This window comes from Apteryx mantelli, unplaced genomic scaffold (genome assembly GCF_036417845.1).
Source record: "Apteryx mantelli isolate bAptMan1 unplaced genomic scaffold, bAptMan1.hap1 HAP1_SCAFFOLD_34, whole genome shotgun sequence".
NCBI lineage: Eukaryota > Metazoa > Chordata > Aves > Apterygiformes > Apterygidae > Apteryx > Apteryx mantelli.
In genome coordinates, this window is record NW_027118693.1 from 2,151,355 (window position 1) to 2,223,182 (window position 71,828).

At 48.4% G+C, this 71,828-nt stretch overlaps 4 protein-coding genes across 4 annotated transcripts; 3 read left to right on the forward strand and 1 right to left on the reverse strand.

The window, feature by feature from the left end:
• Positions 1-8,774: 8,774 nt before the first annotated feature.
• LOC136996384 (olfactory receptor 6J1-like) lies at positions 8,775-9,581 on the forward strand (the record flags this gene model as incomplete). Its single annotated transcript, XM_067317308.1, has 1 exon — positions 8,775-9,581. A coding segment is annotated over one exon (807 nt), but the record flags the coding sequence as incomplete, so codon positions are not given.
• Positions 9,582-26,378: 16,797 nt separating this feature from the next.
• On the reverse strand, positions 26,379-27,425 carry LOC136996315 (olfactory receptor 6M1-like). The gene has a single exon (XM_067317244.1). The coding sequence runs from the start codon at positions 27,423-27,425 to the stop codon at positions 26,379-26,381; it is 1,047 nt and encodes a 348-aa protein (XP_067173345.1).
• Positions 27,426-38,187: 10,762 nt separating this feature from the next.
• On the forward strand, positions 38,188-39,162 carry LOC136996316 (olfactory receptor 6M1-like). The gene has a single exon (XM_067317245.1). It carries the CDS (start codon positions 38,188-38,190, stop codon positions 39,160-39,162), a length of 975 nt encoding a protein of 324 aa, XP_067173346.1.
• An 18,389-nt stretch (positions 39,163-57,551) lies between these two features.
• Positions 57,552-58,508, forward strand: LOC136996317 (olfactory receptor 6B1-like). Its single transcript, XM_067317246.1, has one exon. The coding sequence runs from the start codon at positions 57,552-57,554 to the stop codon at positions 58,506-58,508; it is 957 nt and encodes a 318-aa protein (XP_067173347.1).
• The last annotated feature ends 13,320 nt before the right edge of the window (positions 58,509-71,828 follow it).

Genomic DNA, 71,828 nt, shown 5'->3' on the forward strand with positions numbered 1-71,828 from the left:
CTCCTCGGTGACCTTTGTCAGGACATTGTCATCAATGCACTCCAGAAACCTCCCGGATTCCTTGTGCCCTGCTGTGTTGTCCCTCCAGCAGATATCGGGGTGGTTAAGGTCCCCCCTTATGAGGAGCAGGGCTTGCAAATGCGAGACTTCTTCCAGATGTCTGAAGAAGGCCTCGTCTGTGTCTTCTTCCTGATCAGGTGTCTGAAGGTGACACCCAGTGCAATGTCACCCACGTTGCTCTGCCTGATAACCCTGACCCATAAGCTCTCCACTGGCTCATTCGAGCTGCTCTCTCACATGAAGGACAACTCCCCCTCCTTGCCTTGCCCACCGGTCCTTCTTAAAGAGCCTGTGTCTATCCATTGCAGCAATCCACTCCTGTGAGTGATCCCACCGTGTCTCTGGGATCCCAATGAGCTCAAAGTCCGCAGCTGCACACAGACCTCTCATGCCTGGTGTTTGCTCCCCATGCTGCAGGCATTAGTGTATGAGCACTTCAGAGAGGTGCCAGCTGTGCTGATTTCTCAGGAGGGGTGTGAGAGCTTCCCCCATAATGCTTTCCTGCAGGCATGTCCTTATTTATGTGGATATGCTCGAGGTGGGCTTCCTTCACCCCACAGCCTTTCCTTGCCAACCTGATCCACCACTTCCTCGCCTGATTATTGGTCATCCTCTTCCTCCTGTCGTTCCCAGTGTAAAGGTCTCCTTACCAGGTTTGCCAGGTGGTAGCAAAGATGCTTTTGCCCTACTTGGTCAGGCTGACCCAATGTCTTCCAAGCAATCCTTGATTCTCAGAGAAGGCCCCATGGTCATAACAACCACAACCCTGTTGCCAACACCAGCTGTGCAACCAGTTGTTGACCCACAGGATCTGTCCCTACCTCCTCCAGCCCTTCGCCCTTACTAGCAGGATCAAAGAGAAAACTGCCTGGGGCTCCCAGGTCCCCAGATCGTTGCCCACAGAGCAGGTAGTTGTGCTTGATGCTTTGCAGGTCTCCCCAGGCAGTGCCTTGGGTGCTCACATGGATGAGCAGCAGGGGATGATAGTGCAAGGAGCAGACAAGCCTCAGCAGTCTTCACCGATGGGCCTTACCACCGCGACAAAAACGCCCTCATGATCATTATCCCAGCCAAGTTGTCTTTGCCTCCTCTCCCTCTTTCATCCCTCCAGGCCCTCATTGCTCCTGGCTGGGCTTTGTTTTTAGTTCCGGTCCTAGCAAAGCCTGGACATCTGCCTGTCTCCTCCCCATGGACCCCAGACCCCCACGGCCTCAGTGACACCCCTGCACTCCTCTGCACCTCCAAGGCCTCAGTGACACCCCTGCACTCCCTGCCACCTTCATGGCCTCAGGGACCCCCCAGGAAACCCTGCACACCCAAGGACACCTCGACACCTTCCCACTGCCTCAGAGTCCCCCATCCTCCTACCCAGAGCTGCTCCCTGCAGCACTTGGGGAGTTGTCCAGGCAGGCTGAGTGCTGACCCTCGCAGGTGGCAGAGTCACTGCCCCAAGCACACAGCACCCTGGGGCACAGGGACACTGCTCTGAATTACAGCCCTGGGCAGACCTGTGTGCACACCCTGGCTTCACCCCCCTGTATCGTCCCTGGGAGAAGGCAGCTGGATGCCGTGTCCCAGTGATGGTGTGGGAGGGAATCCCTGCTCTGAATGATCTCCTCCTCCTCCTCCACCCTGGAGAAGCCAGGAGAGTGACCCCACCAGGAACCTCAGGAGTGTTGTCCTTCAGCCAGAGACTTACCGTGTAAAGGGCTGTGAAGATTTCTCCCACAAATGAGCTCTCCTCTGTCTTCCCGCTCCAGACTGCCTTTCACATCTCTCTGTCTTGTCTCATCTTATGTCAGAAAGAGCAGGCAGTTCCCAGAGCCCTGCCGCTCTTTGCAGAGGAGCTGCTCCTGGACACAGCTCTCTCTCGGCAGTGCTGCCCTGTTGCCATGAACTCCCTGCATCCAGGAACCCGGCCCTGCTCAGGAGCTGAGGCCCAGCAGAAGGTGTGATTTTCTCTGTCCCTTGTGCTCCCTGCTCCTGGGAAATGTTCACTGAGGCAGACCAAAATACTCATCCATGATCCCTCTCTAAACAATGGAGAGAGACCAGTTAGAGTATTGCAGTTTGCCTCATCAGAGGATGGTTATCTAGGAGAGTTGGAAATGTCCCACTCTAGATGCCCCTATTCCCATCTCTTAGCTAGGCAGGACACCTCGTCAGGGACAAGACGGGAGTTCATTTTCCCACACTGCAGGTATTGATTCAGATGAGTCAATCTAGGCATCTCCTGCTGGTTTAAAGCCCCTGGGATGGAGTGGGACTCAGATCCCTCCCAAGAGCTCTGCAAAAACACTGGAGGTGGGATCCTCCTTGCCAAAGCTGAATTGAACAAAACAGAGATGTCTGCATGTGAGCTCCTTGGCTATGCTCCCATTATAATCAGTGGAGATGAAAGGTGGGAGTCAGCTGGTCACCCACTAACACTTGGTGAAATTTTAAGAGACAGAGGTGGTCCAAGGCGTGTTCCAGTGTCTGCTTGCTCTGATGGAGCAACTATGAGACCTCTGTCCTTCTAGAGCATCAGGTGGGGGCCAGGTGGGGAATTTCCTTGGTCATCTGAACAGTAGAAGCCTCACAGTGCTAGGTGTCCCCTCACTCTGAACCTGAGAAACATGCAGATCCCTCCATTACAAACAGCTGATGTATTTCAGTGCAGACATTCGATTCAGTGGCATAATATTAGGCCTGCAGTGCCCTGTCCGATGCCTGGGGTGTCCAGCACAACCCCCTGTTTCTAGCAGATCCAGCATGGGACCTAGAGGAAAACCATGCCCTTTTGGAGTGTTTGCTCAGGAGGTGTCCCAGGGCACCTCGAGTTTCCTACCTGTGCCCGAATAACTGAATCCCACCACTGCATTTGGGCAAAGTCTGTACCATCTACATCCAAGCATGCTGCATAGATGGGAGGCACATCACACCAAGGTCTCCACTCATGTCGCTGCAGGCTGTCCCAGCTCAGGGACTTCTTCACTGGCACCTTGTCCTGCCTGGACATCAGTTCACCTCTGTCACAGGCCTCAAGGTGCTGCAGATTCAGCTTGGGCAGCAACCCCCTCTCCTGCCATTCCTGCATGGCCCAGCCCTGTTTCTCCCTGGCCTTGGGTACTAGACAGTTTGCCATCTCAGTGGGAACCTCCTTTCACCACTACATTGCCACCTGCTATCTATGCCAGCATGTCTCTGCTCTGAAGTAGAGCCATTGCACACACAGTGTCCTTGGCCCTTGGTCACAGGTTTCCCCATGACCAATCTGTGCTTTGTGCCACAGCTGAGGCTCTACAGCCCAAACAGACACAAGTGCATGCAGCCTGGGGCACAGCAGGAGGCACTTGGAGACACACAAGCTGTCACAGGGCTGCCACATGGTTGGAATAACTGAGATGTGGTGGGTTCACTCGCACGACTGGAGGGCTGCGATAGTAGGGTACAAGTTCTTCAGGGGAGACCAAGGCAGAGGATGAGGAGGGGGATGCCCTTTGTGTGAAGGCACAGCTCAGATGTATGGAGCTCTTCCATGGGACAGACAAGGGGAGGCAACTCTGAAGGGCAGGGTAGCTCGGGAGAGCCAGCAGGTCTTTTAGGACAGCATCCACCAAGCACAAGAATGGTCCATCCTGATACTCAGTTAAACTACTAGACATCTCAGGAGACCAGCTTGGCTGAAGAGGGAACTCATGCCTGAGCTCCAGTGCAATAAGGCAGCATATGGGAATGGGAAGGAGGGAGAAACTGCAAAGGAGCAATTCAGAAATATTGTCCAGTGAAGTAGGGATGGTGTTAGGGAAGCCAAAGCTCCTGTGGGATTGACACTTGCAGGGATGTCAAGAGCATGAAGAAGAGCTGCTACTGCTTCAGCTGCAGTAAAAGAATGCAAAAGAAAATGTGGGCTCACTGCTGAGTGGGGCAGGGAATCTAGTAGTAGCAGATGTAGATAGATCTGAGGCACTCAATGCATTCTTGGCTTCAGTCTTCACCAAGAAGGTCTCCTGGGCCGTAGCACCTAGAGTCAGAACTCCAGAGGGGAAAAGTCACCAGCAGTGGATGAGGTCTGAGTGAGGGATTACTTGCAAGAACTCAGCCCATACAAGTCTAAGGGACTGGATGGGTGGCATCAGAGGGCATTGAGAAAGCTGGCTGCTGTCGTAGCAAGGCTGCTCTCTATTATTTTTGAAAGGTTGTGGAGATGAGGGGAGGTCCCAATGAGCTGAAAAAGGGCTGTTGTGCCCATCCTCAGAAAAGGCCACAAGGACAACCCGGGGAGCTACAGGCTGTTCAGCCTCACTTTGGTGAGCAATGTGTCATGGAGCAAATGCTCTCGGACCATAGTTCTTGACTCATGCAGGGTGTCCCTGCTGCAGCGCAGGTTGCCTTCAGACCACAGTATCTCAGAGGTGTACCCTCTGGGAATGGAGCGCCTCCTTCCAAGGGCCTCTCGTCCTGCCACGGGGCACCACGGAGAAGATTCTGGCTCCACCTTCTTTACTGCCTCCCATCAGATGCTTATAAACCTTGATAAGAGCCTTTTCTGAGCCTTTTCTTCTCCAGGCTAAACAATTCCAGCTCTCGCAGACTTTCCGCATGTGAGACATGCTCCAGTCCCTTAATCATCTTTGTGGCCCTTTGCTGGACTTGCTCCAATATGTCCATGTGTCTCCTGTACTGGGGAGCCCTGAACTAGACACAGCAGTCCAGATGTGGTCTCACCAGTGCTGAGTAGAGGGGGAGGATCACCTCCCTCGACCGGCTGGCAATGCTCTTCCTAAGGTAGCCCAGGATACCGTTGGCTTTTGCTGCAAGGGCACATTGCTGGCTCACGGTCAACTTGGTGTTCACCAGGACCCCCAGGTCCTTCTCTGCAGAGCTGCTCTCCAGCTGGGGGGCACCCAGCCTGTACTGGTGCATGGGGTCATTCTTCCCCAGGTGAAGGACTTAGCATTTTCCTTTCCTGAACTCCATGAGGTTCCTCCCTGCCCTTTTCTCCAGCCTGTCAAGATCACTCCGAATGGCAGGGCAACCATCTGGTGTATCAGCCACTACTCCCAGTGCTGTATCATCAGCAAACTTGCTGAGGGTGCACTCCTGAACTCAAGGGCATGGGACAGAGCTTTGTAAGCTCCTGATACGGTTATCCTCCTCCGGGAAATGGTCTTCTGGTTGGGCAGCAAAGTCCTCTTGGCAGGCCAGTGTCTCTGCAGTTTCCTTCTCACAAGGGGGACCAGGGAGATGCCGTGACTTTCGTTGGATCAAGCCCCAGCCCCTGCTGCAGAGACACGTGGCCTGGAAGACCTTAGAGCCAGCCTCCAGGTACACAGAGCAGCAGGAAGTCAAGCTTCCAGCTTCTGGTTGAAAGCCAGTTCATGCTCAAAGCTAAGAGGTGCAGGAACCATTTGAAGCACAAGGACAGCAGTTGCCTCAGTGATGAAAGCTTCACACTTGCTCTACAGGCAGTGAACAAAATGAAGAAAACCCTAGCTGATCAGTTCAGTACTGAGCTCCACCTCTTGGTCACTTCCTCGGGTGTCACGGGCCCTCCTCCTGCTCCTCACCCACTTCTGTCTAGTAACAGCTCTCCCAAGCCTCCTCCACTCTTTCTGTCTCCCCATCACGTTCCCCAGAGCCCTTTGGACCCCTTGTCCCCCTGGTTTGGTCCCATGGGGAAGGAGGGGTCCCAGCATCACTTGTGTGCACCCCTGTGCACCCAGAGCTGTTAGCTGCGGTGGATGGTGCTTCCCCCCACCCAGCAGCACCAGCCCTGACCCCAGGGGATGGCTGTGGTGGTGCCAAATGCTCCCACAGCCAGGGTCACATCTGGCACATTGTTCCAGGTGTGGTTGGAGACTGGCCCAGCAGAGACCCCCACCAGGAACAGCTGCTCTCTGTTCAACCTTGCAATTATAGAACGATGCTGAGTGTGGATAAAATGCCACCCTGACTGGTGTACATGACCACACTCACTAGAGACAGGTGGATATATTTCATAAGGACAATTACTCATAGCACACATTCTTCAGAATTCCTTCACGCAAACCCTTTGCAAGCAAAGTGCTGTGGTCAAAATGGATCCCAAGATGCAGGAAGACTGGCCAAATGTCTCTGTGCATCAACCCTACATGAGGTGATACATCAGCTGGAAGCACAACGACATGGGTACATGCTTCCTGAAAGACTGGTGAGGAAATTGAGGGGACGCTGGGCTGCACCAGCCACTCCTCTGCACCCCCTGGATGTACTGGAAAATGAAGAAATGGGTTGAAACAAGAAGAGATCTAGAGCCCAGCTTAGACAAAGACAGGGTCCAATAGTCCCCTGGGAACACTGGAGTTCAGTAACAAGCCTATGGACAGAGGCTTATGCTCTGCTGGGGCTGTCCACACTGAGCACAGAGAAGGTGGACTAAGAGCCTGCCTGTACTCAGGGAAAGGGAAAGCCTTGCTCAGTGTCACCACGGATGAGATTGCTCTCACTGAACTTCAGGTGACAATTCAGAGGTGCCTAGTCCTAACCTAGATGCATTAAGATGGTAAGAGAGGTCTGCATTATGTTGGCAGTTATAACTCTGAACCCTCAGGTTCATACTTCCTTTTGGAGGGGTAGAAGATAGTCAGGTGGCCCTTAGGAACCAACGTCTCACCCCTGAAGAGCTCCCAGAGGTCTGCAATGAAGATGCCTAGATGTCAGTCTGTCACTCCAGCCTCCCTCTGCCCTTAGAGAGGAGGAATCTGTTCCTCTCCTCTCCTTTAGAAATCCATTCTGCGAAAAGTTGAATCATGTCCTAAACTCCACTGACTAACCTAAGGCAACCTAAGGTGTCTACCTCTTGAACATTTAAAATCTATCCTTTCGATGTCCAACATTAGAAAGATAAGGCAGGGAGTGTGACAGTAGCTCCACAGAAACTGCTTTCACAGATTACATTTCTTGATAGCACTTTTAAAGATTTGGTGTTTCTCTCTCTTAGGCTGCCTCACAAAATGGATCTACATTTCTGCAGGGATTAGGTCACCTGGGTACCAGCTATCATTTTAATTAATGTCCTGTCACCCTCTCAGACCGACTCTGCTGAGGAGCATCTCAGGAAAGCACAGAGGACCGTGATTCTTCAGGGAATGCCAAAGGACTTTGGGTGGTTTTACTTGAAAGGAAAAAGAAAATCAGAGCTTACTTCTGTCTGGCAGCACAGTGCATCAGAACAAACGGCATTAGCAGCTGACTCAAAGAGGCTCTGCAAGAACCTTGAAATGAGACATACCAGATGATTGTTCTCTCAAGGTTGTGGGAGGAGAGGGAAGGAGATGATGGTCTGCAGAAATTCTGCTGGCCTTCTATTTCCCCTTGACAGGGTTTCCTGCACATAGATTAATGTAAGTAACTGCTTTGCCGCATTTCACCTCATTTTTTGTTGATTGCTATTTTTGTTGTTGTTGTTGAGTTCCTAGACTGCCTGCCTGCCTGCCTGTGATTGTCCCCCTTTGCCTGTGATATTTCTCAGGCAATGAGACCTTGCTGACCAGTCTGTGTCTATGTGCTTGGATCTCTGCCCCTTTCTTTGCTTTAACTTGTCGGCCAGGTCCAGCCAAGCAGCACAGAGTAGTACTTTTCTCTCTTTTGGGCCTATACAAGTTCTGTGAGCAAAAGTGGCAGGATGGAAAGGAGGTGGTCTGCATAGGTAGGACTAGACTGTCCTGAGAGGATTGCATTGAGAATTCGTTGCCTTCAAGACCTCAGATAATGAATTCAGGATCAACTCCATACCAAACCAAGTTTAATTTTTCCAGTGTTCACAGAAAAAAAAAAAAAAAAAAAAAAAAAAAGGAGTGCCTGTTAGTTTATTATCCTTGGATTTTCTTTTTTTTTCTCCCTCCCTTATATTACCTTTTTTTCATTTTTATTTTTCCTTCTGATGGCCAGAAAGTTTTATCAAAACCGTTTCTCAGCAAAAAGATTGCTGTGACTGAAGAAAAATCTCTTTATAAAGCTTGGATGGAAAGACAGTTTTAATCATAGCATGTTTGTCTTATTTCTTTTGGGCTTTTTTTCCCCCCTGAAAACAAAAACATTCCCAGGGAATAAAACTTCCCTCTTATCTAACTCTCCCATTCACCTTTATTTTCCATATGCCTCCTCCTTTGTCACCATTCTTCTTCTTCCTTCTTTCCATTCCTTACCTAAAATCAAAAGGTTAATGTCACTTTGAAGAGATGTTTTATCTTTCTCCAGGATGCATTTTATCTTATCCAAAAATACAGGTTTAAGATAGACTAGAGAAAGAATGACTGAGAAATGTCTATTTTTTTCTCCACTGACTATAAAAGGACACTTGAGTGAGGAGCTCAAATGCAAAAACTTACATGTTGTTAATAGTGGATTCCTACTCTAACCTAGAAACTAAGTTTGTTGTTACTGTTTGAAATGGTGTCTCCTTACTCTATGTTGTTTCTCCATGCCTTGTCTCTCTTCTTTGTTTTCCTTACAGACTTTTTGTGTGTCCCCATGGACCTCTTTTGTTATACTTCTACATTTCTCTACCTGTCTCCACTTCCTCTAACCTTCTGAGGAATTGTTTCCTCCACTCACCATCTTCTCTTATTCACTGCAGCTCAGTTGCAGATATGTTGAACCATACGACTGTCACAGAGTTCCTTCTCTTGGGCTTCCCCTCCCTCCACCATCAGGAGTACCTAATAGCAATCACTTTCCTGGCTTCCTACCTGGTGATCTTAGTTGGAAACCTGCTGATCATTGCCCTCATTCTTTCTGACCGAGACCTCCACAGACCCATGTACTTTTTCCTCTGCAACCTCTCCTCTTTGGAGATCTTCATTGCTACATCCATCATACCCAAAACAGTAGCAAGCCTGTTGATGGGCAGCAAAGCCATCTCCTTCCCAGCTTGCATAACTCAGTGCTACTTCTACTTCCTCTTGGGCACCATCGAGTTTGTCCTTCTGGCTGTCATGTCCTACGACCGTTATGTGGCCATATGCTACCCTCTTCAGTACCCCATGCTCATGAACAGTCAGCTTTGTGTTCAGCTCCTGTTGGGATCATGGACTGCAGGCTTCCTGTCCACCATTGTCCCCACTGTCCTAGTTGTCAGGCTGCCCTTCTGCAATGCCAATCATATTGACCACTTCTTCTGTGACAGCATGCTTTTGATCAAGTTGTCCTGTGCAGACACACGGACTGTGGAGCTGATAAGTTTCATGACTGCTGTCATCATCCTCTTTGGCTCACTGGTCATGACAGCAATGTCCTACCTATACATCATTAACACCATCCTTAGGTTGCCCTCAGCTTCGTCACGGAACAAGGCATTTTCTACATGCTCCTCTCACTTCACCATCGTCATCTTGGGCTATGGTAGCTGCATCTTCCAGTATGTGCTGCCTTCAAGTCACCACACTTCCTATTACAAAATGGTGGCCCTGATCAACACAATGGTAACTCCTCTGATGAGCCCCTTCATTTTCAGCCTGAGGAACGAGCAGATGAAGAAGGCTCTCAAGGTGGGCTTGAAGAGAAGTGTGATAATCTCCAGGAAATGTTTTTCCTTCTGAGGAGGGATTTTGTAAGTGGAGGGAAAAGGGAGGGGGGATGGAACAAATGATTAGGATTCATTTGCTGAAATTACACCTTTCTTTCTTAGCAGTGTGGAGTTTCATGAAATCACACCAGTTTCTCTCCTGAAACATATCACTATGATAAGACCTAATCCTCAGATAGGGATGCCTTTCAAATGGTCTAAAAGCACTTTACAAACCCTGGTGAATACCCTGGTGATGGTGTTTTCTAAGTGTGGAAACTGAGACAGAAAGCAGCAAGCTGAGGAGTTCCTCCTTCCTTGGCACACCAAATTCTCAAGACAGTTCACCTTCCTCCAGTTTGGATGCAGCTTCTCCTTGTCACACAATCTGGTTTGCCTGTTTATTTTGGTGGCAGAGCTTTGTTGAACCTTTTTGCCTTTAGAAAGAGACAGAAAACAGGTGGAACAAATAAAAAGGAGAGCAACAATGGCTTTATTTCTCTGCTAAGTGGCACTTACTTCTCCCCATTAATCTCCTGGTTGGGACAAGAACACAGACAAAATAAAGTCTAAATTACCCACCTAACATCAGCTCTCTTTTGAACTGCAACTAAATCCAGAATATTGGTCAGTAATTTCATTGTTGAGTAACAATGCAATTATTCTCAGATCAAGCTTAATGAAATAAATGCCCAGTCCTTATGATACAATACTGTCAGAGCCAATACTTCAGCTAATAGAACAGATTCATGCAGTAGAATTAGTTTCTCCACATATAGACATTTGTAACTTAAATGCCCTAAGCTGAGTGCATCGCCCACCCTCCTGTGATAGTCTAGAGGATTACATCATCTCCTCTTACGCTAGTTGTCCATAGTACTTCAGAGGAACTATACGGAGCATAGAATTGGAAGCTCAACTTTTTCATAGGAAATGCCAGGTGCACTGAACCACACGCTGGGCAATGTGTTATAATTTGTGCAAGTGAGGGAGTTTACATCAGTGAGTTCTGTCCTCTGCAGCCCCAAGGATTAGATCTAGGCCTTAAGTTCTCTCCAACCCCTTCACCAAACAAAACCAAAGAAAAAAATCCTTTTCTCTAATCCTTGTCATGGTATTGCCATTTTGTCATTTTCATGGATTCATTTTCACTCACGATTTGCAAGACAAATATCTTGTTTTGGAATGAGAATCAAAAGCAGTATTTGTTTATCCATTTTAAATAAAAATATGACATTATCATTCTATCTGAGAGACTTTTTTATTATTTAAATCACTCACTCCCAATAGTACAGAAGCACAAGATGGATGAGTTTAGTCTTAAATGCCTAGCATGGAAATTTTGAAGTTATTTAGTTGGATGACTCCCATCCCCTTTAAGTTGGCAAGGAATCCCACCAAGACATCTTCAGTGAAGAGACTTTGGAATCACAGATAGCACTTTAACTTAGTTATCTTAGACATCTTATTGTCAAAAATCCTCCCCAAAGTCATTGTGGCAGTAATGTCTCTGATCTTTCTGGATAGAAAGCTACAGTTTGACTATCTGTGGGAGCGCCACACCTCTGGTTACAGCATAGAAATAACAGAACCTCACTGTTTGTCCACTGCTGCCTCTACACCAATATCTTAGGTGCTTGCTTTGCTCTGATGGCCTGGCCTCCAGACTGTTCACTTTATTCACACCAGGGAAAAGTCCAGGTGCAGTTGTGGGATAGTTCATTCACGAATTTGCTTCTTCCGTTGAAAGAACAGGTCACTCCAAGAGCTGCCCCTTGCAAGGGGTACAAACAAGACTGTGCTGGGTGTTGCTTCCTCTGCTCTGTGCAGACGTCAAACTGTATTTTATGCCCTAAGGCATGCAGCACATATCCTCACTGCCACACTACAAAACAAAACAAAGCACGCATTTTGTCAGCGGTGATCAACAGCCCTCACTTGATTTCATGTACCTTGAATGGAGGAAGCACACACAAAACGACATGCCTGTGTCTCTGGGCTGCAGGGGCACTACGTGGGCCAGCAGACACCCAGGAGGCCCAGAAGTTAAGCAGTATGAGCAGCATTTCCTGACAACAGGGTCTGCTTCCTGTAATAAATGTGCACAGTAAATAACAGACTTTCTTCTGTGGATAAAGGTCCCCTAAATAGCTATCCACCTCCCTGACACCTGAGCTGGATAAATAATGGATTTTTTTTTTAATAGGTGAATTGAAAATGAAATAAATAAATGAAAAAAAAAGAAGGTGGACTTTGAGGACTTTGTTAAATGAACACAGAAATATTCTTGTCCACTGCAAACCCTTTCTTAGATCTAAAATGCTATGTTCCTTCTGAAAGTACTGACAACAGAAGTTACATTCACCCCAGCCAGCGAGAGGGTGGCCCTGAAGCTCTTGTGTTGCCTACTCCTGTAAAGGCATCAGTAACATGCTCCATGAATGTGACAGGAGAAAGTAAGTGCCCAAAGTAAGTTTCTAAGATCTGCATGAGAACGTAGGCCAGAAATCATTTGTATTCCATTACTTTCTTCCCAAAAGACTGTGTCCACGCTGCCATCCAACAAAGTTGGTCTTCTTTCTGCACAAAACTTTCAAACATTTTTGCTTCCTTCTAACAGAAATATGATGATATTCCTCTTTAGTTTCCTCCTAAATTATAAACCAGCTCAAGTGAGATAAATAATTTTGTATAGCTGCCTATTTCTGTTCCCAAGTATAAAGGGAGGCCAAATGATTAACACAAACTAAGACAGCTCAACTCCACAAGTGCAAAGGCCACCCTACCAGACTTCTGCTAAGTCACTGTTTTCACAGAGGGACTCCATATGATCTTTTGATAATGCACCCTACAAGCTTGGGAAGAGAGTTTCCCCTGTGTCAGTATGATTCCAGCCCCCCAGTTTGTTGTGTGATAAGCACAAAAGAACAATCTATGGATAAGCAGTTTGTAGCAGCATGGGTGCCCTCTTCCCTTTCTGCTCCCTGGAAGACATGGACCTGGCTGCATATTTCAACACTACGCAAGTTCAAGACGGAAGTGTCTTCTGGAAAAGGAACTAAGGGATGGAAAGAGAATGGTCATGAAGGGACAACTGTTGAGAGAGGAAGATAGAATTAAAATTTTCAAAACTACCTCTTCATGCCATGATAGCGACGACTTTAATCCCGTAAACATTACTACACATTGGCACTGATTTTTTTTGCCATAATTGTGAATATAATTCATGTACCTGCTTCCCAGCTATCCTAAACACAGGAGGTGTTCCAAAGCTATATCAGAACAGGAAAATATTAAAACTCAGTTTGTTCTTTCTCAGATCAGGTGACAACAGTCTGCGCAGTTTTGGAATCTATCTCCTGAATACGTCTACTTCGTGCAGATCACTAAACCATCTCTCTTGGGCTGAAGACGCACATTCAGACAGATGCAGGCATGCATGGTTAAATGCATCTTTTCTGTCATGATATGAAAGATAAAAAAGAACTGGTTGGGGATGGGATTATCAATGGCAACCTGAGCATCTTGATTAGAAGAGTGAGGGCTGTGTAAAAGACAGAAAACCCTTTGCTAGGGGTTGGCAGGGTGTTGGGTTTTGGTAAGAGATACACAATGATTAGGGTGCTGTAGAAAATTTTTACTACAGGGAGGTGGAAGGAGATGGCTGAGAAAGTCTTCTGTCTTTCTCTGGTAGAAGGGGTCGTCAAAACAGTGAATAGGGTGCTAACACATCCCATGCCTGGCAGAATTGAAAGGCATGGGAATGCTGCTCAGCAATCACCAGCATAACAAAGTGGATATTCCCAAGGAGAGTCGTAATGCAGATAACTAGAACCATCAGGAAGAGGAAGGTCTGAAATTCTGGGACATTAGTGCACCCTAGAAGGCTGCTTTTGGTAACAGATGTCCCACTGTCCCACCTCTATTCCATAGGATAGCACTAGATGGCCACTGGAAATGGACATTCATGAAGTTCATTTGAAACACGCTAGTGTAACTTTGTTAGGCTTAAACATGAGAAACAAATGAAACCAGAATACATCATGTGCTCATTCAAAACTTTTGTGCTTAACAAAACTCTTAATTTCTCCTACTAGCCACCCTGTGGATTAGAGGCAATGACAAGCTCATTAGGGTTCCCACAGTCTTACAAACTCCCAGGGGAAAGTCGCCCAGCGTGAAGTGAAATCACAGGAATAAAGTGTCTTGGACGTTTAATGGGGCTTACTGAGGGCTGTTAGAGATAGAGCTGCTGCCAGAAGTCCATGTCCCTCCTCAAGCACTGATTAGACCAGACCATCAGAGGCACCACTTGCAGGAGGACAAAGGAAAGGGACAGAGGTTTTTCCCTCAAGAAGCACCTTTGATGTGGGGTGCCTCTTCCATTTTTGACACACGTGCACTCACAGAGTTTTAATGCTTTGCTTCAATGCAGTCTACACATCCCTGCAGCCCCAGCCCTGCATAACTCTCCCCACATCATCCTCCGTCCTCAAGCAATGCCTCGCAGGGCTGAAATATAATCCTTGCAACTTCAATTTTCCTGATATTCCTCAGGCCTAGACTGCAGGCCCCCTGCAGTATGACCCCATCTGTTGGTACCCAATGTCTTCACAAGGAACCTCATGGTATCCGAAAACTGCTCCGCATCGCCCAGATCCCACTGTTTGAGTGGTGCCTCTCAATCAGAAATCACAAGCCACGCTATGTAACACCTGCCCTTTTTATCCCTGAACTTCCACTCACCACCAAAAGTTTTAGTCTTCAGCTCCTTCTTCTCCCAGCTCATGAAGTGGGCACTTGGGATGCTCTGTAGTGTGTAAAGTTATCTGCACGGAGCTGATAAATGAAACCAGGGCATGCAAGAAACTGGCAGCCACCTGCTGCAACAGCTAGATAACAGGCTGGATATCCTAGGACATGTAAAATGGCACTAGACAGCTGCTTAAGCAATTGAAGGCTGGTCGGTGGAATTACTCCCCAGCCCTATGAACTGAGTTCATTTCCATGTGAGATCAACTACACAGCTCATGTGGAGGTACCTGCACAAGAACACCCACAGTCAGGTGTCTAGCTCTCTGAACTGAATCTCCTCCGAGGCATCTTCCTTAGGTCGATTTGCATCCCATTGGAAAATCAACTTGTTCTCTTCATTGATGGCAAGGGTACATCAAGCTGTGGCTGTCTGCACTTAAAATATCTCAGTTTAGCCAAGGCAGAATCTCTTCCTGGGGTCTTCATTTCTCAAGGACAGAGAACACTTTTTCCATCCAACCCCTCTCCCCACCCCAGCTCACCCCCTGCAAAAAAAAAAAAGCAAAGCATAAGAAACAAGACTTGGGAGCTGGAGAAAATGCTTTGCTGTGAAGGTTTCAGATTCTGCCATAGGCACAGGAACTTCCTCCCACGGAGCCCCCTCCCCAGCTAGCAGGGAAGGGCAGGGATGGGGTGCAGTAAGGAAACGTAGCTTGCAAGCTGTATGGCAAGAGCTGTGAGAAGGGGTTGGATACTGATGTACTGTTTAATAGACTACAGTCAGGAAGCAATCAAGGGGACATTTTTCCCTGAAGAACTTCCAAAAATGAACCCTGAAGAGAACAAAATCTACAAAATTGAGACGATCATTGCTGTAAAGGAAGAAAGAAACAGCTGCTGGTAAAATGCTATGGCTGGTCCATAAATTGAACAGTTGCATAGAAGCCTCCCAAGTGTACACATCTAGTTTTGAGGGATGGAGTGGGGGAAAAACAGGATAGAGGACAGTGCTTTTTACATCGTACTGCCTAGCAATGCCAGCACCAGGGTTTGCCACCAAACCCAACTCAGACTTTGCCATAGGGCAGGTGAGGACCCTGGAGCACTCAGGCAAGTGAGAGCTGGGGCTGGCAGAAGTGCAATACCTGCACAGCTGGAATAGCATCAAAGATAAACTACCTTTGGAACCGCGCTGCTGGGTATGGCATGGCACTATCCTTCACAGAGAGGCTGTTCACTGCCCCTCTCCATCCTGGTGGATAGCAGGAACAATCTTACTCACCCCACAGCAAAGCTTCAGTGATTGACTTGCCAGCCATAATCCTGGTCTACATGGTATAATTAAGAAAACAAAGCTTAAAATAGATGAAATCTTCAAAGCTTTTGTACAGCCGGGAGCTAGTGCAGGGGAATTAGCTGCCTGATTTAGAGTTAGGTGTCAGCTCGGATCTTAGCTTAGCTTAAGCTCAGAGCTAAGATTTAGACCTGAGCTTGAACTAGATGCTCTGACAACTGAAATTAGGTGGAAAAAATTCACCTGCATATCTCCGTATTTGTATTTCCTTATTCCTGGGGGTAGCAGGACCTTAATATCCCACACCCAGATACTTGATACTCCCAGTCTTTTGCAGTGCAGCCATTTCAGGCCTTCTCTGAATGCCACACAGCTGACACCTGAGAGAGCACTGAGTTACTTGCCAAGGCTTACACTGTGGAGCAGGCAGAAGGCAGAGGCAGGACCTATCAGCCACTTCTGGAGTTGCATCCTTGTTCTTCAAGTGTCCCGTATGAACAGAAAACAACATGGAGCTCCAACACGAGCATGGAACTACAATGAAATCAAGCTCCCAGTAACACACTGAGGAAGAGGACTAAACTGTCTCTTTTTTGTTGGCAGTTTGCACTATGTTAACCAGATGTGGACCTAGAATAAGATGATGCCCAGGATGAGACGGGAGCTGGGGCATTTCTGAGCAAGAAAGGAACAATTTGGCACAAGCTTTTGCTTTTGCAGAATTGAGTTCTTATATTATTCTTTGCTCTATCCAAGCACTGCGTGAAGGCAAACTGGACCTGATTTGTCCCAGGTGAATGCATGTTAAGCCCCCTTTCTACAACTAGAATGGCAGCTGTGATGGGGAATGAGTAACAGAAGTGATAACTGCAAATAGCTAAAGAATGGAGGAAGTGCAATCAGTCTCAGACAATTGTATACACCTTGGAGAAAGCTGCAAAGTCTAAGCTAAGAGACACCGCAGGGCAGGCGACATTCAGGTGCTGCTGAAGACTCACAGCAGGAGATGTTGAAAGACGAGTGCAAGGGCAGAGCAAGGAATGAGCCTTGGCTCAGGGTCTGCAGACAGACTAGGAAAGAGGGGGATGTAGTGGGGAAAAGGCCGAGGGAGAGACCCAGGCCTTGCCTTTCATTCTCAGTTACCATTGGAGGAAAGGTCACCACACCATGCTGAGGATTACAGGCAGGAGCTATATGTGCTGTGGCAGATCTGGGTGTTGTTAACGTGCCAGCGGCCCTTTGTGCAGTGACAACCAGGGAGGGAGACATGTGCCTCACTCCAGGCCTTTCCTTGATGTCTTCTTACTCCAGCTCACTCTTTCCTCTAGAAGCCCTCTCTGAGTCCTTGACACTGCTGAACAGAGATACAGGGAGCATGGCTGTGGTGCAGAGTTAGAGCTGTGTGGTTGCTGCAGGGCATCAGCTGATGGGCACTCACACACTTCAGCTGAGAGAAAGAAGAGTTTGGGCAGAGTGTATGGGACCACTGTGCCTATACATGTGCCTTAATTTCCTGCCTCTCTGAATCTTTCTCTCTCTTGCTCTCTCTCTCTCTCCATCTTGCTTTTGTTTTAGGGATCAGTCTCAGTCTCCCAGCTCTCTCACAGCTGACTCTCAGCCATCCACCAAAGATGTGATCCACAGGCAGCAGTGAATCTGGGACACCCTCCCTATGGAAGCACCTTTGGCAACAATTCATCCCCGTATAGGCGGGGTGAATCACTGACTCATCCATCCCAGGAGCTCCCTGGGCTGTCTAGATGGCTGCTTCAGCCTTCTCCAACGCACTGTACAAGGTCTAAAGTTTGCAGCAGGGAATCACCAGGGACATCATTTTATCTGACCCCTGTGTTATGAAAGGCCAGAGGAGGAGCGGGCAAAGAGCTCTGTCTTGCAGCCATGGACTTTCCCTGGGCAGCTACTCAGGCGTGTGTCAGGGGGTTACCATAAGCATGTGCTTTGCCCTGCTTCCACACTTCCTCAGTCCTCAGTCACCCTCGGGTCACTCATCCGCCCTCATCACAATGCTGAACAGGGAGCCCTGAGAGCTCAGCTGGAAATGCTGAGGTCCAGGTGCTGTGCTGCTGCTGCTGCTGCAGGTGACAGCTCAAATGCTCTCAGAAATTAAAACCGAGGAGGAAAAGATGTGCAGGAAATGAACTTCCCTCTCCTTTTCCCTTCTTCCCCATACAACGGTTCTCTTCCTCACGTTGCTTGGATGGCTCAGGTACCCCTTCTCTGGCATTCACTTTTCCCCCTCCCTTCTCTCCCAAGTTACACAACTGCTTGTAAGTATCCTCTCTAACAGTCCCTTTACAGTCCCTTCCAAGACTGAGCTAGTAACTCCTGACCACTCTTTGCCAACAGAAAGAGATGGACTGTCCAGTGCAGAATCGTCTCCTCAGAAAGCACGTGTTTCAGGGAGTTGAGACCACTAACTCCGTTCAGTGTGCATCCTTCTTCTGTGAGAAGAAACAACCTTTGGCATGATGTGTTCCCCTAAAGGCTATTTTTGCATGACGGGGCTTTTTCTCTCTGGCACATCTGCCTGTTGCTCGAGAGCAGAAGGATTTGGCCAACAGCTATGCTGCGTATTACCGGGAATAACTTCAGGCATAGTAGGCTAAATACGAGCAAATGTACATTCCTTTTTAATCCACACAGTGAAATAGGCACCTCAATGGAGCAGCTCATCTGTCTCATCAGAGGAGGTTCCCCTGGGATGAGCAGTTTTGCCCTCCAGAAGAACCTGTTCCTGTCCTTTCACTAGCAATGAAGCCCCTAAACCAACTGTGAATTCAGTCAGATGAGTGCAAACCTCATGTTGTCTCTGTCAACCTTTTTACCACAAGCACAGAAGTGCATGCTCTTTCTCTGCAGTTTCCTTCCTGCCAAGCGAGTTTGAAAGAAGGACCTGCAGTGCTACAAGGAGAAAGAGGAATGGAGCAACTGGACATCTCCAGTGGAGTTCCTCCTGCTGGGACCGGGTAATGTCGCCAAGCTTCCGATGCCTCTCTTCCTCCTCTCTCTCATGATCCGCCTGGTGACCACGTTTGGGAACATCCTCATTGTTGTGCTAGTGGTGGCACGCAGGCGTCTTCATAACCCCAGGTACTTCTTCTTGGGGAATTTCTCCAGTGTGGAAATCTACACCTCCACCATTCTGCCCAGGCTGCTGGCCAGATTCCTAACTGGGGACAGAACCATTTCTGCTCATGGCTACATGACACAGTTCTATTTCTTTGGCTGTTTTACCGCTGCTGAGTGTGACCTGCTGGCCACCATGTCCCTGTGATCGGTACTTGGCCATATGCCAACCCCTGCTCTGTGCAAGCCTCATGAACTGGAAGGTGTGTCTCCAGCTGGCGTCAGGGTCTTGGCTAGCCAGATTACTAATGTCTACAGCAGTGACGTGGTTATTTTCTCAGTTACAGTTCTGTGGCCCCAGTGCCACTGATCACTTCTTCTGTGATTCTACCCCTTTGCTAGAGCTCTCCTGCAGTGACACCACAGTGCCTACGCTGGTTACTTTCGTAATCGGCTTTCTGGATGTAGTCTTCCCTTTGCTATTCACTCTGGCATCCTGTGTCTGCATCAGAGCTGCTATCCTGAGGATCCCCACCAGCATGAGGAGGCAGAAGGCTTTCTCCGCCTGCTCCTCTCACCTCACCATGGTCACTGTTTTCCACGGGACCCTCACCATTGTCTATATGATGCCCAGAACAGCTCTGCTGAGACAGCTCAATAAAATGCTGTCCCGTTTTTCTACACCATCCTCACACCCGTGGTCAGTCCACTCATCTACAGCCTGCAGAGCAGGGAGGTCAAGGGGACTCTTGGAAAGGCACTCAGGAAAACTGTGGCCTCCACACAGAGCTCATACTAGTTGTGATCCACCAGGAATGAACTGACCTAGCATGGCAGACTTGGAAATGCATGTTCTGTGTATCAGGTGTAGCTTTCAAAGTGCAGCATATGGAGAAGTTTGTGGAATGGGAAGGGGGAGAAGGGAATAAATGTCTTAGGGGAATATAGGCCTGGTGCAGAAGAGTGCAAAGAATATCCCTGGCTGTCTTCTTTCTTTAAAATAAACCCCATTATCATGCTGGAAGCAGGAGCTCTTGAAATGTCTTAGCCTTCTTTTTCTGTGAAGAGCATAAAAGAATTTCAGCTGTAATGTGAGCGCCTTCCAGGGGCAAGCATTGACGTATTTTCCTGTCTGTGGGCTCCTGAGATGGTAGCCCTGTCTCTCAGCTGTACATATTCCCAGAGCAGAGGTCTGTATTGTTAGTTACTGTTCTGTTCAGTGAAGATCGCCAGTGCAACAGAGTTGACTGCACCCATGCATGCACCTCCTATGGGTCAGGATGGCCTCAGGTACGCCGAACATCGATGTGGACAGGGGTCACAGAGCTGGGGCCTAGTGAAGAGGTCTGCTAGGGACTGAGGCAAGAGGGGGAAAACGGAAGCAGAAATGGGAAATGTGCAGGCATGTGAAAGGGCTTCCAGTGCTCATGTGTGGCCAACAGCACTGCTGCCTGGGGTTGAGGACACCAGTGAAAGCCTGGCTGTGAGTCAGCCCATCCTGAGGTTGGTGCCTAACACAAGCCCCATGCAGCACCTCACTCCTTCCACGGTCCGACCAGGGAGCCTGGGCCATCAGAGCAAGCGGAGAAGGCTCCTGGATTGGCCTGTTGCCCTGCTGAGATGAGCCTATCCCTAAAGCCTCCCTCCTGTGCATGCCTAGAGCATGTCCCTCACGCAGCTTTCGGCACCTGGGCTGGCCTTCTGAGGAGATACAGCTCTTATCTGTGGAGACACAAGCATATAAGTATATCAACAGAAGCTGACTGCAATTTGGTCACCAGAGGCAGGGCCTGACTTCATCTTCCTCTGAGCCTTTTTTCTCAGCCAGCCTCCCACCACCCTGCAGTCCCACCTCATCTCTTTTGCCAGGTCAGTCCTCATGTGTCTTGCATCTGCTCTGCAGTGGGAGAAACCTTACTCTGAAGTGGTTGTTTTCCCTCCCATTGCCCAACAAGGTTGAGGCATGGAATTCCTCTGTGCGTCCTAGATACCGCAGGGCTTCTCCATATTGACAGTGATAAATGGGCAACTGAATCAAGCCTTTCCACTGGACATGTCTACATTTGGGAAGATGAATCCCATCCCTCCTTTCCTCTGAGGTTTCTTGCAGAGGGGAATTGTGAAAGGCGATCTCATAGTCTCAGCCCCTCTAAAAAGTTGTAGGTCCTTCTGCAGAGGAAAGGTCCATTTTCTGGGTCTTATTTTCCCAATACTTTAAGCAGAAACCATACTGCCCCCTTCTTCCCTTTGCATCATTTCCTACACACACACACACACACACACACACACACACACTTTAATTACTCATTTGCTTCCCAGTGGCTAACACAGATCTTATGAAGGGAGCCCTCATATTTTCTTCTTTTCCTATCCCTAATCCTTTCTCCTTGCTTTACTCCCACAATTGATGCTTACCATGGCCTCTGAAGATCTCCTCAGTCTTTCTTTGCTTTCCCTTGTCTGAATTCATAGATGAAAGCCTGCATTTTTTTTTTCTTTTTAATAACTGAACCAATAGCATCCTGCTGCAGTGGGAGATGAAAAGACGAGGGTGTTGATAATACAGGAAGCTTCTCTAAGAGTCAGGTGCCATACCCCGAGGGATGAGTATGGCATAAGTGTAGAGTGACAGAAATCAATCATGAAATTCTGCATACCCTGAATTTCCTCCAGCATATAACTATAACCAGTGTGTAGATTCTCTGGGTGGCATTCATCTACCTTAACTTCAGATATTTGAATGTTGATCTCTAAGTCTTAACACAGTGGTACTGGCTCTGTTACACACTTAAGAGCAGCATTTGCAGAGGATTGTTCAGTCTCCAAGAACTGATGTGTTGGATGCCCAGGAAGTGGTTTCATCATTCCAAGATTCCTTTTTCTCCCCACAATAACTTTCTATGGGGATTGAAAGTGGGGACTTTGAGCAGCAGTATGAGATGGGCTCTCAAGCAAAAACATAGTGAGCTCTTGACACACGCTGACTCCCAGGCAAGGAGAGTGATGGATCACACGGCGCTCGCTCAGGACAGTGATGGGCTTGGCTTGAGTGTCCTTGGGCGGGTGCTATCTTCCTTTCAGACAGAAAGAATGAGTACCAGCAGGTACAGTGCAAGCTTCTCCCTGATCAACGATGAAATATGTAAACACTGATATTCCTGTAAGAAGCAACCATTCCCCATTTCCTGAAGAACTGGACTTCAGTCACCTCCTGCATCCCAGGGTGAGCTGAGCCTGGGAGCAAGATGCTCTTTTTAATGATGTACACAGGTTGCTGGGGGGATGACAAAGAGAGGGAAGTCTGGAAACTACTGTGGTTGAAAGTGGTAGGAGAGAGAAAAGAACTTGAGATATGACAGAGTTCAAGGTGATAGCTAGGGGGAAAAAGTATGAGCCACATAGCTTGCTTTTCTTTGAGGGGGGTGTTGGACTCAATGACCTCCAAAATAAGAAACCTATTTCCTTGAGTATCCTCAAATTTAATCTATGTTCACGAGTGAGTCCCCTGCAATTCACTTCAACAATCTTTTATGATCCAAATCTCAGATGGTCTCGGATGGAGACTTCCCTGGTAGTCAAAATCAGCCACAGCAGAGAATGGCAGATGCTCTTCTAAGATGGGCTCCTAAAACAGGCAGGATGAGTCCCCCTGTGGCGATGTGAAGATGCTGGTCGCCTGTCATTAACGTGGGAGGGAGCTGAGGTGACTGAGGTGAAGCTGAGGTGACTTTGACACAAGAAGCTCTATGACTTGATAGGTGTAGGTGTTCAGAAGGGCACAGGTTTCCTCTACATGATATGCACATGCCCAGGGCATCTGGAATACCACTGGATGCCTGCAAGAGGTACCATCCGACGGAGCTTCCTTTCTTAGCCTGCCTTCACACTCTGAGAGTCATTTCTAGAGGGATACACCTCACCTTAAGCTAATGGGCTAGGTGAGTTCACATGACTTGTAGCCAACAGTAGCTGTTTCTCTTCACTGACTACAAAGGAAGCTCAGGGAGAGACAGCTCTATGGTAGCCATCCCAAGTTAGGTAAGGGAGTGCTCCTAGCTCTGTTTTTCTTGGTCCAGAGAGCTCCTTGAGTCTTCTGTAGAATCATTCCATCTTGACTTGTTCCACACAAGGTGGAAGCAGAAGTCTAGACAAACTCCTTCTTCCCCTTTCCCCTAGCATCAGGGCAGAAATTCACCTAGTCTCTCCCTTTGCTCAAACAAACAGACACAGTTACTGAGGCATGAAAAAAAAAAAAAAAGAAAAAAAGGAAAATTATTCCTGCCTTCTCAACTTACACCCTAGATCATCACCTCTTTCCCCAATAGCATGATCTCTTGTGAGATCCCCAAAAGCTCCAGGCAAGAGCACATGCCAGAAGGTAAGCCATCCAACGGCAGAACATACAAAGCCAAGGAAGTTTTACTGCTGATAAGGATTTGGAGATCCAAAAAGTAGGGAAAAGCTCTGTGGAGGGGAAGTTGTAAAATAATTTAGAAGAATGGCTTGAAAAGAGGTCACAGACAGCAGTTGTTCTGGCTTGGAGGGCAGGTGAAGGAAGAGGACTGAGATCTCTTCCCTCTAGAAGGCACTGACTCAGGCTGGGAACATGAGGCTACTGAATGGCTCTAGGGCCTGCTCAATGGACCTCAAGACTTTCATTCTTTGTGGAGCACCAGTGCATGGCACATAGAAGATTCCATTATAGTCAATGGAGGTCAACTACTTAAATATAGGCACCTTTGAAGCACCTAAGAAGATGTAATCACCTGGTTCTGAGCCAGAAGTGTCTGCTGTCTTTCCTTCCATCCCCATGTAGACATCTAAGATATTCTAGAATATTAAAAAATGGCAGTACATGCCCATGCTTCATCATCTAACCATTTCCCTACATTTGTTCAGCAAAATTGCTCTGCAAACTGCAGGGACACTGTTGGCCAGATCACTACTGAATTTAATGGGAGCTCAGACCGCTTGCATTGCAGACACTTCAACTTGGCTGTCTGGAGCTGAATCCCATTGCTGCAGTGCAACTGTTCATATCAGTGTCGCTGTCTGCTGCCCCTTCATAGTCAGGGGAAAAAGAATGGCATCTGCAGAAGATGATGAATCCAGGCAGTTTAGACAGTGTCTTAGCAACGGAAGGCTCTCCATTTAGCGAAGCATACCTCTCTCCACTTGACTCTAGAGTGACCACGGTTTAGATGAGAAGGGTAAAATAAGTATAATGGAATCTGATCCAGATGTTGATTGCTTGGGTTTTTTGAGGAACATTTCAGGAAAAAAAAAATCATCTCATTTTATTTACTGTTTGTATCTAGCAAAACTAATAGCTATCAACAAATCATACAGCCTAATGTTACCCATTCATTCTGAAAGACTGGATTTTATCATGGCTACTGGCATCTCCTGGATTGCCTGATGAACTTTATTTCCACCTGTATTCTTAACATTTTAATGACAGATTTATGACTACTTCCTTTACTCTAGCAAGGCAAAGTGTGTAAGAGGCAGTCTTTTTGTTTATGAGGCCAAGTCTTAGAGAAGTCAATGCTACTTAAACATGGAAAATTACCTCTTCTTGCACCTCAGACAAGATAGACATGAAAATCTTTTCACTTTATCTTCCACTTTTTCATATAACTAATTTAAGCAACTTTAAGCCTAAACTGGTCATCCAGTCTCTCTGCAATCAGTGGAGAGAGATAGAGCTACTGGGGCACGAGTCATGCTGTTCCTAGGGTCAGGATCCCTCTGAGATTCCACCTCCCTGGGGCTTCTGTAGAGCACCTTAGGCCGTATGGCTGTCTATTAGGTGACTGAAGTAAGATGAGTGCACCAATTGATACCGAAAGCAACATTCTTCAGTGTTAATGCACCATGAAGTACAAAGCATCTGCTCATTACGGGTGCACGGCGACAGAGCTAAGGGTAATAAGGCAAGAACAAATAGTAAGATAACTGAAGAGAAGAAGAAAACATCAAGAAAAGCAAGGTGGAATAATACATAGATGTTAGTATCCAGTAGGTGTGAATGAATAACCACCAGTTAATCCAAGTTTGCAGTGACTGAAAATAAAGGTCTTCACAGGTTGATTTTACCAGACCATCTCACAACAAAAACAACAAAAATCAGTAAAACGAGACCTTTGGGGAATTGTGAGCTCTTGGAAAAAGCTGATCATTTTCAAGGACAGAAATTGCTAGGAACCTTTTTATTTTGTCAGAAGGGCTGAACACACACACAAAAGAAAAAGATCAATGAAGTAACTGACTCTTATTTTGTTTCAACAGACTTTTTGTCCTCAGCAACTTTGTGTTTCATGTGGCACACCTCATTTCAAGCATGCTGTGTTTAAACACTGGAATCTCCCAAGTAATAATACAGTTATGACACTAAAGATACAATATGAGCACTTAATAAAAAATGATGCAGCATTCTGAAGAAACCATAGCCTTTATTTTCAATGACAACACAGACTTTTGGAGAAATGTAAAAATGAATCATCTCTTTGAAATCATACATTCCTCTTTCAGTTAAAGCTTTCCCAAGAGGTTTGAAAAAAAAAAAAAAGGTGGGAGAAGGGCAAGAGGGTTGTTAATTACCTTATCTCTCTCTATATATAAAAATTGCAAAAATACTTTAATATATAAAGCCCAACCAATCTGTTTCTTCTAATGCTACAAGGTACTGTGAAGGCAAATTATTCTACTTTGGTTTTTAAACTCACCAATCACCTGCACACTTAAGAAAGCCTAATCCACAGCTACTTTCACAGAGACAATTCATATAGCTCACATCATAAACCAAATCATAACATTTAACTGATGGGAAAAAAGGGGGGGGGGAAAGCCACTTTAGGAGGGGGTCAAATCTAATAGATTTAGGCAACTTCATGATGCTTCCATGTTGTTGATGTGTTTCACTTCATGCTTCTCCCCAGGGTCCCTTAGCTTGCACCTTCTCTGGAGTGAGCCAATTAGTTCCCTTCATGGGAAAATCAGGGGGCAGACAAGAAGATGCCAGAGTTCACACTCTGCACACAGAATGGATGCAAACCAGTCAGCATCACTTGATCAGGAACTCTGATTCAGCCCCTGGAAGATGTCACAAAAGCAGCAGTGTAGCCTAAGACACACCTGATGTGTGCAGGAGACTCAGCCAGGCTGAGTCTACCATCCACAGACAGAATTCACCACTTCCAAAGGCCAGTTCAACATACCTATCCCATGCTGAGCTGAATGACTGTGTGGAAATACCTTTCCTTCCACTCACTCTAGCGATAGCTCATGGTAATCTCAAATACATATATATATCCATTGCAGTCACTAAAGTCAGGTGAGATGAATCCTAAACACCCCAGTTCTTTAGAGAACTGGATTCAGTTGTCCACACGCAGGTGTCTTCTGCTATTTGAGATGCCCTAAGGAGCCCAAGACATCTTGGCAGTTGTGACAAGGGGCCTTTGGGACACTTGTTCCTTCCTAGAAGGGCTGCCGGAGGTCAGCTAGGATGTTCTGTGGCATCTCAAATGGCAGTAGCCCCACGTGACTCTGGCTGCATTTAGCCCCTTACCAGTACAGAGAATGGAGCTGAGAGAATGCTTCACCTCATCCTCACATAGATACCACCTGGCCGCTTACCTGAATCATACTTTAAGCACCACTGAATCTCATCCAAGGAGTCTCATCTAAGCTGGCTAGTTTATCCCTATGAACAGAAAGGTCCTGCTCAGATTTTTCAAGACTAAGTACCAGCCATGATGATGCTTGTGGCTTTCCTGCCCTCTTGTGCAAAGCATTTTTCAAGGCCTCTTTCATTTGCTCCTTCCTCAGGCTAAATATGAATGGCTTTACAAGAGGTGCCACAATACTGGAGACAACAGGGAGGCTTTTGTTGAGATGCACAGAGGTCATGTGGGAAGGCCTGGCATAGACAAAGATGGAGATGCCAAAACCCACGGAAACAACAGTGAAATGAGAAGCACAAGTTGCAAATGCTTTCTGCCTGCCCTGTGCTGACAGGATCCGGAATATGTTGGAATCAATGTAGGCATAGGAGAGCACAGTCAGTGCCAAAGAGCCAAGGAGCAGGACCCAGGACACCACAAAATCAATCCACTCAATAAGCTGGATGTCAGCACAAGCAAGGTGTGATAATGGTGCACTGTCACAGAAGTAGTGGTCGATTACATTGGCACCACAGTATGGCAGCCGGGCTGCCAGAACCAGAGACGACAGAATCATGACAAAGGCACCTGCCCAGCAGCCCAAAACAAGTGTACTGCATACCTTGCTTGTCATGATGCTGGGATACCTTAGTGGGTTGCATACAGCCACATACCCATCATAGGACATGACAGCAAAGAGGATGGACTCAGTTGTGCCCATGAGGAAAGAGAAGAAGAGCTGGCTAAAGCAGCCATCAAAGGAAATGGTTTTCTTCTCTGACAGGAAGTTTGCCAGCATTTTAGGAACCACAGAGGAAGTCATGGAGATCTCTCTGAAAGACAGATAACTGAGGAAGTAATACATGGGAGAATGGAGATGGCCATCAGTGTATACCAGGACAATGATAAGAGTGTTTCCCAAGACAGTCACTAAATAAATAAGCAGGAACACAACCAAGAGGAGGATCTCCACTTCATGGACATTAGGAAATCGCGCTAAGATGAACTCTGTCACAGATGTCCCATTCTCCATCTCTGTGCAGTCTCTGTCATGGGAAAGAACACCAGAGTAATGTAGAGTTTTGAATATTTTCTCAGATGACATCTAGTAAGTTTTGGACATCCTGATTTTAAAGAGAAGTTAAGTCCCGACACATAGCTATTCAGGGTCGAATTCATCACACCTGTCTTGGATATCTGCAATAGAAATGTTTCTTTCTGAGTTAGTCAGCCAGTACCATTTTTTGATGCTGCCTAGCCCTCCACAGCTATAGAAGAGTCCTGGAATGACTGGTCCAGCCTAAGCCACCTGTCTTTTGAAGTGAGATTCATCATGCCTGACTGAAGGTGCTTGATTGAGTTGCTCATAAATAGGCATCCAGTGCCATTGGTGATGTCTCAGACATCCCCATAAAGCTACAGTCTTCAATGGCTGGAGATCCCAATGTGTCAGCAACTGAATGAAGCCTGCAGATGTCCACCTACAGAATACAATCAAGAGCGCCTAAAGAGCCATTCATCCATTCATCTTGTCCAAAAAGAAAGGCCTACATTTGGTCTGTTTTGGCAGTAACCTTTCTAGAGAGGCAATATATGCCATCCCAGCTGCCTGTCTAATCAAACAGGAGAGGAAGCCATCCCTAAAAGAGGAGCCATCCCTAAAAGGTGATTCAGACCATTGCAGTCTGCCTCTCTCCATTGACGGTTGAGGAGTGGAAGATGACAACCTTTGTGAAACAGCCATCACAGTTTGGTGCCACCAAGCTTCGCCTTTGCTCTTTGCTTCATATACAAAGGTGACATAGGCAGGTCTTTGTTGCAAAGCTGCCTCAATTTCTCTGTAACCGTCATTCAAAATTACCATCAAATCAGAACACAAGATAGACTCCTCTCACCCAGCATTTTCTGCACCTGAATTTTGCATCCATGCATGCTCAAATGGCAATAAGTAGCATATTCAGTGTCAATACCATTGTTCCTATAGCTGTGTCTTTGATCTTACCTTCTGCATGAGTGACACCTCATATATTTCTTTTTGCTTCCTTGCTGAAGACAGCTGGGTCTGACTTCCTGATGAGAGTCTCAGCTGTGACAACCAACAGGAAAATTGGGGAGAGAGAGAGAGAGCGAAAGAGGATTCTACATTCCTGCTCTATGTCATAAGACCAGAGGGACAGCTATGTAGCTCAGTTACTTATTGCACAGCCACCAACAGGACGTATACAAGTAAAAAAGTGCATGGTGCATTGACCAATAGGAATCATAGTCTTAGAACAAGAAGACATTCACACTCCAGTTGTTGGAAGAATGATGGATATCCTGTAGACTTGGCTAAGCTGAAATCAGTGTAATGACAACTGAGCAATGATTTCCTTGCTCAGCATAAACCGTGGACGATTCTTATCAGAATGAGACTGTTCAACATGCAAAACAATTTAGAAAGATGAAACATCCCAGGGCAGGAGTTCCAGAAAGCCAGTGTGTGGCAGAAAGGCAAAAGTTTTTTTTTAACTTGTAATGAAGAAGGTGCATTTCACAAAGACCACTAGTACTTGATAGGTGGTCTGAGAAATGCCAGAAAGAAAAGTAATTGGATCCTTTCTAAGAATTTACCCTTCAGAGGCTTCACTTTGAAAAAAAAAAATAATCCTGGGAGATTTAGATAAACAAGCCTCACATCAAGTTAGCAATAGTTGAGTGCCAGTCACAAAGATGACAGGCCCCAAATCGTCTTGGTACTGGCATACACAACAGTAAGGGGCAATGGCCACAAGCTGCAGCTTGGAAGGTTCAGAGAGGACCTCAGGAAAAAATGAGTTATTCATTAGGAGGGTTACGAAGCACTGGAGCAAGTCACCCAGAGAGGGTGGGAGGTTGGGCTAGAGACATCTGGAGGTCCCTTCCAACCACTATTTCAATGGTGCGATGATTTTCAGAGGGAAGCCCTGGGGACACAGGTTCCTTGAGCAAACCAAGGAGATGCACATTCAACAACTATAAAGGAAGTCTAGGAAGGAGATCACCTCATCTTGCTTGAGGGCAACAATTCAGGTGCTAAACAGAGGAGCCTAGTGCCATATGAAATCTTCTAGGGTATCCAAGAAGTTTTCTGTGGCTAGCTGTTATGACAGAGAATCTAGCAAACATGCATGCTCTTCCAGAGAGTGTCACCCAGAAGCCAGGCATGTTACTGTGCAGGGAATCTCAGATGGAATTAAACACAAATATTGAGATTGAAAATGTACTCCCTGGGTGTGTTGAATCTGGGTGTCTAAAGCTGAGCAATTTCTCTCAAGTCTTCTCAGAATCAAGGGAGGTGTAGGATTCAACCCAGCGTTGCACACATGGGCTTCCAGTGCAATTGGAGATGCTGTTTGGTGTCCTGTTTGGCATCCAGCCACCACTCTACAGAGAGGACAGATCTTCTATTGGTCCTGTGTCATAGCTACTGTGCCTATCCAGGTTTTTCAAAGCACCGAGGACATTGCAAGTATTACCTGATGCCTGTGTGCGGGCAACTGAATCAGCGTCTTAGTCCATGCAGTCTGTGGAGTCTGAAGACCAACTGATTAGCTCCTAAAGTACACAACTTACCTTGGATAACTTACAAGAGGAATCCCACCCTAGGTGACTGGCTCAGATGGTGACATTCAAAGCATAGATAACTAATTCTGCACAGATGAATCCCACTTCAGATGCTTCACTACAAGATACAGACAACCCCTACTGAGCAACGACAGTTATCCACTCATCACTGTTCTATTTATCTGCTTGTCTGAGTGATAAAAGCCACACAAGGAACGAGACCAAACAGTAGTCTGTCTGTGCGAGTAAGTCTGCAATGTCTTAAAGTCACCTTTCAAAATTATTTAGGAAAGAGCTAGGACAAATCAAAGCTTGAGATTAATTTTGCCTCATTGCAGATGAAATTACAGTCCGGGCATTTTCACTTGAACTCCTAATCCATATTTCCTTTGCAGTCATAGGAGAAAAATTGGCAGTCACAGGGCGTAAATCACTTCACTCTACTGCAAATAACTAAAATAGGTCAGGGCCCATTTCCAAAGGGGCATTTTAAAATCTAGCTGTTGAAGAAAAATCTTCTTGAGAGCCTTGAAATCTTGGAACTTCTCTGCCTTTGGCTAAACATGCCCAAAATTGCTTCCGATGAGGGAGTTTCCCAAAATCTCAAGGATCTATAGAGCTGAGACACTGCCCTCCAGCCACCTTCTGTTTTGTGGAGGTACATTACAGCATTGATTTGGACTTTGCCTTTTTGGGCTGACATGCCTTGCCTGCCTTGAGCTGCCTACAGTGCAGACCTTTGCGCTTGAGCAAGTAGCTCTGACCTGCTTTGTAGTTAACATACTGAAATACATGTGTCTGTAGGCAGTTCCTCTAGCCAATTTTTGGTGTCTATTTTAGGAGAAGCTGGAGGAGAGGTGAGATGAGCTGAAGTGGGCTAAGGTGTCAGGGTAAAGAGACAACTGTATGCAAATGAACAAGTAAGAGAATCATCAAACAGCCCTCGTAACCCAGGTTCCTTCTGAAGAACCACGGCTGAGTTCAAGAAAGAAACCCCTTCTGGCCAAACAGTTCAGGAAGCATTTCTTGATACAACTGTATTATCAAGGAGACTGTCAGACTTCTAATGAATATGAATTAAAAAAAAAAAGTGCAGCTAGCTTACTGGAACTTCATCATCTTCAAAATGCTTTATTTTTCGGATTCTCTTAATTTACTTTGTGACCAATTGTTCATACTACTTATTAGTAGGAACTGATGAATGAATTGCAAAAGAAAATGTTATTGTTCATTTGTTGGAATTCATTGAGGGAAATATATTTCCAACTTTACCTGTGTTAGTGGAAAGTCAGCGCGAAAGAAAGGGAAAGATGGGGATTTTTTTTTTTCATTAAATTAGATTCTAAAGATTGTGTGAATACTTTGCCACTGCCTTCTGTGTCCTGCTGTGTGAAAGCCTTTTAAAAATGTAGCAGAAATTTACAGATCACAAAAACCCAGCAACGTCTGTATTGGGTCACACATGGGGCCTGTGCAACCCAGACAAGTTTCTTTTGGTCGGGCCTCATTAGATGGTGATGTAGAGAAGGTAATTTTTCACTGTCAAGCCATTTAGGTTCTTTCTTACCCTATAGCCATGTAATATGAGTTTGAGTTTTTGTACTGAGTTTGCAAGGCCTCAGGACTGCAGCTTCTCAGGCCTGCTCTGCCCGAACTTTTCTTGACCTGCCTGCAGCTTTTTAAAAGAAAAGTTTTAGCTTACTTCAGTTCTTACAGCAATAACAAGCAGTTGTTCTGTGTGGAATGCGATATTTACAGCTCCCACATAATGATGCAGTAGAGAGAAATGCAGGCCTGGTGCAATAGCAGAAGCCTTGAGAAGTGCAGACACAGGATGCGGTGTAGAGGAGTACCGGCATGGGATGGCAAGAGACGGGGCACAGCTTGGCGCTGGAGACCCCGCAGCTACAGACCACTCACCAGCGGTCGGTGTAAGAAATGCACGCCTGGAACAGGACAAAACTGGTTTTAGGCCAACAAAGAGAACAAAGCAACAGTATCGAACATAAGTAGAAGGTACCGTATGTGGTACTTTCAGAGATAACGTGGAGAGAGAGAGCAATGAAGAAAGAGCAAGGCGTAAAAAGTGTGTTAGCAAACACGTGAAAATGACCCCAAGTGGATACTAGAGTGAGGAAGAAGAAAGCACCAACCTGAACATCATCTTCCTCTCGATGAAGGACTCCAGACGCTGACAACTCACTGCAACAACCCACCAACAACACCAGAGTGAAACTGCCAACCTTAGGACTCAGGGTAGCAGGGGAAGGGTGAACGTAACACCAGGAAAAGTGGTAGAAACTGAAAAGTGTGTGTCTAACAGTTTTAACTGTATTGGTATTATTTCTATATTATATTTCTCTGTCTGTAATAGTTAGATCTGGACTGGTAATGATTCTCGGATGTTGGAGTGAGGGAGGGGACCCCGGAGTAACGATGAGTCTCAATATGAGTATGGTCGTTCTCCCCTTATTAGAGCTTACACAAAGTATATATATCGACAAGCAATACGCATGCGCTAGCAATAGTTACATGATTGGTTACAGTTTCTGTCCCTACGTATAAAGCGGATACATGACTGGTGCAAGGTTGCTGTCCGCGCTCCATCGACATTTATGGAACCTAGTTCCGTCCAGACTTGTTTACCAGTTTTGTGAATACCTTCTTTTGTAGTGCTCAAGGCCACTGCAAGGCTTGCTCGCCTTGGCCTACATTCCTTCCCTTACCCTGAGAACGGGATTGCTAACCAAGCCTGGATTGCTCATCCCAATCAGATCATGCCCTCTCTCGCTTAACCATTCCTCCACAATTCCCCCTTCTTGTTTTTGAGCAATCCAGGCTTGGTTCACTACTTTCAGCAGAGCTTTCTTAATACAGCTTAATATTACACATAAACATAAGCATACAACTATAAGGATTAGTAGAATGCGTAAGCCTTCAGTAAGCAATCCTATTAGCCATTGTGGTAGATTTCCAAACAGGTTAGTTAGCCATTCGTCTAATAACCCATGGTTCTGACGGATTTTGCCTGTGTGTTCCTTCAACCACTGCAATTGTTTGTGAATGGATTCACTATGATCAGACAAATTCATGCAGCACATACCCTCAAAATCCTCACAACCATGACCTTGAGCTAATAACAAAAATCAATTGCAGCCCTATTTTGCAGAATAGCATGTCGCAGGCTACCTTGGTCCTCTAATAGGTTAAGGCGTTGCCTGCTGTTGCCCCAGGCATGAAGAGAGACAAAAACACTCTTTCAGTGGGGCTGAGTAGGGTAACCTTATCATCACAATTTGGTGAGAGCCCTACGGCCGCCCGTTTACTACGGGTGGCGGTCCTGTTCCCTGTTATATTTTTCCACCTTTTTTTTTTTTTTTTTTGAGTACCATTATTCCAAATTGGGTGCCCCCCTTTTGCCTCAGCTCCAAGGGCTCCCAACCCTTGGCGGCTTGTTGTAAAATTTTTCCAATCATGTGGTTCCCATTTCCCCTGACCATTCTGTTGTAGCACGGGGAACACCAGTTCTGTGGGGCCCTCGGACCCCGCAACAGGCTTCCATTGTCCTTCTATTATAGCGTCCTTGATAATACCACTCCAGCGGGACTCCCTTGGAGGTCCGGCGAGGGGATTCATTAAGCAGGGAGGTACTCCTCCCTCTTTCTCTTGCGCCTGCAGCTCCACTTTTTTCAGGCATTCCGATAGCTCCTGTAGCACTCTTACGGTTTCTCCTGGTGACGGCGGTACTTTATTTCTGGTGTCAGGCGTGTTATCCCCCGAAGACTCGCTGGACAAAAGCAGTGGGGGGTACTCTGATGGAGTCTGGCGTGAGCGGGTGGTCTCATTGAAGGAGGGTAGAGGCGGCCGCTGAGGTGGCACAGGCAGCGGCAACGGTGGGTACAGGGGACTGTTGCTAGGCAGCGGCGGGGGGGGAGCACTAGGAGGGGGTCGGCACTCCTTTCCGCCCAAGTCTATGAGGTCAGCAAGGGGCGCGGCCGCCGCCCCTCTTTGAGCCTCCTCCGGGTGCACGTCCGCGTTTGCCTCAGAGCTCGGACCAGCCGGCTCTGAGGAAACCTCCGCTTTCTGGGACGCAGCGGGTGACGGCGCTGACGATGCCCCCCACTTGGAGTTCTCCCACACCCTTTGCAGTGCCTCCCCGACAGACCGGCACACTGCCGTTAAAGTCTCTAGTACGGTGTTCCAAAGTGCGCGAACAACTTTCCTGTCCCTCAGTTCCAGCTTTTCCAGTTTTACTGACAGCTGCTCAAACATTTTTAATAGTTGAGCCGTGGATGGCTTTGTCCCCATGGGGGTGGTAGGCGAGGCTGTGCCTGACAACTCCAGAGATAACAATGTCAGGGGCCCCCACCATGACCTCGGCGGGGCTGTGCTGCCCTCCCCCGGTACGGGCGGCGACGAGGGCCCTGGGCACGGCGCACTGCTGGCTCCCTCTGGAGTGGACGGAGGCAAGGGCTGCGGGGGGGGCGGTGGCGGAGGGACTGACGGTCGAGCTCGCACCGCCTTAACCTCCTTCTTGTCCTTGTCTCCACCCTCGATGGTCTTATGCCACATTGTCTCTCCGAAATCTCGCCATTCCGATACGGAAAATAACAAGTGTGTATCCGAAAAATGTTCCCATTGCTGCCCCAGTTTAATCAACCTCTGTAACTGCTTCACTGGTGCGTCAATTCCTCTCTTGGAGAGTATACCGGCTAGCAAGGTGGCCGCGGCATCTGCTTCCATGCCGCTGTCTGGGAGACGGGGCGCGACCCCGGACCGTGTCTGGCGGCAGCCTTTTTAGCCAGCACTTCTCCCAGCCCCTTCTTATCCCCCACTCCCGTCCTCTCGCTGCTTACCGCAGTCACGGACCGTCAACAGAATTTAATCTTCTTGGTAGACGCGGCGAAACCATCCTCTGCTACCAGATGTTGGAGTGAGGGAGGGGACCCCGGAGTAACGATGAGTCTCAATATGAGTATGGTCGTTCTCCCCTTATTAGAGCTTACACAAAGTATATATATCGACAAGCAATACGCATGCGCTAGCAATAGTTACATGATTGGTTACAGTTTCTGTCCCTACGTATAAAGCGGATACATGACTGGTGCAAGGTTGCTGTCCGCGCTCCATCGACATTTATGGAACCTAGTTCCGTCCAGACTTGTTTACCAGTTTTGTGAATACCTTCTTTTGTAGTGCTCAAGGCCGCTGCAAGGCTTGCTCGCCTTGGCCTACATTCCTTCCCTTACCCTGAGAACGGGATTGCTAACCAAGCCTGGATTGCTCATCCCAATCAGATCATGCCCTCTCTCGCTTAACCATTCCTCCACACTCGGATTAGACTGCTAAGACATTCTGACTGGCAAAACACACACACACACACACACAAGCATGACTATATCCTAGGGCCAAACAGTCAGTACAGCGGTCCCAGGGAGGACCCAGAGCACTACTGCTCTGTAGTGTGGGCGCAGCCAGTCTGCTCTGGAGGGGGCTGGCCTCAGCACTGGATCCTGTTGGTCTGCACTACTTGACTTAGAGGGTAGAGATTGCTCTCTGCAGTGTGCAGCAGTGTTGCATTTAGTAGTGTGAAGGCACCCACTTCATAAGTGGAGTACACTTTACCCACAGCTGCCCCAAGGTTTTCTTCTTGGATGGAACAAACCAGTTCACTCCAAGAGAAAACTTGGGACTGAGCCATTATGCGCTTAGTGGAGACCATGGAGGCCCCAGACCCCAGGAGAAGCCAAGGGGCTAAACGCTTTGAGAGGGCAGATGTGATATCATCTAAGCAAGTCTTTTGGTATCTCTCTCATGGTAGCAGAAGAAACTGTCATAATTCGGAAGTGACCCATCCATCAGTTCTGGGCACAGACACGAGGATGGAATACTTTTCTTTTGGAAGGGTCCTGTGTCCATGAATTATTGAGGGAAGCGGGAAGCTCTGGGTGGGAGCCAGGTGCCCAGGCATAGATGTCTGACTCTGTTCTAGACACCTCTAGACAATGCCGCAGGGTACTGCAGACATCTCTAAAGCTGTCAGAAATGACACAGAAGCTACGGGAATCCTGTGCCAGTGTGACGCGCTACCTGGAAGCCGAGTGGGGTGCTCCAAATCATCTCCAATGCAAGTGGGCACCTGGGTTCAGACAGTCAAACCATTCTTCTCAAGTTAGGTGACACAAGTCCCACAGCAGATGATCTTAAAGCACTGCCTGTGAACCTACCCTACAGGTGAGATGAATCACAAAGTATTTCTTCATGCCATCACAGGTGATCTATGCAGCATTATCTACACTACCTGTTTTAATCACTACAGTTCAGAAATTTAGCCTGTAGAGCTGAGTGGGCTGAGCAATTGGTTTCCCCACTGCCTGTAGAGGTCATGAGTGAACCAGGCCCTCGTGTTTCCCAAGTCTTCCTGCCTGAAAGGCCTCTGGCTTGTTCCTGGCTAGAGTCCAACAGTGAGGACAGAATTGTGATTCAAGTGCAAGTATGAATGCCTGAGTTATCACTAAATAGTTCCTGAATTTGTGAGGTCTTTAGAAAACATGGAGAAGCTGGGGAGGTTTTGACCCTAAAAGACCAGGAACCCCTGACACTGCAAAATCATGTTAAACTCCTGTTCCAATTTCCTTTGTTCTAATGATGTCAGCTATTTTCCTCCTTCTCAGCCTTTTGCTATTGGGCAGAAGCATCTTCTGACATGTGACAATTTGTCCATCAGCAAATTTATCCTCGTCTTACTTCTTCTCTACCATCTTCCCCACAACTGGTTGTCACCAGTCTATAATGAATTCAAATGGATTCTGCTACTAATTCTGCCAGTGCACCAAAACATGCTGAGTTTTACTTCCAGTTGCCTAACTGCTAGAGCACACCCAATACTATTCAATTTGTGGCCGCTTGCCCATGGATAATTCTGCTAATAAAACTTTGCAAACTTTACTCTCCTTCCCCAAGAGAAATGCCAGTGGTTATCCTCTCAGGACCAGGCTGTGCAACATGCTCATCAGTTTGTCTGCAAAGACATTCAGCAAGCCATAGAAACGCCTGGCTGCCACCTGCACAGCTAAACTTCCTTGCTCTGCGTTGAACAAGGAGACTGACAGGCAAAACTCTTGCTGACTCTGTGGTTATTGAACTGCTTGAATTTGCTACCTTTTTGAGTTGGTTTATCTTAAAGGGTCATTTGCACTTTTCGCCACATATTTATGATGTCTGTGAATGGGGAAATAGGTGAAGACTGAAATTGCCATCAGCAGGGTGATGAAGAGATTAGATTGCTTGCTCTCAGAGGTTTCCTGGTGTCCCTGTCTTTGAAGATGTCCCTCAAATGTCCACATAGTAGTGGTACAGAGAAAAGGAAAGATACTCAGTGCAAGTTAAAGGGATTACAGTGACCCACAAGCAATGACTCCCATTGATGAATTCTTTTCTCAGGCGTTCCTAAGATGTGGAGGTGAGCTCTCTCACTAGGACACCGCTCTCATTTGTGAAAGTAAAATGAAGCCAGCACAGAGACGTTGGAGATGGTGTCTGGAAAAATCCGGTAACTGAAAAGTAAGTATTTCTGACGGTCCCCATGAAGGGACACTGCTGTTTTCTGGTACTTCTCTCTGGGAAGCAGCTGTTCCTGAATGTAACTTGCTTCTCCATAAGCCTGGATTTGTCCCTTATTTTTGGATCAAAAATGGATGCAAATCTATTTGTGTTTTGGCAATGCTTTTTTACTTTATTAGCTACCCATCATTCATACTAGATCTGAGTTAAGTGCAGGAGGTTCTGATCCTGACTAGACCCTGGGATTTAGGTTAGGGTGGCATTCTGTTCACCCAGCTTTGCCCGTTTAAAAGTTAGGAGGATTCATCTGACTGGTCTTAGTCACCTCTTTTAAGATAACCTGAATGCTTGTCAGGAAGTCCCACTTTCCCTCCACTGAGGGTAAAGTCTAGGATGACATCTAACTTGGGGCATCTAAGTTAAGGCAAGGGATTCCCAGGCTCTTCTTTTTTGTCTCCCTGTGTTCCTATCTTCAGCATCCTCTTCAGTCTTCTCCACTCACATCTTACCGTTCTACGCTCTTATTATCATAAGTTATTTACTCCTTCAAAACAGTGTTCTCCACTGCAATTCAGAGCTGACTTTTCAGCACCTCCTAAAATGCACCAGCTCCCTTATTTTCTTCTCCTTCCTTGAAAATTAGGAGCATGACAGATACATACTTTGGAAACAGGACACATGTGACGGAATTCATCCTCATTGGCTTCCTGAACCCCTTTGAAGTACAAGTCACCTTGTTCATGTTGTTCTTCATTGTCTTTCTGGTGACAGTGGTTGGAAACTCTGTTATCATCGTGTTAACCTGCTCTGACTACCGTTTACAATCACCCATGTACTTTTTCCTTTGCAACCTTTCCATCATTGAAATTCTCATCACTGTGACTGTGGTGCCCAAAATGATGGAAAACTTCCTCTCGGAGAGGAAGACAATTTCCTTTTATGGTTGCCTGGCTCAGAGCTACTTTTATTTCCTTCTGGGCACCACAGAGTATGTCCTGCTCGCTGTCATGTCCTACGACCGTTATGTGGCCATATGCTCCCCACTGCACTATAGCAACATCATGAGAAAGAAGGTCTGTATGTGGCTGGTAGTGGCATCCTGGCTGTGTGGATTTTTCTCCATTTTGGTCCCCACAGTGATGAAGCTTCAGCTGCCATTCTGTGGTCCCAACACCATCAACCATTTCTTCTGTGATAGTGCCCCTCTGCTGCACCTGGCTTGTGCTGACATCTGGCTGCTGGAGTTTATTGATTTCATCATTTCACTGCCCGTTCTGCTAGGTTCCCTGCTGCTGACTGCCTTCTCCTACTTCTACATCATCTGTGCCATTATCCGCACCCCTTCTGCCACAGGCAAGCAGAAGGCTTTTTCCACCTGTGCCTCTCATTTTACTGTGCTCACCATCAGCTATGGCACCTCAGTCTTTATTTATGTCCGTCCCTCTCAAACCAACTCCATGAACTTAAACAAAGTAGCATCTCCTCTCACCACTGCATTCACTCCGATGCTGAATCCTTTCATATTCAGCCTTAGGAACCAGAAGGTCAAGGAGGCATTAACGGACTTAGTCAGCAAGTGTGTAGGAGCTCACGGACTTGGCCTGAATTCACGGAGGGTTTGAACTTGATTCCGCTGGAAGACTCACAGGTATGTGCTCAGAACACACTGTTTTCTTGCAATGAAACAGAGCTGACAGTATCCATAAACTCATCATCTCTGATGCTGCCCAGGCTGCTGACCTCCTCCCACAACTCCTTAGCTTGACAGCACAGCTCCTCAATGAGCACACATCTCCTGCAGGCTAGAAAACCATCTCTCACTGCCCAAGCCTCAGCAAGAGGCCCCAGGCACTCCCTGCAGCCCAAGACCTGCTGAGCTGCATCCTCCTCCTGGAGCTCCGTCTACGTCAAAGCCTCTGATGTTACAGGGTCAGTCTCCAAAGGCTACGGGGCACTGTGCCCTGTGGCACATCGCTACCATAGCTGAGGGTGTGTATCCTGTTCTGGGCAAAGGTGATGGTCCCCTTCTCTGTGCCCTGCTGCACAAACTGCTGCGCAACCTGCTGTGTCTGTTGCCTGCCTCTGTTAGGTGCACTAACAGAACACCAACAGTATCCTGGGCTGCATTAGGAAGAGCATCGCCAGCAAGTCTGGGGAGGTGACCCTTCCCCTCTACTCAGCCCCGATGAGACCACACCTGGAGTGCTGTGTCCAGTTCTGGGCTCCCCACTACAAGAGAGACGTGGGCATATTGGAGCAAGTCCCGAGAATGGCCACAAAGATGGTTAAGGTTCTGGAGCATCTGACATACAAGGAGAGGCTGAGAGAGCTGGGACTCTTTAGCTTGGAGAAGAGAAGGCTCAGAGGCAATCGTATCCATGTTTCCAAGGATCTGTAAAGAATAAAGAAGGTGCAAAGAAGACAGAGCCAGACCCTTCCCAGTGGTGCCCAGTGACAGGAGCAGTGACAAGAGGCAATGAGCACAGACTGAAGCACAGGAAATTCCACTTGAACACAAGAAAGCACTTCTTTACTATGTGGGTGGCTGAACATTGGAACAGGATTCCCAGAGAGGTTGTGGAGTCTCCATCTTTGGAGATATTCAACACCCAACTGGACAATGTTCTGAGCAACCTGCTCTAGCTGACATTGCTTTGAGTGGGGGGGGGGGGGTTTGGACCAGATGATCTCCGGAGGTCCTTCCCAGCCTCAACTATTTTATGATTCTGTGATTCTGTGACACTGGAAAAGCCTCTAGCAAGGCTCTGAACAGAGGTTTGGTTCAAAAGTAATAAACCTAAAATGTAGGTGCCCACTTATCATTAAAGGCCATGATTCATTTGGCCACAGATGTCTGTTGCCATTGGAGATGCCCTGGGACACCTGAGATATCAAATGGAGCTGACAGAGATGATGCTGGGCCTTGGGAGACCCACGCTGTTCTGGAACACCTAGCTGAAGACCAGGGGAATATTTGGGGAATCTCCAACAACAATAGGCACCTGTGCTTAGAAAACAAAAGCCCACCTAAGTCCATCCAGGACTGTCATCAGAGCTTAGGCGCCTCCCTCCCAGGTTGACGCCCATGTGGTAAACACCCAAAGGTAGATAATGTAAATCCTGCCCTTCAAAATTTGCTCAGACTGCCCAACCAATGTTGAGCGGGGTTATACCGAGAGGAGATAACCATTCCATATGATGCTGCAACCAGGTAGGAACATTTAGTTGAGGGTTGTTATTAATTAGGGACAGCACTGATGTCGCGGATGAGTGAGGAGTGATGCACTTCACTCATAAGAGAGAAGCAGCAATATATTTTATTGAGGTAAGGTTGCATTGCACACAGAAATGCTTTATGCTGTTTGAGATTCCCTGGCTTCTTCGAGGTATCTGCATGAGGCTGGCAGATTGCATGCAGGTTCCACAGAGTCCCATGCTCTTTTGGGTGCAACACCCTGCGGTACAGAAATGGTACAAGGCACCTACATTGGGCTGAATCCTATCCGAAATGTCCAGCTGTTCTCTGGATCAAGCTAGCACCATTGCATAGCAGCCTTATCTACCTTGTAGAGAAAAACCTCTGGCCTGCTGTCCTATCTTCCACCTCATAGGCTCAGAGTGTGCTTCATAGGCTACTGTGTATGTCTTTGGGATGCCCAGGGTTAAGGTGATGACACTTTAAAATTACTCACCATAAGCAGAGAGGAAGAACAGAACATTTTAGGCTCTAACTGTGGTCCTTCTAGTCAAAAGAAGAAGTAAGAAAATATTGAATGCATTCCTGTCTTCACTCCATCTCTCTCCCTTGGAATATGCCACTATTCATTGCTATTTAGAAAACATGACAAAAGTTTCATACATATGTAGGAACAATTTTGAGGATTGAGGAAAACATTTTTCAGGCTGATCCTGATCATAATATGTTTGACTTCTTTATTCCAACTTATGCAGTAGGTGTAATTGCACAGTTTGGGCTAGTGGTCTAGGAGCGTATATGCTTGCGTTCATGAATGTATACACATAGAAAGCTACTTAATTGATAATCATCTTAGCTGGAAAGCTGTTATCATGAAGCAGAGTGAAAGCATTCTGGAGACTGCTGAATTATGAAGAAAACCATAACTCTATGATGATCAAAGACACTTTTCTCCATTTCATCCCTGCTGGAAACAGGATGATTTACTTCTGAAATTAATGGCTCGAGATGGTTTGTCAACAGCTGTTCACATACCTGATACCCTGATGTCATCCAGTGAATGTTTTCACTTCACTTGAGATCTCCTTTCACCAGATTTGAAAACATTCACTTCACTTCAAGTAGCTATCACTGTAGCTGAACAGGTTATCCAGGGCTCCTATACTGTCAGCGAGAAGGAAAAGGCATTTCTAGGGTGAGCAGTTCAGCTTAAGACATTTATCTTTTTGATGAGTAGAATTTGTTGAGTTGAAACCTAATGAAGTCACTAAGTTGTTACATAAACCCAACCCAATCTACCTGTGTGTAACAACCAGCGTCACTTAACACCAGTTCATCCTGAGAATTTTTTTTTCACTTGGTACAAAAAAATAAACATGAATTCTTATTCCCACTTTCTGTCTTCCAGCAACGAAGAGTTGATTTTCCCCTGTGCGAAAATAGTTGGAATGAGTAAAAGTTAGGTTTTCCTCATTTCACTTCTGTATGTTTATCTGTAAACTTGGAAATTGAAAGGTTTTTTTCACTGTTTGGTTTGGCATGTTTTTTTCAAAAAAAAAAAAAAGAATTTCTCTACAATGATATTTTTAAAGAGTTTTCTTTTTTTAATGGAACTTTCCAAAATTCCCCATTTCTGTTTGCCAAGAGAAACAAGGAGAAAAGTGAGCTTTCAGAACCATCCCAAATCCCTTCTGCTCATTTAGCAGAGGGAGGAAGCCATTTCCTTGTGAGCTGCCAGGTAGATCCAGCTGTGTGGAGGCAGTCTGAGCACATGTTTGGAGATAAAAAGAAGAATCGGATCCTCCATCATTACAATTCTCCACGGTTTAAATGAGCCAAACCATGAATTCTCATCAGGCTGTTTCTGTTGAAAATTGCCTGTAGCAGGCAGATGGAGATAAAGCTTTACGCAGTCGGAAATACTGAAAAGAAGCCTTGAACGAGCATCTCTAGATGACCATATGTGACAACTCAGTTGCTGGTAGGCATTTAAGATTCATTCATGATAAAGGCAGGTCTCATTCAGTTGTAAGTAGTTTCTACATTCCTCTGAACAAATGTCTGCTTCGATGTGGGAATTGCACCCCAGTCTCCACTGACCGCACTGACTAGTTCTCCATGATCACTGTGGTGGGAGTGCAGACACCTTAGGTGGGTTCGAGACTAGCGTAGATTTCGATGCACCTCCCCACAAGTCTGCAATGGGAACGCCAGTTTCATTTGCCTCCCCATTGACATTTAGCACCATCGGAGGTGTTTCAGGGATCCTGCCTGCCCTCCAGCTGCTGCTCCGGAATGGCACAGGTCTCTTGTAAGTCATCAGATGCTGTGACTGCAAGGCAGCCAAAAGAAGGTCGGATACCAGCAGAGAGAGACACTCAAGGTTCATAAGGAGTTAAACAGGACAGATTTAATAAAGGACTTGCGCTCCAGGCTGCACAGGGAGACCCAGGAACCACGAGGAGGGGTCGCCAGCAGGAGGCTGCTGGAGGTACGAGTAGGATGCACAGGCAGGACGCACGGGTGGGACGCATGGGCGGGACTCGACTTGTTCATAAGGGCCCCTTAAATCTCCTAGAACTATTTCCTTATCTCAGCTGTGCTAACCTTGAGAAACTGCTGTGCGGGAAGCAGCTAGACGTTGTTGACAAAACGGAATGTGCATGCCTGGCCCCGATGGGAATTTGGGCAGTGTGCAGTTTCACACGCTGGGCCTGCTACCACCTACTCTGCCAGTCACTGACTCCTCGCCAGGTCTTCCGCAGGTCTTCTCACTACACTCCACCCCTTGACTGACAGAGATGTGGTACTGGTGCCACCAGCGTGCGGACAAGGTTCAGACTTGCCTTTCTGGTATTAGCCTAACTAAACAGCTAAGATGTACAAGCAACTAAATCATAGCGAATATACATACATACAGTAAATTATAACCTGTATGCACACAAAAGTGATCAGCCCAGAAGACCAGGAGCATAATGCATTTTCCCCATAGTCCTTAATTTGACAGCCCTGATGACAGTCACTGCCAGGGGGTGTCCCACATTGATTCTTCAGACTTTACATCGTGTAGTCCTTGAAGTAGGCTCTTTATCTTGTGGATGTTGGGCTCCATGTGCTCACTACAGTTCTGTCAGTGTCCCAACTGCCATCAGCATACAGGATTAGGATGGAGAGCAGCAATGTCGCAGCTCCATCCGGCATATTCATCAGGTCATGGTTGTCTGAGCGAGAGTCTCCTAGAGGGGAAATAGACTGGGACACTTTCCCCTTTAATTAGTCCCGGGTGGGTGTCTCCTGGCCCATCAGCAATAATTTTCCCTTCCGGCTGTTCAGATTTAGCCAGATCATGCACCCACACAGCACGCCCTGTAGACTCAAAACCACCTGGTTGCAGGGTGAGCCACAAGGAATCTGTTCCCTGGATAGTGGGGACCCCTATCTGCTCACATATCAGTTGGGCTGTTTGGTCTCCCTGTGTACATCGCAGGGGTTGGGATCAGGTGTAATGGATCGCAACCTTCACCTCCTCAAGGTGGTTTGAGTAGATGACTCCTGCCTTGATGCCCCCCTCTCCTGGAGAGCTAAACTAGTACAGGGCACCACGTGACCCTAATACCCTTGAGGTATGGTGATGGCCAACACCAAACTCACAAGATGACAGCTTTCCGATTCTAGGGTTCTTTCTTTGTGCGACAGTTGCAGACCCAAGCCTGCGCTGCGGGGCATGGCTTGCCTGGGGAGGCAGGCTCGGGGGTGCAGCTGTTGCACTCTAAGCACACGCGGCCCCTCCTTGGATTCCCCCTGGACATGAGCATATGGGGTAGAGGCACGCGCTGGGCGGTCATTGAGGCAGGCAGTTGCCTGACAAATGTTTTGCTCCAACCTGTGAGGGTACCAGGAGGGGACAGTTTGCACAGCTGCTCTTTGAGCAGCCCATTCATTCGCTCTATCAATCCTGCCCCTTGCGGATGGCAGGGTATGTGATATGTCCAGGCTATTCCTCTCTCTCCAGCCCAATTTTGAATGTCATTCCCTGTGAAATGAGTGCCCTGATCACTTTGGACTTCCACCTGGGAGCCATATAACCCAGTCAAGCCTTCTAGTGCCTTAATGGTGTGAGCCTGGGTAGCTGTGGCGCAGGAGTGGGTGTACAATAGACCAGAGCAGGTATCTACAGAGCTCAGGACATATCTGTGCCACTGGCTCTCCGGTAAAGGTCCAATATAATCAATTTGCCAAACATAGAAAGGTTTTTGTCCTCTGTGGCTATAATGCTTTTTGGTTTGCAATTGCTGTGGAGCTGAGCGGGTACAAGGGGGGCAACGCTGCCTGGCCTGTTTTTGTGCCGCTGGCAGCTGCCCCTCTGTGCACGCTGCTGGCAGGGCAGTGGGTGTCGCGGGTCCCCCACTGCACTCTCCGGGCTGCTCGCCGTGCTCCCCCACCCCCAGGGGCTACGTGCGCTGTTCTGGCTGCAGCTGCAGCCACCACTGGAGCAGCTCTGCACTGGGTTTGCCGTCCACCTCCCCCCATGGCACGCCAGCTTGCAGCAGGGCTTGGGACATAGTGCCACGACTCACCCTTTCTTTCTTTTTCACGTCCACACTTTCCCGACTTCCTATCTCTGCTAACGGAGGACACCTCTGCTAACTGAGATGGAAGCGCTGCAACTTCCCCCACCATACCTGCCCCCCCACCAATCACAGGTAGCACCATTGCTTTAAGATGGGGAGGGGCAGTTCGCAGCATCCTAGTCCAGATGGTTTTGCTCATGGGGATCTGATCTGGTCTGGTAAACTCAGTGGAGTAAATTCCGGACAGCATTCCTAATTGCTGCAGCTGGTTTATTCCTCCTGCCATAGCAGTCCACCTGGTGAGCCCGTCATCGATGTCCACAGCAGTCAGCCAGGTTCACCGCACCATGCCCAGCACCCACTCCATTAGGGAGGGGGAAACGTTTCGGTTTTGCTGCTGCAGGGTGCGGAGGGTGTTGCACATCTGGCATCCTGGCACAAAGCCCCCGTCTTATCAAGTTCCCCTCTAATAAAATAAACCACATCTGACCCAGCATCCCACAACCTTAACAGCCACTCTAATAACCCTTCACGGGGCTGCTACCTGTAGCACCCCTGCTTATCCTGCAGCTCCGATGCTTTAAAATCACCAGCAGTTGTGGTCCCTTCAAACTGACTGCATGCAGTCCACTAAGCCGCTGCTCTGCCACCGGCCAGGCAGCTGCCTCCCCCTCATGCTCTGGGTCTGACTCTGAACCAGGGAGGTCATCACAGTCCCAGATATTGCCATCCCAAATATTCATTCACCACTTCTAATTTTTCAAATATACTTCAGAAAGGAAACAGACGGGTCTTTTCCAAAGTATTCATAAATGCACTCTGTAGTACTGAATGCACCTTTTTGATGAAAAGAAATGAAAAAATGGAAAGGCTGCATCTCTGATTACTATGGTATACTGAACAAAAGTTAGTGTAAGTCTGTACTACTTTTAGAATGACAGCGTATGAAGCAAAAAAAACCCCATGCATTTCTGTTTAATGGTAACTCCTTTATACAACTAAAACTGGAGACCATAAAAACAAGCACTCAGAAGCACCATCTTCTACATCTGAAATATAGTCTATCTAAGAAAGAAAACACATGGAAGCTAATATCAAAGGTAATTCACAGGTGGTGGGAAATACAAAGAGCAGTGAAATCAATTTTAGTGTTTACAGAATGCTTTGTCTTTATATATATATATATATATATATATATATTTATTTATTTATATATATACTCTCCATGATTTCCATCCCGTATTTGATTTGGGCTTTCCTGTCCTGTGAGCTGATGCTTAACTAAAGGTGTAAGATACTCCAGATCTCCAGCTTGAATGATTTAGATCATAATAGGTCACCTTTCAGGAAGGGTTCCTTGGAGGAGTTTACTGAAGATAACACTTCTGAGATCTGTCAAATCCCAAGTTTTCTTGGACGAGAGGCATAGCAGTTGCCTCTCTCTCCTGTTAATAAAGGCTTATTGGGGGGTACTAGCAATAAACATGATTGCTGTGGACACTCCTTTCTTCTAATATGGCAGTATTCTAGAAACTCTTTGCTTCTAAAGCAGTAGTATCCCCCACTTAGCACTTAATTAACCATCCAAATAACTCCCCAGTGCAGTGAAATAAGGGGCTGGGGGGGGAAGGGGGAGGCAGGGTCCTGATCTCTCCCTGCCAAAGGGCTCGCTCCTTGGGCATCTCTGCTGCAACCTGCACACTGCGCACTGCCCCGGGCACCAACACAAGACAGCCAGGGGCTGACATCCAGGTGCAGACCACAGAGAACAGTTTTGACATAGTGGGACTTTTTTCTCTAACACAGTTAACAAGGAAATGTTCTTGTCATGACGGAGTGCTCAGAGGAACTCTTGTGAGCGGCAATGCCACAGCTGTTATCTTTCCAAATGGGTAAATAAGGAAAATTCAGAGCAGGAATGGCTCTGTCCAAAGAGTGAGGAGTTGCATGGACTGTCCCGGGCAGGCAGTGGTTTGGACCACTAAGCTCTGTGCGAAACATAAAAGTATTTCTTTTTAATGGTGTGGGCCTGATTATAGCAAAAATGTTTAGAAAATGTCAATAATAATGAAACAAGAAAGAAATTTTAAAAAGGATGTAAACAAGGAAGTGTTTAGTCACACTTTTCAGTTTTTAACATTCTTTGTTCTTATAGCCCTCCTTGATTATGTTTTTTTGTTGTTGTTGTTGCTGGTGGTGTATTTTGTTTCTTAATATACTGGTCTTTAGAGGTGATTTTGGTGGTCTTTGTTAAGGAAAGTGATTTTCAGAATTGGGGTGGGATGCCGTCACAGGGTCATGGACGTCTGGTGCCATTGTAGGTGCCCTGGTCCCCCCTGCCCAGCCTCCTTCTGCAGCCCTGAGGGGCTCTGGTGTCCCACAGGTCCCCCGTGAGAGTTGCCAGGCCCAGGCAGGTACCTCAGAGACACCGGGGCCTCTCCAAGTGCTGCTGGGTGTTTTTTGGGTAGACACCTGAGCCAGGCCTGGAAAGGTGAAGAACTGTTTTCAACATCCAAAAAATGTGAACACACTTTCATCAGCAAAAATGATTGACTAATGTCAATGTCAATGTTTTCCCATGATGAAATAGCGGAAATTTTCAGGAAGAGTATTAATCTCAGGAGAACAAATGTTGATCTGTCCCTCTCAACCTGCGTTACCACTGCTCTGTCCGTTATGCTGTGGATGTGGTCTTAGTAATCTCTCACATATTTGCACATGTCCTGATTCAACTGATCATTTCTAAAGGCATCTTTGCATCAGACTGTCTGGACTTAGGCACTTTCCATAGCTGCCCAGTTTTCCTCCTCCCCCCTTTACTCTTTAGCCATTCAGATACCTCTCAACTCTCTGGTTGCTGCTCTGAGCTTCAGAGGGTCTGAAGCTTGCCTCGTCTTTCAGGAGTCGTATTGTCTCTTTAGCCAACTCCTTAGTTGTGTTTCCATCTCTCTTTTCCTATCTATCTGTCAAAAACATCTCAGAAAGTTTTTCTTGTGGAAAGTTGACCTTACTGGAGGCAGCTTGGCCTTAACATATAGTTGGGGAGTGTATTTTGTATTTTATTAAATTCTATCACCTGTTGTATTTGTTTATTTGCAGTTAAGAAAAATCCTCCTGTGTCTGCAACTAGTTCTCTAAGGAAAGCAGGTGGGAATCAGTACATAGGAGCTGTAGCATTCAGCTACAGACTTGGGTGGAAAAGGTGCGCTCTAAGCCGCCAGTGTCTGATGAGGGAAATGGCAGGGCTGGGGAGGTGAGGAGGAAGGCTGTCCGTAAACATCTCACATGAAGGAGGCTGCTTTTCCTACATGTCCAGACTTCCTTAGGGAAAATGAATTCCCTTCTTGTCCCTGGCCACGTGTCCTGCCCAGTTAAGAGATGGGAATGGGGGCTTCCAGAGTGAGACATTGCCACCTCTCTTAGAAAACCACCCTCTGATGTGACAAACTGCAATGCCGGAATGGGTCTCTCTTCAGCATTTAGAGAGAGACAAAAGAAGATTATTTTAGTCTACCTCAGTGAATATTTCCCCGGAGGAGGGAGTACAAAGGACAAATTAAGTCACATCTTCAGCTGGGCCGCTGTTCCCAAGGGGGGCTAGGCTCCTGGGACAGAGGGAGCTCCTGGCAACCTGGCAGCACTGCTGAGAGACAGCTCTGTCCAGGAGCAGCTCTTCTGCAGAGAGCAGCAGGGCTCCAGGCACTACCTGCAAGTGCCAAGATGAGATGAAGAAGATGAGCAAGATGAGTGAGACAGAAGTTCAAGGCAATCAGGAGTGGGTAGACGGCTGAGAGCTCACTGGAGGAGAAATCTTCACAGCCCCTAACACAGTAAGTCTCTGGCTGCAGGGCAATGCAGCTGAGGCATCCTGAGGTTTTCTCTAAAGCTAGCACATCCCATGGCTGATAGGGTCTGTCAGGATGGGTATCCCAGTCCCTCTCGTGTGGGGCAGGAGGTGCTTTAGAGCAGGGATTCCCAGGCACTCTGTCAGAGGGAAACAGCGTCCTGCTACCTTCTCCCAGGGATGCTGCAGGGGTGTGAAGCAGGGGTGTGCACACAGGTCTGCCCAGGGCTGTAATTCAGAGCAGTGTCCCTGTACCCCAGGGTGCTGTGTGTCCGGGACAGTGACTCTGCCTCCTGCGAGGGTCAGCACTCAGCCTGCCCAGGGAACTCCCCACGGTGCTGTGGGGAGAAGTTCTGGGTGGGATGATTGACCCCTGGCAGGACATGTTCATTCTCCTGTTGAGAGGGTGCTGCATGGGTCAGGGCTGCTCTCAGCTCCGGCTCACCCTGAGAACATTTCTGGAGGTGGCTTTCCAAAAGGAAGGTCGAGACAGGCATACCTGAAAGGGAATCAGGAGTCTATGCTTTCAGTTTTATTCTCTTTGTTGGGATCTGTCAGGTTTAAACAGGGGATTGAGACTGCAAAATAGTGACAGTGAGAGAGGAACAAATCCCTTCATGCACCCCTCAGCCTACGGACAGAACCAGCATCACCTTTCCAGCTTCATCAAGGTTTCTCTCAGATGCTCCTTAGCCCCTGCAAACACCGAGGTGCCCCTGGGCAGTGCCCTGCCCCCGGGAGGTGTCTGCAGGGCAGAGCTGAGCACCCAGTGGGTGGGATGGGGTCTGTGAGCACTGACATGACATATGGGACAGAGAAAGAGCTCCCTGCAGGCACAGCTCCAGGCAACAGAGTCACGGTCAAAGAGTGAGAGGAAACTACAAGCTCCAATGTCTCATCTCCTCTCCCAGCACAGCCCTCAAGGCTGTGGGGTCCAGGGCATGGGCTGTTTCCTTGCAGATGGACATCTGGAGAGGAGAAACTCCTGAGTGTCCCCTGTCTCTCCATGTCCCTTCTTCCTTTAGAAGAAATATCATGCTATTGCTGTGTGTTTCCCCACCTGTCCATGCTGCCCTTGTCCTTCCCCTTGGACTCTCTGGGCAGGGGCATTTCAGATGCAATTCAGACACCAATCCTGCAGGTGCTGCCATGCAGACATGTCCTTGGCATTGAAGTGCCCAAGTGCCCCTCTAAACTGTGGGGCTCCGGGCAATGCCGTTTGGGGGCTGGGAAGGAGCCAACTCTCTCTTCAGGACACCCCATCTTTAGGATGTCTGACTGTTTCTTGGGGATGTCTGGCTGGGCTTCAAGCTGCCCTCCAGAAGGGCACAGCTCTCCCATTGCATCTGGGTGTTATCTAGGTGCCCCATGCAGAAGCCATCTAGATGCTAAGGCTGTGAAAATGCTGCATGTGGGCAACTAGCATGACCCCGATGTCTTCCTGGCTAAAAGGGGAGTACTGAGACCTTCCTCAGATACTCTGAGAAAGGCTCCTGGGCTTGGTGATCTGCATTTTGAAACTCGATTCCTCTGCTCTCAGCAGTGTCAATTCTTTTTATGGTAACATGAGTGCAAATGTCCTCCGCCTCAGAGGTGCAAGCACAGGGCAGCTGGGAACAAGACTGATGGACACGCCAGCTCTCCTCGCTCTGCACTAAAGACAGAGTGAAGCCTTTGGCCTCTCAGGAATCACAGCTATTCACTCTAAGTGCAGCTGCAGTGCTGAGGATCTCTGTCTCCAAGAATCCTCCTCAGGGATGACAGGGGAATCTAAAAGAAAACAAAAGAATCCTTAAAGCTATTGAAGAACACACATTGTCTAGAACGGAGAGTGAAGATGCTGGAAAGCCCTTCAACATTGTGAGTGGATGAAATCTGACTAAAACTGTGACTTTGAAAGTTTAGTCACCCGTGCTCCCATGTCCCCAGTGCTGTGGGTCAGGACTGCCTCCTCTGGAGCCCATGGGAAGAGGCCCCTGCTCCTCACGGCAAACTGAGGCAGCACAGAGGGGAGCTCAAGCCATGGAGCTCAGTGATGGTCCTGGCAAGATGAGGAGAGATAATGTGTATGCTTTGGGGGGCGGGGGAGGTTCTGCACAAAAGTTTTGCTCATACAAAACTGTCTCCTGTCTTCTCACTGTCTCCTCTTCCTTGGATAGTCCTCGTGGGCCCTGAGGGAGCAAATGTCCAACAGCAGCTCCCCCACTGAGTTCTTGCTCTGGGCGTTTGTGGACACATGGGAGCTGCAGCTCTTGCACTTCTCGCTCTTCCTGGGCATCTACCTGGCTGCCCTCCTGGGCAACGGACTCATCATCACTGCCGTAGCCTGCAACCATCGCCTCCACACCCCTATGTACTTCTTCCTCCTCAACCTCTCTGTTCTGGACCTTTACTCCATCTCCACCACTGTCCCCAAATCCATGGCCAATTCCCTGAGGAACACCAGGGCCATTTCCTACTTGGGATGTGCTGCCCAGGTCTTTCTGTTTCTCTTTTTGTTCTCAGCAGAAAATTATCTTCTCACAGTCATGGCCTATGATCGCTTTGTCGCCATCTGCAAACCCCTGCACTACGAGACCCTCATGGGCAGCAGAGCTTGTGTCAAAATGATAGCAGTTGTCTGGGCCAGTGGTTTTCTCATTGCTGTTCTACATACTGGGAACACATTTTCCATACCACTCTGCCAAGGCAATGTCGTGGAGCAGTTCTTCTGTGAAATTCCCCAGATCCTCAAGCTCTCCTGCTCAGACTCCTACCTCAGGGAAATTGGACTTCTTGTGTTTAGTGTTTGTTTAACCTTTGGATGTTTTGTTTTCATTCTTCTGTCCTATCTGCAGATCCTCACAGTCGTGCTGAGGATCCCCTCTGAGCAGGGACGGCACAAAGCCTTTTCCATGTGCCTCCCTCACCTGGCTGTCGTCTCCCTGTTTGTCAGCACTGTTGTGTTTGCCCATCTGAAGCCCCCTTCCATGTTATCCCCAACTCAGGATCTGGTGGTTGGAGTTCTGTACGTGGTGGTGCCTCCAACACTGAACCCTCTCATCTACAGCTTGAGGAACAAGGAGCTTAAGGGTGCACTGAAGAAACTGATTCAACCGGGACAATGTCAGCACCCATAACTGTCCCACATGCATCCACTCATCATTCGCAGGGTATCTGGCATCAAGGCTCTGTGTTCTGGTCTTTCTTTCCTACTTTTCTCTTTTACATCATTGTTAAAAGAATAATTGTTTGGTTCATGCCACCTCTCCTCAGGAAACTCTCATCTGAATCTGACGCAGAGACCGTGTTGAAGCAGGAAGCCAGGCTTCCCCCTTCATCAGCAGAGATGGGGGAACCTCGGAGCCCGCTAGTCTGAGCTCCCTCAGATGCCCCCAGTGCAATGAGGGGAGTTTCCCTTTGCAGTGTCGCTTTCGGCACTGATACTGAGGGAGTTCAGGGGAAGAGAGTCAGGCTCGGATGAGCACAGGTGGGCTGAGACCATGGGTCCCATGTCCATTAGGAGAGCTCAGCTCCCCTGGCCACAGTCACACTGTGATTCCACTGCCCTCTTCTGTAAGGCTGGCAGCCAGCTGTCACTGTGGGTTGGTCCCTTGCCTCTACACTGCTCCAACACTCAAAGCAGAGCAGGAGCGGAGAGGAGGGGAGGGGAGGAGAGTCCGGACACAGCTTGTGGGGACAGAGCCTGTGCTCCTCACAACCATCCCGCCACTGCCACAGCAGGAATTTCTGGGTTGCAGCCTTTGCATGGGACCAGCATCTTTCCTGGAGACACATCCAGCAAAGCCAGCAGGACTTTTTCCTTTCAGGGTTATTCTCCCTATTTCCACCTGGTCCTGCTTGCTCTAGTGTGGCTATATGGGCTAAGCGCTCTCCTAACGTGGTGGTGGTAGCATTGTGCTTCCCTGTGCATTCCTGTGAAGACAGGCAGGAGCAGGCTTTGAGCACCTTTATGTCAGACCTGGTCTCCAGAACAACATTTCTATAATAAAAGGGGATCTCCTCTGTGATGTGCCTGAAGTCTGGCCTTTCTTCAGAAGGGGGAGTCAAGAATATTCCCATGGGATTGCATGACAAAAGGGCTTGCTGTTCTGCTTGTGAACTCCATGGGCTCTGGAGGACAAGCTCAGAGTCTCCAAGTGATCTGTTAGGGACCACGGATGGGATTTGGGGCTCATTCCCCAGTGACCAGTGCCAGTGGAGATGGAGAATGGTCTCTGAGTTGCCCACCCAGGGCTATCACACAGGTGACAGTGCTGATGGCAGATGGCCACACTTCTGGAGGGGAATCTGAACCCCCAGGAGAGCTCAGGGGACAATGTGTGCCTGTGGGTGGGCAGTGAGTGGAGCCTCACAAAGTGAGAGACAGTCCATGGTGGAGTAACCAGAATGTACAGCACTAAATCCAGGTATGCACAGGGAAAGGAGGGCTCTGCAACCCGCGGAGAGGCAGTGGGGAGCCAGGAGGCAGCGGGAAGGGGGCCTGGAGAGGGATTCGTGCACCCTCCGTGAAACACCATAGGCTGGAGTTAGTGCCCACCCAAACACATCTCCTGCCATTGCAGACACCTTGGGGTCACCCTGAGCACTGTCCATGAGCCCAGGCACATGCCAGCAGTGTCAGTGGTGGTGATGCCTGTGTGGCTGGGCCCGCTTGCCACCTGAGCAGCATGGCCAGTGCCGAGTCAGGAGTTCCCCTGTGGTCCCATGGCCCCACAGTTCGCTCACGCTGCAGAGCAGCAGTGTCAGCGTGGGGCCCTGTGGGGAGCACCAGGGAAGGGTGCAGGCATGGCTGGACAGGCCAGCGTGGACATTCGCACGTGGGGAAAGGCTCTGTGGGGAGCAGGGATGTCCCAGGAGAAAAGCAGGGCAGCATTCAGCGATGGAAAATGAGAACGAGAAACAGGTTTCTCTGTGGCGCAGCTCGGGGAAGGCTGCTCTGTCCCTGCGGCAGCAGGAGGTGCCAGAGGGGCTGCAGGGCCAGGGCTCTCGTGCTGTGTTTATGCACCATTTGTGACTGGGTTGCTGCTACAAAGAGTATGCTGTCAGGAGCAGCAAGAGCGGAGCTGCTGCGTACGGGAAGGGGATCTGGGAGCCGAGGATGGTGGCAAGGCAGGCAGGGCAGTGACCCACTGGCGAGAGGTGCCGTCCTGCAGTGCCCGGCCAAGAGGAACAGAGCAGGTTTGGGGATGGTAACAGGCATCAGGCACAGCCCAGTGATCACCAGGCAAGACCGTCGGGCTCCAGCCAGCCCTGCTTGGCATGGGAGGTTGCACTAGAGACCTCCAGAGGTCCCTTCCCACCAAAATTCCTCTGCGACTCCATGTACGGAAAGACCGTGGGCACAGAGACAGGCTCTGCCTGTCCTGCAGGCTGCTCTGTTGGTGGGCAAGGGACAGAGCCCTTGGCCATCCCCACGCTCCCTCGTCCTCCTCTGCCTCTGAGCGGGACATTGCCTGGGTCCAGATAGGGCCCGGCTCATGGCCCCAGCGCAGGTTGCTCCCTGCAAAGGGTGAAACCCTGATATTCCCAGCACGGAGCTGACGCCAAAGCAGCATCCAGAGCCCAGCCAGCCCCAGAGCCATCAGCCCTCCCTGGCCCAGCCACAGGGCCCTGAGAAGGACTGCTCACCCTGCCCCACTGTCCCCCTGCGTTCCCCTTTCCCCTGTGGTCAGCAGCAGCTCTGCCTGGCCAATGTGGGGACTGTGGACCCCACAGGACTGGTGTCCAGAGGTGCCGGGGCACTGGGCAGCCCTGTAGGCGTGTGGGGTGTTCCCCGCTGTGCAGGCACAGACGTGTGCAGGTGAGCTGTGCTGCCCCAAGGCAGGCAGGCAGTGTGGCCAGCAGTGTGGCGTTGGGGGGCTGTTGGGGACCGCCAGCTCTTCCCCCACCAGGGCCTCTATCAAGCACTTCGTGGAGGGGTCGGGAAGGAGAAGGCTCCCTCCCGATGCTGCTGGCTGTCTGGCGAGAGCTCAAGTGGGCTCTGCCAGATGGGGATGCCGGCAGGGCCTGGGACGCTCTGTTTCCACCCTGCCCCACTCCCACAGTCCAATACTCTATGACCAGGGTCTCTTACTTTTCCCATGAGGAGAGGATGTAATGCTTAATATCAAATGTACGTATCTGAAGACATTTGACATTACATGTGATTTGAATTTAGCAGAATGATACAGCTATATACTGAAATCACAACACACGTCTAACAAACTTAGCAGAATATTGCAATTGCAATATACAGTTGAGACACAGTGCAAATGTGATTCCCATTACTGGTCCCTGTAACATGCTGGAAGCCATGGAGGCTCATGGGCATCTCCCAAACACAAGAGATGGACACAAACCGGGGGGGACATATCCATAGCTCCGCTCCATTCAGCCCCCAACCTGCCAGGCCCCTGCATCTCAGGGCACAGAGCCTGGCACCCAAGGGGGGGGGGGCTCACCCTGTCCCACAGCACAAGTCTGCATGCCTGGGAGGAAGTGCCTGTGACTCGGCTTCTCCCTTCCCACTGACCATCATGGGAGGCTGGGGGACCAGCTCAGGCCATCAGGGCTCTCTAAACCTGAGAGAGTCAGTGAACAGACAGTCATCTGCAGGGAGGTGAGGGGAAGCCCATGCATGGGATCTCTCCTCCTGACTTTTCCTCAGGAGTTTGGAGGAGTCCTGATGATTTCTCTGCCTCAGTTTCCTTTTCAAAGGGGCATGTCCCAGAGTTTGAGTGAATGAGAGTTATGGGGAGAGCCACATGCCAGAGGAGTTTTCAAAGTTTCCAGGAGCTCAGAGGTTTCATTCTCCTGCCAATTAAGCACTGTTCTTTCTCTGCAGTCCCTGGGGAGAGATGAGCTGCAGCTTTATCCTTCAGAGACTCCTTAGTGCTCTTAACCCCAGGACAGTGTGGAGAGCAGGGGGCATTCATGTGCTGCTGGACACATGCCACAGGAGCTGCTAGAAGAAGATGGCAAGGGCAGAGCAATGCTTGAGCCCTGGGACAAGGTTTGCAGAGAGCTCAAGGAAGAGAAGGACATGGTGGGGAAGAGACAGGAGCTGAGACCTCAGCGTGATCGTTCTTCCCAGGAACAATCAGCACTGAGGTCGTCACATCATCCTGAGGATTGCAGCTTTGTGTTGTGTCTTCTGAGTCAGGTCTGTTCCTCTTGAGCTGGTGAGGCTTTGCATGGTGGCACCTCTGGGCAAGAATGGTACGGGCATGTCCTTTTTTGCATGCCTTTCCCCCACCATCTCCCTCTTCCCTCTGCGCATTTCCTCGATTCCCTTGTTTGATGAGCAGAGTGCTGGTGAGCTTGCCAGTGGGTGCAGAGTTAGACTTTATGCCTTTGCTGCTCCTGGGCCACCCCAGAGCCCTGCCGGGGGCACCCACACCTCAGCTGGGAGGTGGGATCCAGGTAGAGGGCTGTGTTTCTCCAGCAGGGAATTCCCTGGCCATGCACATGGGCATATCTTGGGCGTTTGCCTTTAACAGGAGGGGAACAAAGCTTCTTCCCAATCTCACCCAGCACTCACCATGGAGACGCCCACCCCTGCTCCCAGCAAAGCTGCTCAGGGAGCCTCGCGAGTACAGCTGTCAGGGCTGAGGTCCAGCTGCTGGGCTGCACCGCGAGGCAGCCCCAAAGCCCTCAGAAACCATTGCTGAGGGGGGGACTACACAAAGCGAATGATCTTCCCTGTGCTCTTCTCTTCCACCCTGCTCAAAATCTCTCTTGCCCATATTGGCTGATCAGCTCAGGTGTCCATCTTCTCTCACATCTATCTCACTTGTCTCTCTCAAGCCTGTGGGGGGCTCTCTGAGAGCCTTCTCACACAGTCATGCTGCATGGTGCCATTGATGTCAACTCCTGATCCACACACTGTCAAAGGAAGCATGCAGCCTGTCCCTTCCAAGACAAGTGTTTCAGAGAGCTGAAATCAGCTGCTTGGTGCAGTGCCCCTCCTCCTCCTTTGGGGAGAAAGGGCTTCTGGCATGATGTGCTCACATAAAGGGATTTTCTTGCCTGGTAGGGACTGTGGTTGCTCTTCAGAATAACTTCAGGTGTAGGAGAGACCCTGTCACAGGCTGAGTGAATGCTTTCTCTCCTCTAACTCCCCCCGCAAGCAGGGAATGAGCACCTCCGGGGAGCAGCTCACCTCTGTGGTTCCCCTAGAAGGGGCTTCTCTTTAGATACACAGCTTAAGTCTCCGGGAGAACCATATTCTCTCCTTTCCCTAGTCCTGGAGGCCATAAAGTGGACACAAACACAGTCAGAGAAGGGCCAAAGTCCATGTTTTCTCTGACAGAAACTTCCTCCACGATTCTTTTATACAAGAACAAAAGAAAGAAATGAATCCTCTTTCTTGTAGGTTGCCTTGCTGGCAAAAGAGGAATGAGGGACCTGTGGCGATTCATGGAGAAAGGGGAATGGGACAACCGCACATCACCAGTAGAGTTTCTCCTGTTGGGAATGGAGAGTGTCCCCTCACTCCAGACACCACTCTTCCTCCTCTTGCTTATGATCTACTTGGTCATCGTGTCTGGGAACATCCTCATCGTTGTGCTCGTGGTGGCAGACCAGCATCTGCACACTCCCATGTACTTCTTCCTGGCCAATCTGTCCTCCTTGGAGACTTGCTACAGCTCCACCATCCTGCCCCGGCTGCTGGCCAGCTTCCTGACTGGGGACAGGACCATCTCTGCTCATGACTGTATGGCTCAGCTCTATTTCTTTGGTTCTTTTGCAGCTACTGAGTGTTTCCTGCTCACAGCCATGGCCTACGATCGGTACTTGGCCATATGCCAGCCCCTGCTCTATGCAAGCCTCATGACCTGGAAGGTCTCTCTACGGCTGGCAGCAGCATCGTGGCTACTGGGATTCCTTCTCACTACAGTAGCCACTTTTTTCTTATCCCGCTTAAGGTTCTGTGGCCCCAAGGCAATGGACCACTTCTTCTGTGATTTTATCCCTTTGCTGGAGCTTGCCTGCAGTGACACCAGTGTTGTCAAACTACTAGGTTTCACACTGTCTCTCTTGGATGTAGTCTCCCCCTTCCTATTCACGCTGGCATCCTATGTGTGCATCATAGCTGCTGTCCTGAAGATCCCATCTAGTGTGGGCAGGCAGAAGGCCTTCTCCACCTGCTCCTCTCACCTCACCGTTGTCACGGTTTTCTATGGCACCCTCACCGTTGTCTACCTGATAGCCAGAACAGCCCCTCTGAGGCAGCTCAACAAAGTCTTCTCCTTTTTCTACACCGTCCTCACGCCCCTGCTCAACCCTCTCATCTACAGCTTGCGGAACAGGGAGGTCAGGGAGGCCCTCAGAAAAGTGGTCAGGAATGCTCTGGCTTGTACCCAGAGCTCATAGCAGTTTTGCACTCCTCTGTACAACACACTGCTGGTTCTGCAAAGTAGTAAGGTCAATATGGGAAATAGTAGGCTGCACATTAGGTATCCCCTGAGAGGAACACAGCAATGAGAATATTGGTGGAAAGCAGAAGGGAAGAGAGGATATTAAATCGATTAAATTGCATGGTTTAGAAGGGAAGGGAAATAATGTCCCATTCTTGTTGCTTCCTTGACAGACAATAAAGTAGTGTTGCTGTGCATGGGAAATTTTACAATGTTGTCTTTTTCTTTTCTTTTTTTCCTCCTGTGTTGAGAGGGAATTCATCTGGGGTGAAATGTGAGCGGACAGGGAGGGAGATGGGGAGTGGCAATACTTTCCTGACTGCAGGTTCCTTGGATGGGAGCCATTCCCTTCTGCTGTGACCACTTCCAGGGTAGAGGTTGGTGCCTCAGCCCGTAGCCCTCATTACACTACTGTCCAACGGAAATGCATATACTGCCCAAACACATGTTGGTGTCTCCTGTCATTTGTGACGGCTTTGAGTCTCCCAGACTTTTGTGGGTTCCTGGCAGATAGCGAGGGGAAATAGTTGTTAAAGAATATTGGACTGAAGCTGTCTAGAGCTGATCGCTTAGCATAACTTGCTTAGCATTAGTAGCTGAATTTGCTGAAGTCTTAGGCCGCAAGCTGTGAACTTTCTCCTAGATACTACCTAGTTATGGGAAAGAGGGCCCCAGAGCTGGTTCAAGGCGGGAAGATAAAGTAGTTAAAACCGAGAGCAGAAGCTGCAACCTTGAAAATAGGATAAGAAGCAGCCTGCCTAGAGACAATGAAGGAACCCAATGAAGAAGGGGAAGACCCCAGGTCTAAATATTAATATTGGTCTGAACTATCGCATGAGGGTGGGAATTTAGATTGTAAGGGTATAATTGCCCAGGGATTTCTTTGTTCGGGGTCTCTCTTCAGAGACACCCAGCTCGAGCTGTAATTACTGTACGTGCATCATTAAAATTTGTTTTGCTCCATTCTGACTTTGAAATTCTGCCTCAGCGGGAACCTAGGGTCGGACCCTGTTAGAGTGGCCAGCGAACCTAATTGTCCATAACACCAGGCATATGGTTGCAGTTTGTGGTTGTGAGGTCACTTGTGGCTCAGTGCCTGATAGGCCAGTGCTGGGAACATGGCTGGTGTTTGTGGTTGTGAGGTCACTTGGGCCACAGGGCCTGATAGGCCAGTGCTGGTCCTGTGGGTGCAGTTTGTGGTTGCGAGGTCACTTCTGGCTCAGTGCCTGACAGGCCAGTGCTGGTGCTGTGGCAGCAGTTTGTGGTTGCGAGGTCACTTGGGCCACAGGGCCTAATAGGCCAGTGCTGGTGCTGTGGCAGCAGTTTGTGGTTGTGAGGTCACTCGTGTTAAAATCATCTTTTTTCTTTTGTGCGTTCACGGGCAGCGGTAATGAGCAGCAGGAGTCAGATTTCTAAATTTTAAAGTTTTACTGCTAGCAATAAGGTGCCTCTTAGAGCAGAAGAAGGGACCCAAGCAGCTTTCTGTTACCACTTTTAAGCAGTAGTAAATTGTTACATATTCAACACCTTAGTTTACATAACTAACCAGATCTAGCCACGATTCTCAGTTCTACCAATCCCCTTGCCATGATACAGTAAGAAGTAGTTCCATTCCAGCCTTATTTGATCCATCTTATAATTATTCATTTGCTAATTTACACCTCCTTTGGTGTTACCTTTGAAGAACTTTTTGTGCTGCTGGCTGGGTTAAACTGGCTTCTTCACAGTTCTTCAACTTTGTACGAAAAACAGGGCTAAGGCAAGGTCAGAGAAGATGTTCTGCTTGCAGGGCGCTGTGACCTTGCATGTTCTTTCTCTGCAAAACTAGAGTATAGTGGAAATTTTCTTAACATTCCCTCCTTTTATTTCATGCATACCTGCTTCCAATGTTATGCTGGTCTATACTTTTATCCCCTTACACATGAGAGGCGTATTTGACCCATGCATGAGATACAACAGAAAAGCACAGTTCCTACTGCCAGAATTAACATTAAAATTATTAAAACACATCTGGTCCACCCTCCCAGATCTGGTAGCCATGACCACAACCACGACCACTCTGTTGCTAGGCTATTGGACAGGGACTGCTCTTTGGCTATTTGATGGAAGGTACGAACATGTTGTTGAATGACATTTACATCATATTCAGTTTGTTTTGATTTGTTTGCATAAAAACAACAGGCGGTGTTTACCAGCATGCACACTCCTCCCTGTGTGGCCAACAGGTAAACAAAAGCCCATCGATTTTGGATGGCTAATTGAGAGAGAGAGCTCACTTCCTATTTGTAGATTTTTTAAGGCATGTTGACATGCTATGGAGCTTTATCATAGGAATGTGCCTTAAAGGGTTGCTGCCAAAAATCTGGCACCCTAGGGTATAAATATGTCAAACTGGACTGATAACAGCCCAAAGCAGAAACAGGCTCTGCTAGACAACCAAAATTGGTGTCCAGGGATTGAGGCTGGTATAGGCAGTACCAACATTCTGACACATTCCCTACTTGTGAGACCTTAGTCATAAATTGTTCAGTGTGATTATTTTCCCAGCCTAGGGTTAAACTTGTAATAGCTATAAAAGACAGAAATGACCCAGAAATCACATTTAAACACATAGCACAAAATAATTACAGAGTGTGACAAATATATACAGTTTTCCTTGAAGAGGTTTTCCTGCTGTTGCACAGGTATTCCCTCTTCTGCAGCAGATGCTCAAGAAACTGGAATGGCCTCTGAGGAGGTCGCAGTGCTGGGGGCCGCCTTTACTTGGGAGTGATGAATCCAGGTTTCTTTACCTGCAACCTTAAGAGCAGAATAAGGGCACAATAACACCTGTACAGGGCCCTCCCAGTTTGGTTGTAACATGGTTTTGGCTTTATGAGTTTTTACAATACCATAATCTCCCAGTCAGTATGGATGGAGGTAATCTCCTAAAGGCAGAGGTTGGGTAATTACAGCTGTATATCTCTTATTCTTGAAACTATTCTGCAGACACATAACGTATTGGGTAACAGCTTCATCTCCTGCCAAAAGGCAGGTATGTGCTGGCACAAAAGTTCCTGGCATCCTACCTGGTCTGCCAAACAAAATTTCAAAGGGGTCAACCCATGGCTTGGGCCCAGGCACCGCCTTAATTCCCGTAACGCTAATGGCAATGCTTCTGTCCCCTTCCACTGAGTCTCCCTGCAAATTTTGGCTAACTTCATTTTTAGTATACGATTCATCCTTTCTACCTGCCCTGAGGATTGAGGATGATAAGGTGTACATAGTCTTCTCTGAATTTCCAGTGTTTCATATATTGCTTTTAGTATTTCAGCAGTAAAATGAGCTCCTTTATCAGAATCTATTTTCTCCGGTACCCCAAAGTGTGGTATGATATCTTTCAGTAAGGCTTTTACTACCGCTTGGGCTGTAGCCTTCCTGACTGGGAATGCTTCCACCCAACGGGATAATTGTTCAACTATGACTAACAGATGTTTCTGTCCTTCTTTCAGGGTCATGTCTGCAAAGTCTGTTTGTAATTTTTGAAACGGCATCCAAGCCTAACGACGCCCTCCTTTTATTTTAGCTTCTAGCTTTGATTTAGTGTTGTATTCCATGCATACTAAACACTTTTTCATTATTTGTAAAATTGTTTGAGTCAAACCTGGTGCTGCCCATGAGTGGGAAATGTCGTTGTCTAAATACAACATCCCCCCGTGCATCTGTCCATGGAGTTCTCTTACTAGTGTTATCAACATGATCTTAGGGAGCAACGGTTTTCCCCGCAAAAAACATATCCCCTTTTTTTGTTCTGCTCCCAAACGCTTCCATCCTTCTACCTCTTCCTTAGGTGTTGCTTGGTGTTCTTTCTCCAGTTCTTCTATAGTTTCAGTCATTACCATTTCTTCTCGTGGCCCGAGTTTGGTAGGCAGTGGTTGTAGGGCAGCTGCTTTTGCTGTGGCATCAGCAAGGTTATTTCCCTTAGTTATATCCAAAGTGTCTCGTTGGTGAGCCCTCTGATACAGGATTGCTAACTGCAGAGATTTTTCCAAAGCCCTTAATAACTCTACAATCTGATCTCGGAGGGCTACTTGATGTCCTGCCACGGTCAAAACCCCTTTTTCTCTCCAAATTATTCCCGTTGCAACTATCACTCCCAAAGCGTATTTGGAGTCCATATAGATATTAGCAGTCTTATTCATGGCTATAATACATGCTCGGGTTAAGGCTATCAATTCCGCCACCTGAGCCCCAAAATGTCCTGGAAGGGATCCCGCTTCCAGCACTATATATATACATTGCGTAGTTACTGCATACCCAGCAACCCTTCGACCCTTTTCATAGTATGATGATCCATCACAGAACAATATTAAATCTGGATTGTGCAGGGGCTCTTCTTCCACAGTAGGCAGAACAGTCAGCCTCAAATCTATTGTTTCCAAGCAACTGTGAAATAATTTTTCCTTAGCTTGCAGTATTTCTGGTAACAGAGTAGCTGGGTTTAGCGTATCACACTGTTCTAACATTACATTTGGTTCAGTGAGCAAAACTAGCTCATACTGATAAGCTATCGCATGCCAGCGCCGGGCAGTTTTGTGAACTAGCACACTGCTTGTGATTCCCTTTCGTTCATTCAGATATAACACAAAGGGCTTACCAGAGTCCGGTAAAGCTAGAGCGGGAGCTTCCATAACTTCCTGCTTTAACTCTTAAATGCTTTTTCCACCTCTGGAGTCCACACCATTAAATCTGGTTCACTATCCTTAGTTAACTGTGTTAATACCTTTGCTTTTTCACTAAATCCGGGTATCCAATACCTATTAAATCCTACTGCACCTAAAAAGGCCCTAACCTGCCTTTTCATCTGAAGGACTAGTATTTCCTGGCTTGCTTGTATTCACTCCGATGAGATCAATCTCTCTCCTGACCGAATTATCATTCCCAAATAATTAACTTGTTGCTGGCACAACTGCCTTTTGGCAAGGGAGACTTTATGTACCCTTTCCGCTAGGGCACACAACAATGTTTTACTATCTGGCTAACAAACATCACAATCAGTACTCGCAATCAACAAGTCATCTATATATTGTATCAGTTTAGGGATGGTTTTTGACAGCATAATCGTTTGTAAATCTCTTTTCAATATTCTCGAAAACAGTGTGGAAGAATCCATGAATCTTTGTGGCAGTCTGGTCCATGCACACTGCTGTGCTTTCCAAGTAAAGGCAAAGAGGAACTGTGACTCTTCATGGACTGGTATAGTAAAGAAAGCTGCCGTTAGATCCACAACAGTAAAACAGTTTGCATCTGAGGGAATTTCTGTAACGACTTGGATCAGATCAGGGACCACAGGGTGTGGTAGATCCACTATTTTATTAATTGCTTGCAAATCTTGTACAAAGCGGTATACCAGTTCCCCATTTGGGTCCAGTTTTGGTTTCTTCACAGGCAATACAGGGGTATTACAAGGGGAAGTACATTGTACTATAATTCCATTCTTAATCAAATCAGCAATCACAGGCTCAAATCCCTGTTCAGCCTCCCAGGAAAGGCGGGTGCTGTTTTACACCCATTCCTGCTCTTCTGGTCCCTCTCCCTCTTTGACCTCATCCACTCACATTTATTCCCTTTCCTTTCATCTTTGGAATTCCTCCCAGCGCTGCTGACAACATACTCACTTCCTCCCGCTTTCGCCTTTCCTTCTCCTTCCTTTCTTTTGCTGATCTTCCATCATATATGAAAGTTGCTAACGATAGTATCGTCTGTAAATTCTCTCCCCACCACCCGGGAGCATGTTTTCTGAAATACTCATGGATATCTGGTGCTGCTTGCTGGACCAATATGCTCACTGCCAGCCTTTCATTAACATTTTCCACAGACATCCCTCCATAGCATAATAGCATAGTTTGCCGCAAGAAGACTGTTACAAAAATTGAGTGTTCCTCAGACTTTTGCTAATGATAGTACCTTTTCTGAGATAACACCCATTTGCCCGGCAGTTCTTATAGCTAAAACCAGATTTTGGCATGCCATTTCACATGCTGCCCAATCATTTGTATTATTATAATCCCAATTCGGATCTACTCGTCAACGTTGTCGGTTTCTATCTCAGTCTGCCAATTCCCTAACCTTTTCCCAATATCTGTTCTCTATCCCCTGGCTAAAATATCTGTTGTAACAATACTTGAACACCCCCCTAACAAAGGTAATGTCCCTTTACTATTGCAGAAACAGGTCGAGCTGCCTTCTCCGGGTCCTCCCACACCCAGGGCATTTGCTGTGCCCATTGAAGTAGATCTCCGGGAGCTCGAAGCTGATAAACATAGGTATGCAAGACCAGTGCCAGTGCTCACCAGATGGGAACCTCGCTGTGTTCTGCCTGGGGTGCCAAACAGATAAAATAATCTGTTCTGTTTTGTTTGCTCTTGGGTACTGGTAATGAGCAGCAGGAGTCGTATTTCTCAGTTTTTAAGTATTATTGCTGGCAATAAGATCCTTCTTGTGCTCTCAGGCAGGTACTGAGAAAACAGGATTTCCCACGAAGCTGTGAAACCTTCTGCCTGCTAGGGGCCTATCAGACCCGGAGGCAAAAGGGAACTCACATCCGCATGGAAACCATGTGCTTCCTGCTAGCCTATAAGGTACAGGGGCACAATGACATCAAATCGATAAAGAGGAGACAAAAACATACTGTGGGACTATGTGGTGCTGAGGCAGAAGTAAACTGACAGGTAAATCCAGCAACAATGGGCCCAGCACTGGCCTATCAGGCACTCAGCCACAAGTGACATCACAAACACAAACTGCACCCACATCACCAGCACTGGCCTATCAGGCACTGAGCCACAAGTGACATCACAAACACAAATTCCACCCGCAGCACCAGCACTGGCCTATCAGGCTTGAGCCACAAGTGACATCAGAAACACAAACTCCACCCGCAGCACCAGCACTGGCCTATCAGGCATTCAGCCACAAGTGACATCACAAACACAAACTCCACCCACAGCACCAGCACTGGCCTATCAGGCACTCAGCCACAAGTGACATCAAAAAAACAAACTGCAGCCATAGGACCAGCAATGGCCTATCAAGCACTGAGTCACAAGTGACATCACAAAAACAAATTGCACCCACAGACCCAGCACTGGCCTATCAGGCTTGAGCCACAAGTGACATCACAAAAACAAACTGCACCCACAGCACCAGCACTGGCCTAGGAGGCACTCAGCCACAAGTGACATCACAACCAAAAATTCTACCCACATCACCAGCACTGGCATATCAGGCACTGAGCCACAAGTGACATCACAAACACAAACTGCACCCACATCACCAACACTGGCCTACCAGGCACTGAGCCACAAGTGACATCACAACCACAAACTGCACCCACATCACCAGCACTGGCCTATCAGGCACTGAGCCACAAGTGACATCACAAACACAAAGAGCACGCAGGCACCTAGCAGGGGCCTATCAGGCTTGAGCCACAAGTGACATCACAAACACAACCTGCACCCACATCACCAGCACTGCACTATCAGGCACTCAGCCACAAGTGACATCACAACCACAAATTCCACCCTCATCACCAGCACTGGCCTATCAGGCACTGAGCCACAAGTGACATCACAAACACAGAGTCCACCCACAGCACCAGCACTGGCCTATCAGGCACTGATCCACAAGTGACATCACAACCACAAACTGCACCCACAGGACCAGCACTGCCCTATCAGGAACTCAGCCACAACTGACATCACAACCACAAACTACAGACACGTATCCAGCACTGGCCTTTCAGGCACTGAGCCACAAGTGACATCACAACCACAAACCCCACCCACATCACCAGCACTGGCCTTTCAGGCACTGACCCACAAGTGACCTCACAAACACAATCTCCACCCACATCACCAGCACTGGCCTATCAGGCACTGAGCCACAAGTGACATCACAAACACAAACTCCACCCACAGCACCAGCACTGGCCTATCAGGCACTCAGCCATAAGTGACATCACAACCACAAACTCCACCCTCATCACCAGCACTGGCCTATCAGGCACTGAGCGACAAGAGACCTCACAAACACAAAAATGCACCCACAGGACCAGCACTGGCCTATCAGGCACTCAGCCACAAGTGACAGCACAAACACAAACTGCACCCACAGCACCAGCACTGGCCTATCAGGCACTCAGCCATAAGTGACATCACAACCACAAACTCCACCCTCATCACCAGCACTGGCCTATCAGGCACTGAGCGACAAGAGACCTCACAAACACAAAAATGCACCCACAGGACCAGCACTGGCCTATCAGGCACTGAGCCACAAGTGGCATCACAACCACAAACTCCACCCACAGCACCAGCACTGGCCTATCAGGCACTCAGCCACAAGTGACATCACAACCACAAAATGCACCCACAGGACCAGCACTGCCTATCAGGCACTGACCCACAAGTGACCTCACAAAAACAACCTGCACCCACATCACCAGCACTGGCCTATCAGGCACTGAGCCACAAGTGACATGACAAACACAAACCGCACCCACAGCACCAGCACTGGCCTATCAGGCACTGAGCCACAAGCGACCTCACAACCACAAACAGCATGCAGGCACCTAGCACTGGCCTATCAGGCACTCAGCCACAAGTGACATCACAACCACAAAATGCACCCACAGGACCAGCACTGGCCTATCAGGCACTAGAGCCACAAGTGACATCACAAACACAAATTCCACCCGCAGCACCAGCACTGGCCTATCAGGCTTGAGCCACAAGTGACATCACAAACACACACTGCAGCCATAGGACCAGCACAGGCCTATCAGGCACTCAGCCACAAGTGACAGCACAAACACAAACTGCACACACAGCACCAGCACTGGCCTATCAGGCACTCAGCCACAAGTGACATCACAAACACAAATTCCATCCACAGCACCAGCACTGGTCTATCAAGCACTGAGTCACAAGTGACATCACAAACACAATCTCCACCCCCAGGACCAGCACTGGCCTATCAGGCACTCAGCCACAAGTGACATCAAAAACACAAATTCCACCCACAGCACCAGCACTGGCCTATCAAGCACTGAGTCACAAGTGACTTCACAACCATAACCTGCACCCACAGGACCAGCAATGGCCTATCAGGCATTCAGCCACAAGTGACATCACAACCACAAACTGCACCCACATCACCAGCACTGGCCTATCAGGCACTCAGCCACAAGTGACATCACAACCACAAACTCCACCCTCATCACCAGCACTGGCCTATCAGGCACTGAGCCACAAGTGACATCACAAACACAAACTCCACCCACAGGACCAGCACTGGCCTATCAGGCACTCAGCCACAAGTGACATCACAAACAGAAACTGCACCCACATCACAAGCACTGGCCTATCAGGCACTGACCCACAAGTGACATCACAACCACAAACTCCACCCACATCACCAGCACTGGCCTATCAGGCACTGAGCCACAAGTGACTTCACAACCATAACCTGCACCCACAGGACCAGCACTGGCCTATCAGGCACTCAGCCACAAGTGACATCACAACCACAAACTCCACCCACAGCACCAGCACTGGCCTATCAGGCACTCAGCCACAAGTGACATCACAAACACAAACTGCACCCACAGCACCAGCACTAGCCTAGCAGGCACTCAGCCACAAGTGACATCACAAACACAAACTGCACCCACAGGACCAGCACTGGCCTATCAGCCACTGAGCCACAAGTGACATCAAAAACACAAACTGCACACATGTAACCAGCACTGGCCTATCAGGCACTGAGCCACAAGTGACATCACAAACAGAAACTGCACTCACATCACCAGCACTGGCCTATCAGGCACTCAGCCACAAGAGACCTCACAATCACAAACTGCACCCACCGGACCAGCACTGGCCTATCAGGCACTGAGCCACAAGTGGCATCACAACCACAAACTCCACCCACAGCACCAGCACTGGCCTATCAGGCACTCAGCCACAAGTGACATCACAAAAACAACCTGCACCCACATCACCAGCACTGGCCTATCAGGCACTGAGCCACAAGTGACATCACAAAAACAACCTGCACCCACATCACCAGCACTGGCCTATCAGGCACTGAGCCACAAGTGACATCACAAACACAAACCGCACCCACAGCACCAGCACTGGCCTATCAGGCACTGAGCCACAAGTGACATCACAAACACAAAATGCACCCACAGGACCAGCACTGGCCTATCAGGCACTCAGCCACAAGTGACATCACAACCACAAACCCCACCCACATCACCAGCACTGGCCTATCAGGCACTGACCCACAAGTGACCTCACAAAAACAACCTGCACCCACACCACCAGCACTGGCCTATCAGGCACTCAGCCACAAGTGACATCACAAACACAAACTGCACCCACATCACAAGCACTGGCCTATCAGGCACTGAGCCACAAGCGACCTCACAACCACAAACAGCATGCAGGCACCTAGCACTGGCCTATCAGGCACTCAGACACAAGTGACCTCACAAACACAAACTCCACCCACAGCACCAGCACTGGCCTATCAGGCACTCAGCCACAAGTGACATCACAAACACAATCTCCACCCACATCACCAACACTTCCTATCAAGCACTCAGCCACAAGTGACATCACAAACACAAACTGCAGCCATAGGACTAGCACTGGCCTATCAGGCACTGAGCCACAAGTGACATCACAAACACAAACTGCACCCACAGCACCAGCACTGGCCTATCAGGCACTCAGCCACAAGTGACCTCACAAACACAAACTCCACCCACAGCACCAGCACTGGCCTATCAGGCATTCAGCCACAAGTGACCTCACAAACACAATCTCCACCCACAGGACCAGCACTGCCCTATCAGGAACTCAGCCACAACTGACAGCACAACCACAAACTACAGACACGTATCCAGCACTGGCCTTTCAGGCACTGAGTCACAAGTGACATCACAGCCACAAATTCCACCCACAGCACCAGCACTGGCCTATCAGGCACTCAGCCACAAGTGACATCACAAACACAATCTCCACCCACAGCACCAGCACTGGCCTATCAGGCACTCAGCCACAAGTGACATCACAACCACTAACTGCACCCACATCACCAGCACTGGCCTATCAGGCACTCAGCCACAAGTGACATCACAAACACAAACTCCACCCACAGGACCAGCACTGGCATAGCAGGCACTCAGCCACAAGTGACCTCACAAACACAAATTCCACCCACAGCACCAGCACTGGCCTATCAAGCACTGAGTCACAAGTGACATCACAACCATAACCTGCACCCACAGGACCAGCACTGGCCTATCAGGCACTGAGCCACAAGTGACACCACAACCACAAACTCCACCGACATCACTAGCACTGGCCTATCAGGCACTGAGCCACAAGTGACATCACAAACACAAACTGCACCCACAGCACCAGCACTGGCCTATCAGGCACTCAGCCACAAGTGACATCACAACCACAAACTGCACCCACAGCACCAGCACTGGCCTATCAGGCACTGAGCCACAAGTGACATCACAAACACAAACTCCACCCACATCACAAGCACTGGCCTATCAGGCACTGAGCTACAAGTGACTTCACAACCATAACCTGCACCCACAGCACCAGCACTGGCCTATCAGGCACTGAGCCACAAGTGACATCACAAACACAAACTCCACCCACATCACCAGCACTGGCGTATCAGGCACTCAGCCACAAGTGACATCACAACCACAAACTGCACCCACAGCACCAGCACTGGCTTATCAGGCACTCAGCCACAAGTGACCTCACAAGCACAAACCGCACCCACAGCACCAGCACTGGCCTATCAGGCACTCAGCCACAAGTGACATCACAAACACAAACTGCACCCACAGCACCAGCACTGGCCTATCAGGCACTCAGCCACAAGTGACATCACAAACACAAACTCCACCCACAGGTCGAGCACTGGCCTATCAGGCACTCAGCCACAAGTGACACCACAACCACAAACTCCACCCACAGGTCGAGCACTGGCCTATCAGGCACTGAGCCACAAGTGACATCACAAACACAAACTCCACCCACATCACCAGCACTGGCCTATCAGGCACTCAGCCACAAGTGACATCACAACCACAAACTGCACCCACAGCACCAGCACTGGCTTATCAGGCACTCAGCCACAAGTGACCTCACAAGCACAAACCGCACCCACAGCACCAGCACTGGCCTATCAGGCACTCAGCCACAAGTGACATCACAAACACAAACTGCACCCACAGCACCAGCACTGGCCTATCAGGCACTCAGCCACAAGTGACATCACAAACACAAACTCCACCCACAGGTCGAGCACTGGCCTATCAGGCACTCAGCCACAAGTGACATCACAACCACAAACTCCACCCTCATCACCAGCACTGGCCTATCAGGCACTGATCCACAAGTGACATCACAACCACAAATTCCACTCACAGGACCAGCACTGGCCTATCAGGCACTGACCCACAAGTGACATCACAAACACAAACTCCACCCACAGGTCGAGCACTGGCCTATCAGGCACTCAGCCACAAGTGACATCACAACCATAACCTGCACCCACAGGACCAGCACTGGCCTATCAGGCACTCAGCCACAAGTGACCTCACAACCACAAACTGCACCCACAGCACCAGCACTGGCCTATCAGGCACTGAGCCACAAGCGACATCACAAACACAACCTGCACCCACAGCACCAGCACTGCCCTATAAGGCACTGAGCCACAAGTGACATCACAAAAACAAACTGCACCCACAGGACCAGCACTGGCCTATCAGGCACTGAGCCACAAGTGACCTCACAACCACAAACTGCACCCACAGCACCAGCACTGGCCTAGCAGGCACTCAGCCACAAGTGACATCACAACCACAAACTGCACCCACAGCACCAGCACTGGCCTATCAGGCTTGAGCCACAAGTGACATCACAAACACAAACTGCACCCACATCACCAGCACTGGTGACGGGCGAGTGAAGAGTTAACAGGACTGAAGTTTGTCAATTGATATGCAGAAGAACTGATAGCACAAGAGCTGACTAAAGTCGTCTACCAACAGATATGCGCAAGGCCTGATATGCGCAAGGCAGCGGAATGATTAACAAGACTGGAGAAGTGAAGTCTGCCACCTGGAATCCGCACGGACCCCCGGGGAGGGAAGAAACAATACGGAGGTGTTGTGGTCTTGCCTCACTAG

What these genes read in the sequence shown, in the direction of transcription:
- LOC136996316 (XM_067317245.1), top strand. Translation starts at nt 38,188, where the DNA reads ATGACAGATACATACTTTGGAAACAGGACACATGTGACGGAATTCATC.
- LOC136996315 (XM_067317244.1), bottom strand. Translation starts at nt 27,425, where the DNA reads ATGGAGAATGGGACATCTGTGACAGAGTTCATCTTAGCGCGATTTCCT.
- LOC136996317 (XM_067317246.1), top strand. Translation starts at nt 57,552, where the DNA reads ATGGAGAAAGGGGAATGGGACAACCGCACATCACCAGTAGAGTTTCTC.